The sequence below is a fragment of the Ziziphus jujuba genome, chromosome 7 (genome assembly GCF_031755915.1).
Source record: "Ziziphus jujuba cultivar Dongzao chromosome 7, ASM3175591v1".
NCBI lineage: Eukaryota > Viridiplantae > Streptophyta > Magnoliopsida > Rosales > Rhamnaceae > Ziziphus > Ziziphus jujuba.
In genome coordinates this window covers 18,113,002-18,185,090 of record NC_083385.1, presented here as the reverse complement: position 1 = coordinate 18,185,090, position 72,089 = coordinate 18,113,002, and the positions used below count along the sequence as shown (strand labels likewise).

The 72,089-nt window shown below is 30.7% G+C and overlaps 5 protein-coding genes and 1 non-coding gene across 10 annotated transcripts; 2 read left to right on the top strand and 4 right to left on the bottom strand.

Moving 5' to 3' along the window:
* Positions 1–20,155: 20,155 nt before the first annotated feature.
* LOC107425442 (inositol-3-phosphate synthase) lies at positions 20,156–23,648 on the top strand. Its single transcript, XM_016035444.4, has 10 exons — positions 20,156–20,542; positions 20,769–20,837; positions 21,010–21,145; positions 21,275–21,522; positions 21,654–21,880; positions 21,980–22,095; positions 22,299–22,475; positions 22,581–22,769; positions 22,877–22,939; positions 23,253–23,648. The coding sequence occupies exons 1-10, from the start codon at positions 20,355–20,357 to the stop codon at positions 23,370–23,372; spliced, it is 1,533 nt and encodes a 510-aa protein (XP_015890930.3). The 5' UTR covers positions 20,156–20,354; the 3' UTR covers positions 23,373–23,648.
* A 2,802-nt stretch (positions 23,649–26,450) lies between these two features.
* On the top strand, positions 26,451–26,523 carry TRNAA-AGC (transfer RNA alanine (anticodon AGC)). The gene has a single exon. It is a non-coding gene; the product is annotated as a tRNA-Ala (tRNA).
* A 5,242-nt stretch (positions 26,524–31,765) lies between these two features.
* On the bottom strand, positions 31,766–33,285 carry LOC125423813 (FCS-Like Zinc finger 6). The gene is made up of 2 exons (XM_048479244.2): positions 32,781–33,285; positions 31,766–32,436 (listed from the first exon to the last, which is right to left on the bottom strand). The coding sequence occupies exons 1-2, from the start codon at positions 33,167–33,169 to the stop codon at positions 32,262–32,264; spliced, it is 564 nt and encodes a 187-aa protein (XP_048335201.2). The 5' UTR covers positions 33,170–33,285; the 3' UTR covers positions 31,766–32,261.
* A 10,927-nt stretch (positions 33,286–44,212) lies between these two features.
* Positions 44,213–49,253, bottom strand: LOC107425433 (uncharacterized). Its single transcript, XM_048479245.2, has 4 exons — positions 48,880–49,253; positions 48,727–48,787; positions 48,467–48,611; positions 44,213–44,642 (listed from the first exon to the last, which is right to left on the bottom strand). Exons 1-4 carry the CDS (start codon positions 49,082–49,084, stop codon positions 44,391–44,393), a joined length of 663 nt encoding a protein of 220 aa, XP_048335202.2. The 5' UTR covers positions 49,085–49,253; the 3' UTR covers positions 44,213–44,390.
* A 3,356-nt stretch (positions 49,254–52,609) lies between these two features.
* On the bottom strand, positions 52,610–56,430 carry LOC107425431 (probable glucan 1,3-beta-glucosidase A). Of its 5 annotated transcripts, none has more exons than XM_048480007.2 (9): positions 56,171–56,430; positions 55,617–55,878; positions 54,773–54,955; positions 54,526–54,645; positions 54,188–54,385; positions 53,768–54,093; positions 53,501–53,650; positions 53,060–53,412; positions 52,610–52,928 (listed from the first exon to the last, which is right to left on the bottom strand). In XM_048480007.2, the coding sequence occupies exons 2-9, from the start codon at positions 55,626–55,628 to the stop codon at positions 52,747–52,749; spliced, it is 1,524 nt and encodes a 507-aa protein (XP_048335964.2). In that variant the 5' UTR covers positions 55,629–55,878; positions 56,171–56,430; the 3' UTR covers positions 52,610–52,746. The 5 variants fall into 5 exon arrangements, with proteins under 5 accessions (XP_048335964.2, XP_048335965.2, XP_048335967.2 ...); XM_048480008.2 differs by lacking the exon at positions 56,171–56,430 and adding an exon at positions 55,437–55,540 and having other exon boundaries at positions 55,617–56,023; XM_048480010.2 differs by lacking the exons at positions 54,773–54,955; positions 56,171–56,430 and adding an exon at positions 55,437–55,540 and having other exon boundaries at positions 55,617–56,022.
* Positions 56,431–60,824: 4,394 nt separating this feature from the next.
* LOC107425430 (probable glucan 1,3-beta-glucosidase A) lies at positions 60,825–63,281 on the bottom strand. Its single transcript, XM_060818680.1, has 7 exons — positions 63,056–63,281; positions 62,792–62,911; positions 62,492–62,689; positions 62,077–62,408; positions 61,801–61,950; positions 61,374–61,726; positions 60,825–61,214 (listed from the first exon to the last, which is right to left on the bottom strand). The coding sequence occupies exons 1-7, from the start codon at positions 63,221–63,223 to the stop codon at positions 61,033–61,035; spliced, it is 1,503 nt and encodes a 500-aa protein (XP_060674663.1). The 5' UTR covers positions 63,224–63,281; the 3' UTR covers positions 60,825–61,032.
* Between the last annotated feature and the right edge of the window lie 8,808 nt (positions 63,282–72,089).

Below are 72,089 nucleotides of genomic sequence, written 5' to 3'. Positions count from 1 at the left end.
TTGAATTCTGTGGCAATCAAAACCGCTCATATTTGTTTGTACACAGAAAACTCGTCCAATAGATCCACAAGATAGTCCAACCATCACGTGGAACCATGAACAAAAATAATTCAAGCAAACCTCGTTCTTTTTCTTTTGTTTCTATCTTTTTTTTTTTTTTTTTTTTTTTTTTGGTTAAATTGTTTCTATCTATATAACTAAAAAGTTTATGTTTATATTACGTATCGAGGGGCCGGCCAAATTATGCTCCGATGTATAAAATTAAGCAAATATGGGATAACATTATTACCTAAATATTTTTTTTTTTTGCTTGAATATTACCTATATATATATATATATATATATATAACCCTTTTATCTCATCAATAAAAGAAACACATATATATCATTTTTATAAAGACCATGTCAAATTCAAGCCCAAAAAGTGAAGCCCAGGACTCAGCCTCTATCTAACAGTGTATAGATGGGCTTAAAATATACCAAGCAGGCCTGGTGTGGAAGCCTACAAAAGCTCAAAGTAGACCCCAAAATTTAATATTAAAAGCAACAACAGGCTGGCGGGTTGTAGCTAGACAGAGACTCCAACTTGAGAGTAGGACTCTGGGGTCAACACTCTTTTTCAAGAAGAAAAGAAGTTGAAATAGAATTTGCTCCTATATATTCCATATCTTCTTTTGAATTCTACTTAAATGAACCTGAAAAAGATGCAAAATTAATATTTTAAACCTTTTTGTCGCTTGTTAGTTTCTTCGCCTTCCAAACATAAACCCAAAAATGATAAACATATTGCAAATATAAATGCTTTCTTTCATTTTCTTTTGGGATGTATGTACAAGAAGATTTGCTTGTCAAATATTGTACATCAATTATGCTATGGATCCAAGTTTTTTGTTTTTTGGTAAATAAACTATGGAGACAGCAAGTTGTTTATCAAATAATATGGAAAAATATTATATTGTTATTTTATTAATTTGTATGGAATTTTATTTATTATATATTCATTTGAAATATTGGATTAATTTAGATTGAACAAACTGGATTATTTTAAATTTAATACAAAAAGAATGAACTATTTAAATTTAACAAAAATTGATTTTGCATGATTTAAAACAATTTAATCCAATTTTATATGCCAAAAAGTTCACATATTTATACATTTTAACCTTTCAATCAACAAAATAATAATATAATATTTGTCACATCACTTAAAAAAAAAACTCGTCGTTATCGTTGTTGCTGATTATGTATAGTTGATAGATTGCTTGTTTGATCATAAAGCAATTTAATTGGTTAAAGTGCCATCTACTTTTATGGGGGTTTGAATTTCTTAGCATTGGGTTCAATTCTGGGGAAAATACGAGACAGCTTGCCCCAAGACTGTCACTGTATGAGAGGGAAAATGGGATTTAGTTAGAAATCTCTTCTAACTTCCAAATCAAATGTGGAGCCGCCTCTAATATTCCAAATAGACAGACTCTGGAAACATAAGGTGAAGACAGAACCTTCTCCAATCACGAAGGTTAAGGAAAAAAATTTAAAATAAAAATAAAAAAAAGCCACGCAATCTAATTGCTAAGAAAAAATCTATAGAGACAAAATAATTTGAGTCTTTATTTGAGAACAATAATTAGGGGTTTCGGAAATGTGCTTCACAACGATGTTTACAAACTTTTCTCTTCAACGAAAACACATGCTTCAAGGTTGTGAAAGCAGCTTTGATTAAATACTTTTTAAGTTCACCTAAACCCATAAATTCTTCTAAAGAAACCAGACCCTTCCTTGTCATATATCAGTTGGGTTTCTGTTTTTTTTCCACAGAATATTAATGGGTTCTTTGGCTCTTTCAATGTCACATATTGAGGTCTAAATATTGCTGTCAAATTTTATTAGTTTCTATGACCCTCCGCATAAAGTATCAAAAGACATTTGTAAAGGAATTTTATTGTCGGTAACATAATTTGTTGAACGGCAAATCTGTGCAAGACTTAAGAGGGACATTTTTCCGTTCATTGAGTTTATTTATTTACTTCGAATGTTGGATTGTGACATGTTTTTACCATTACGGGAATTATAGGTTGTGTGTAAGTTATAGTGTTTAATTAATTGAAATGTATAAAATGAAAGGTTAACTACACACTTATTAGTCTAGTCACAAACCGTTGCCTATTTTTAGTTTACCCTTTTTTTTTTTTAAAGAAACTATATTTAACTCTTCAAATTCTTATCCCCCACCACAAAAAAAAAAAAAAAAAAAAAAAAAAAAAAAAAAAACCTCTTCAAATTCGATGAAGTTAGCTATTTATATAGCATAAGAATAAAATGAACTAAAATTCTTTGAGCGGGGGAAATCCAATTTAAATATAAAAGATAATAGAAGTTAAAATTTTTGCTAGTGTTACAAAAGAAATTAAAAAGATAATACATGAGAAGATAAAAGAAGGAGATTTATTTTGCAAAGGTGGAAGATGATGCTATTTATAAACTCTTCCATAACATAAACAATTAATAGTATAAAAATATATAATTAAGATAATATTTATCCCTAACATAAACAATTAATAGTATAAAAATAAATAATTCAGATAATATTTATAAATTACATACTATAGTTATCTTTTTTTAAATGGATAACAAGCATCCGCATTTAATGTTATTATAGTATTAATAATATTATAACAACTAGTGTTTTTGTTTGGAAACATAGAAATTCTAGCTAGAACATAAATATTTTGTTAAGATATCACCTTGGATTTCCTTTTTCTTCCTCATTTTTCTTTTTAGTAACAGAAAGTAAAATGCTTTTCTATCATAGCTTTCATACATTGAATATTGATCTACCAAATGGAAATCCAAATGAAAAGACATCAACAATAATACATATCTTAATCAGAATGGAAAACCAGGTTCTTCTTAATCAGAATGGAAAACCAGGTTCTGGAAATCATAAAGCCTTGGAAGAAAACCAGGTTCTGGAAATCATTAAGCCTTGGAAGAAAACCAGGTTCTGGAACTCTAATTAATTTAATTATAGTTAATTAATCAAGAAGTAGTAGGTATCATAAAAGCTAATTAGTAATGTCAATTTAAGCTTAATTAATAGAGTTATAATTGAACCAAAAATGTGTTTCACGGTCAAGCAAAAGAGATGACATGATAGATCGGGACTATTTACCAAAAAATAAATAAATAAAAACATGATGGATCACGAGATTCTCTTCTTCACCAAAGGTTGTGGAAGGTTGTCAGAAAAAACATTAACCAAAAAAGCCCAAGCATCGCAACCACTTCTAGTTTCCCACTTCAACCAAATACATATAAACTTCCAAAGCACTTTTTTGAAAAAGGATTAACCAACTTATGGCATTTCCTTCTAAATTTCTCTCTTGGTCATTTTGTTCAGTATTTTGCTGAGGTTACAAAGCTGCAAATATTCGGAGGAAAATCTTTTATCTTGATCTTGTCACATGCAAGGTAAGAATTTTATTCTTTACCCAAAAAACAATAATAAGAATAAGAATTTAATTATATTATTATATAAGATAATTTTCATTTACGGTTCGAAATTTAATGAAAATTCACTAACATTCTTAAAGTTTGAAAAGCATCATTTTTTTTGGTGAATTAAAAATTATCACTTACATCCCCAAAAGCTCGTTTACCACCTTTGGAGTCAATTTTTGGGTAAACTAATTTATGAAAACTCTATTTTACCTTTTAATATCAAAATAAATATCAAAACTTTATTTTATGATCTTTATTTTATGATCTTTTTTATATGTTTTGATAGAATAATATAATGTAATATATGTTTTGAAACATAAGGAATAATAAAATAGACTTTCATCAAATCAATTTTAACAAAAATCAACTCTAAAGGTGTTAAATGGTAGTTATATCCAAATCACAAAAGAGTAAATGATGATTTTTCAAACTTCAAAAGTGTCAATTAAATTTCTATAAAACTTTGTTGAAGATATAGACAAAATTATCCCTATTATATCAAGACACCCTTAATCTTTGTTGAATCATTATATTATTTTAGTGGTTGAAATTTAAAAATAAATGTATTTGTAAACTATATATATAAGTTTTAATTAAATACAAAAATCCTAACCGAGTAAAATAAATTATATATAAATTCAATTTAACCATCAATCTATTTTTAAATTTAATTTTTTAAAACCTGAATGAAGGGAGATGTTTTTTTGAAAAAGAAAAATAGTTTTATATCAGAACGATGGTGAGATAAAATTTCCTATATGTATCATTTTTTTTTTTTTACTTCCTCTGCTTTCAAGAAATCTTTAAATAATTTTCTATACTTTTTTTCCCTCATCTTAATCGTTTTTGTTTCGAGCTGTATAGTGCTCCTGCACACATTTTGATACTACTATACCTTGAAATAACTAGTAAATTTGATTGATAATTAACATTGGCCTTATTACTTGAGCAAATTTGATTGGTCCAGCACAACAAAAGTATCTTATCAAAATTGAGAAGAATTAAGTGAGCACATGGCGGTCCACATCATGGAAGGCTCAAAATTATGTATACTTGAATATTATTTCTTATGGTACTATTTATGTTGTGTTTGAGAACTTGGCCTTTAGCTAGCTTTACCAAATTTCAATTCCAGCAATATAAAGAGGGAATATCTTGCAAATCCCACTGCGAGATGAATTTGTCACCTTTACTTCTCAGGAAATTATGAAGAAAAAAAAATGTCATTTATACAAAATCTCATATTACTGTACATCTCTTTGATAATTTGACACTTTTAATAGTTTTTTCTTTTTCATTAAAATTTATGAAATTTGTACTTCAAATATTATGATTGAATTTCAAAATAGCCCCCCTACATTTTGTACATTTTGCATATGCTTTTTTGTTTATGGAAATTACAAATTATTTCCTTTTAATTATATTTCAATTTGATCTCGCTTATCTATTATCAATAAAAAAAAATATTAGCTTTGATCGAACTATTATATATATATATATATATATTTTTAAAATAACATTTTTAACCCTTATTTAATAGTCCACTAGGAAGCCCAAATCAAGTTTAATCAAGCCTTCCAATCAAAAAAGAAAAAAGAGTTTCAATCAAAGCCTAGAGCTAAGAAGTCTCTCTTCCCTTAATTTATCATATGTTGAAAAGAAAAAAAAAAAAAAAAACCCTTATTTAATAAAACCCTTATTTAATAAAACATTCTTTTTGTACTAACATAAATTTGTCAAAATTTGTATATGGTAAACCACTACTTACATTGATGGAGTTAAATTGAAACGGAATGGAGTGTGAAGAGATAACCTGTAATTTTCAAAAGTATAGAGACATATTTACGAAAAGTTCAAAATGGAAAGGGTTATTTCAAAATTTCCTGCAATTGTCTTATATCAAACATTGACTACCAGTGGGCCACAATAAATTTAGTAATAGTGGGCCACACAATAAATTGATAGAGTATACGAATTGGATTTGATAAAGGTTGTACCATATATGGATATTGCAGGTCACGTGGATGCTACTGATTCGCTCAACCTCTTTTTGCCTCTTTGATACAGTTGCAATGATTGAATGTGACATTTGAAGTACCTTAATTACTAGGACCAATAATATAGCCAAGAACCTCAAGGTTAGCTCTGGGATAATGAACCTGGCCACCACCAAGATATGATTAATGGAGAATTCCTATAATTGCTTCTTCTTCTTTTTTCTGGAAAATAATTCCTATAATTGTTGCATATATCTTTTTATGAAGGCAATAATTGTTCTTTTCTTTTTCTCTTTTGTTTTTTTTTTTTTTTTTGGCTATGCCCCCTGGCATCCCCTTTTTGGTGAATGTTGAAGGCTGTAGATGTTACATTTATTTAACTGCTATGTATATGCCTAAGTATGTACTCATTATGTATTTATTATGTATTTGTCAAAAACAAATATTTTCCCACATGAGTCGTGGAATTATCTTCAACTCCCTTTCAGCCTTTTGATTTTGACATAGTGTTTTCACAACGGTCAATTACCAAGTTTGAGATGATGAAAGTGTTGGCCCTTTTTTTTATATTATATTATATTATATATATACAGAATTATACTTCAATAAAAATATTTTTAACTTTTTAAATTGAAAATATAAAAGTTTAATTATTTAAAATTTTTAAATTTGATATAATATATTATTATTTATTAAATTTAAAAATTTTAAATGATTAGATCCATTTATTCTTAGTTTAAAAATTAGGAATGTCCTTATTGGAATTTTATTATATATATTTGCATAAATATGTTTTTGAAGATTGTTTGTCCGAAAAATATGTTGATATGAAGATTAAAAATAAAATCTGCACGACCTGATTAAAAATTTAAATATTTATTTTTCCATTTTAAAATTTTGATATTTATGGGGTATTTGAATAATGAAAAAGTTAGTAGGAATTTAAAATTATCTATAAAAGTAAAATTTTATTTTGTTTAGATAATTTTTAAAAGGAGAAATTTGTAAGTCCTAATAAAAAATAAATCTTTTAATGTAGGAAACTGAAATGGAAAGTGAATCTTCCAAAAAATATGTTATTTTAAAATTTCCTAAAAAATTAATTTTATCTATTTTTTTAAATACACTTTTACCTTTTAATTTTAATACACAAACTTATTTAATTATTTGTAAGTCATATTTTCTTCTATAATCAACTAAACACTTTAAAAAAATTTTAAAAAAACTTATTATCGGGAAACTGAAATCCTAAAAAATTAATTTTTCTAAAAGATCAAACAAAATGAATTAATTAATGTAGATCTCATTTTTATTATCTACATTACCATGTTTTGAAGGATAAACTAAAAGACACCTCCCAAAAAAATAAGTTTTGTGTGTGTATATATATATATATATATATAGTACTTTTTACAAAATTAGTGGTGTTAGACACCCACCAAAAATGTGATGATCATGGTTGGTTTTCAAGTAAAGAAAATTAAAAGGGGCCATGAAAATTGCTATACATTGAGGTGTAGGGTAGTCTTCAAATATATTGTATCGAGAATTCTTAAATATTGAAATAATTCCGACTTTATTATGAAGAAATTTCCCATTATAATGTTGAGTACCATATAAATACGCAATTGTATTTATTCTTCATTTAAAACTAGTTATGAGTCCAGTATAAAAACGCAATTGTATTACTTAAAAATATGGTTGAAATTAATTTTTTTAAACATTTTAAAATTAAGAAATCAAATATAGAATAATAAACCTGTAAAAATAGCCAATTAATTGCAATATGTACATACATTGGTCCGCCGACACTTGACGATTAGCATTTTTTCAGTTTATTGGGTCGAATTTTAGGACTAAAAAAAGATTCAATATCATTGAGTATAATACATGCATAGTCTGAGATTTGGTAAAAGTATTTGAATTAAGAAAAAAAAAGTATATTTATAACTAACAAATTAATCTCAACATTGAGATTACCATATGTAGACGTAGTACATTGCATTGATATGATTAACAAGTCTTTTAGGTAACATGCAGCCTAGTGGAACTGATTCTTTATGTTTAAACTTTTTAAATTGTTGATTAATGGAAGGAGTTTAATGTAATAAATTTGAAATCTATACCATCAAGGAAAAAGTGGAGCATGAGCTGTTTTTTTCTTTATATTACCATATATAAATACAAAAATATAATTTATTACCACCTATGATAATTAGAGATGAGGACGTATACCAAAATGGTGTTGTAGCTTTTAGATTATTTTTAATTGCTCTGTTTATTGTTAATTTTTTTATCTAATAAAAAAATGTTAAAAAAATTTATCTTATGAATCTATTTAAATGTTCTGTCAAGTTTGTATGATAAATATATATATATATATATAGTTAAAGTAACCTTTTAAAAATGAAGTCTTTATAAGATATTGTGAAATATCTTAAAAAATTATTTTTTTATAAATAATTTTTTTAAAAAAGCTAATAAAATTAATAATCATAAATAGTTCTCATACATATTATCTTGAAATAATTTTATAATTTATTATACATTTACATCAGCTAAAATTAAATAATATCAATTTTTTTACAATGTATAACAAAATCCACATTCACTTTAAAAACTTTTTTATTATTACAGTTTTGTTCTTCGTTCCATTTAAATGTTATTTGAAAAAAGTAAAAATTAATTAATAATAACCATGCAACGTGTCTTCTCATCCATGATTATCACGTATATGATGACGAATAATAATACTATGCAATATTACCCAAAAAAAAAAAAACAATATTCTATGCAATTTTCTGATACAATATGTTTAAAAATATATATATACATATATATATATATATATATACAGTCCCCCTAATATGTAGTTTTTATGCTATAAATGAAAAGGGAAAACAGTTAAAAAATGTGGACCAATAGGCAAAATAGCTTCTTCTTTCTTTTTTTTTTTTTTTTTGGTAAATATAGCTTAGTTTCTAGAAAAACACTAAATACTTTTTTCTTGTTTTGGTAAAAAAATACATAAATGCTGATATGGAAAAAAGTGCAACAAATTCTTTTTCCATTTTCACTTCAATTATCCAATGCACGTCTTGTTTAGGTGCAGAATACCAAGTTACAAATTAAGGAAGCACATTATTTAATACGACTGCAAGCCTGAAGCAAAACTAACGAGTGCAATCAAAAACCAAAATAAGTAGGAAAATAGAAGGTATCAAATTAGTATCAAGCAAACCATATCATCCTTTTACCCAAAAAAAAACACCACTTCATTTGGTATATTAAAAAATCACATGTACTCAACATCATGTGATCCTCCTGTAGATTCCATTCACTTTTTCCTTTTTTCTCTTTCTCTTTTTTTTTTTTTTGGGGGTAAAAGTAGATTCCATTCACTTTTGTACGTGAAAATCATATAGTTCCAGCTCCAAAGTATTTTTTATTTTATTTTATATGCCTTTTAATCAAATATTATATTATCACGTATCTTTTTTAATTATCATATATAATATAAATTTAATAATTTATGATTATATATAATATCATATAATGTCAGAAAAAATATATTGATCTTACATAAATATATTTTTAAAAGGATCTCACATAAATATTTTTGCATATTCAATTATGAATAGTTTAAGATAGCATGCGATCCGCAAACTAAAATTGAATGTACTAACTTTAGAGGAATGGGAGAGGAAGAGAAAAAAATGAAAAATTCTTAGAGGTTATCCACATGTGACGATGGTCCTTCATTAAAAAAGAGGTGGCCCCCAATCACAATGAAAGCGATACATATACTATACAAAAGGACCACTCCAAACTTTACTTTGCATAAAAATTAAAAAACATATAATATAATAATTATAGTAATATTGATAATATAATATAGAAAAGTGAAATAGGTGAGAACTTAATAAAGATGAGTCCCTGACCTCAAGAAATCGATGCAGTGAACCGGAGGGAGTGGGACCGTGTGAGCGCATATATAGAATTCGCATTTACTGTTCGGCCGAGAATGGCCACTCGATCTCAACGGTGCTTACATTACCACAAAACCAATTCGCGGTCATCAATCTTCTCTGCATTTTGCATGTGAATTTCTGACATTTTTACTGTCTTTGCATTGCATGCCCTCTCTTACTAAAGTATTTCTTTTTGGTAATCCAAAGCCCTGTTTACATATTCACAAAAAAAAATATATATAATATATATATGTAATAATAATTTTAAAAGATAAAAAAGACTTGTTCGTATGAATTTGGCACAAAAAGTTCACACATTCACCCATAAAGGATTCAAAAAAGTTCGTACATAATTATCACGGACCTAAAGCTCTATAAAATATTTATATGAATTATTCTAAATAGGTTGCCTTTTACATTAATTTAGATTTTGTTTGAATTTTCTAGAATATTTTGGAATGTTTTTAACTTCTCACAGAGAATGTAGAACTTTTAAGGATTCTATTCTCTATGCGCGGAGTGTGACATAATGCTCTGATCGAAGCTGTCCAATTTTTGGCAATCCAATTTAATTTCCTTTTAAAAATTTGTTTGGGATAATTCTGACAAATGCGTTGTAATGGAGAAAAAGTCTACAATACAACTGAAGTAAATACTCCTCTCTATTTGAGTGATCCATAGATGCATTAGAGTGGAAAATATATATTCCATTTGTACTAGAAATATTTCCATATTTGAGAGAAGGAATTGTGTTTTATATATGTTCATTTAGGTTGCGTGAAAAATAAGGATATGATTGTGTAATATAATTTAACATATGTACTTAACAAGTCGTCTCTTTGGCAGTTTGGAGGTGATTATCTTGTTGAGGTCTTCTGCATGTGCCTGAATTTTTTTCTTTTCTTTTTTTTTTTTTTTTTTTTTTTTCATCAACACTACAAATAGAGAATCCTTTACACTTAGTGACTGTATTCATAATAGGTTTTGCCATTGAACCAATTCTATGAAAATTGTTTATACCTGATTTGAACACACGCTTTTAAAAATATATGTGTGAGCAATGTACTATAACATGGACTTTATTTGTCAAAATCTATTCTATCTAATCATCCTATTAAAAATTATATTTATAAGACGATTGATAATGTGTGTGTATATATATATATATATATATATATATATATATTAGATTGAAACCTAGGACATTAATAATTAAAATAATAATAACACGTGAGCGGTGGAGTAAATGGAAGGAACTTATTGTTCCATCATTTTGCGCTCAAAGCTTGTAGAGAGTGGATAAACTTCATTTGTGTCTTGTAATGCACTCCATACTATTTATAATGCTCTGGTAGAGAGAATTACAAGGACTGTATATCTCTATATATGGACTCCCATAGGATTGTAAAGATGGGTTAAAGGTATGTTAATAGTCCTTGAACCCATAAATCCCACCAAAAGACCAATTTTTCTTTTTTTCTTTCTTAAATAATATATATATATATACAGAGAGAGAGAGAGAGATTTTAGAAAATAGTGATCAACTTTATTAACAACCACATGGTTTTACCATTGTAAAAAATCTACTTGTGTTTACCATTGGAATTAGCTTTCTCAATGACGGATTAAGTGCCCAAAGTAGAAAATGCATTGTGTTTTTGTGTGATGTGTGAAAATTAAAAAAAGAAGAAAACAAAAATAGGGAATCGCCAATATAATATGGGAAGACGCTTTAGCCCTTTATTATGGGATTTGTTTACTTTTTATTTAATTTTTTATTTTCTCGGTCAAACCCTTATTATGAGTAGAGTTGAGCTCTAGTAACTATTCCTTTTCTTGTTTTTGGAAATTTTTAGTAACTATTACTTAATTAGTAGTGTGTTAGAACATATTCAATGGATTTAATCTTTAAATGTATTATACTTTTTATGTTAAAAGGCAAACTTTTAGAAAAGAGTTTTAAGAGATTTTTGTTTTAACTTTTTAAATATAAAAAGTTAGTTTAGCTATCAGAATATAGAAAATAAAATCTATTATTTATTTTAATATTATATTAATTTAATTTAACGGTGCCCATATTTCCAAGCTACTAATATATATTTAAATAATAATTTATATAAAAAAAATATAGGAGTTATTAGTAGAGCAATAAATGTTCATAGAGAAATTAAAAATAAAGAGCATAAATAAATAGTGTTGTTGGAGAGCCTTTTAAAATTTCTCTTTATATATGATGTCGGTAGAATTTTGACCCACGTTGTCTAAGCAGACTCAGACAGGCTCAACTCAAAAAAGAAGCAGGGCATTAGATTGTGTAACCAAGCATAAAGGCAATTCAAAATGGGTAACCTCTTAGGTCATAAAAACCATATCTTAACAGGCAAGAGCCTTTGGTGGTGACTTAACCTAAGGATAACACAACTTAATAAGGACTTGCCTAGGTAAAATGCGAGATCCCACATCGGTTGGAAAAGGAAACAAAGCATGCCTTAAAAGAGGATGTGGATACTTTTCCCTTGCGACACTTTTGACAAAACCATGCGGCCCAAAGCGGACAATATTGCATGCGGGTGGATTAGGCTATTACAGATGGTATCAGAGCCAGTACCCGGATCGGTGTGTCAGCGAGGGCGCTGGACCCCATGGGGGGAGAATTGTGAAATCCCACATCGGTTGGAAAGGGGAACAAAGCATGCCTTAAAAGAGGATGTGGATACCTTTCCCTTGCCACGCGTTTTGACAAAACCATGCGGGCTAGGCCCAAAGCGGACAATATCGCATGCGGGTGGACTAGGCTGTTATATAAAACAAATAAGGATGCTTTTTTAGCAAGGCAACATTATCAAGCAAGTTTGTTTTCCACAAGACTTCGAGTTAGGGGGCAAGGGACGTGACCATGCATCGAGACATAAGAAAATGCACATCAACCATCAATAACTCTAAGGAAAACCAGTCAAGAGAGGCTACTTGGTTTCAATCACTCAAAACCCTTAGAAGAGCCAAGGTGAACAATCTAATAGACAAAATCAGATCTTGACATGTTGGTAGACAATCCAATAGATAAAAACTAGATTTTGATATGTTGGCGCCAATTAGTTCAATCTTGCCACAACGTCCAACTGAGATTTCAAGAAAGGTTAAAGGCCAACTTGCTTGGCAAAAAACCCTCACAACTAGATGGAAAGTTTAGGTGGTCATCATCCAACAGTTAGGAAGCCATGTGGCATACATTTATAGACCCTTGATTTTAAAATAACTAACCATTGTTCCCAAACATGACCAGGGAGTTTCCACATCCATGACTCTATCTTTGTAAAGATTGGCTTGAGTTTACAGGGGGTTGTTTATGTTTAATTATTGTTATTTTTATTCCAACTAGCTTGTTCCACATCATGTAGAGGTAATTAATTCCATGTTCACATCATGGAAAAGTTAGTTACTATTTTCTTAGCTTTTTCAAATATTGTTAGTTGACTCTGTGCATCTTAATTTTCTCACTCTATTTGCCTCGTATTCCTTTTATGTTTTTAAAAACTTGGGAACATAACAATTGATATCAGAATCAATGAACCATGAATATCTGTGAGAAAACGGATGTTAAATTTTGCAATGAAGTTTCAGATATCCTCACCAAATATGAATAAAACTTTGAAAAACTTAATGCCACCCCTCAAATGGTCCCTACTGAGTTAAGGGTTTTGTGCCTCCATTAAATGCATAAGGCCGTGGAGTATGAAATTAGTCCTTTCTCGAAGAGAGAGACTTTACAAACCTGTCCTTATATACATATTGAGACAACTCCGGTTCCTCCAAGATGAAACTATTCTTTTAAGAATATGGAGTTATCCATTGATTTCCAAGACTTTAATAATCCCCAATGGAGACTCTGACTAAGAAAGATTCACTTAACCTAAAAGGCATGACATTTTTCCTCCAAATTTTCTTAGTCAGTCCAACTTCTTCAAACATTAACTTACTTGAGGACCTTACCAGAATCCTCTTTAAATTTCAAAGTTTTTTTTTTTTAATTCCATTATTCTTTACCGATTTCATAAGTATGGTATTTTACTAAAGCCTATGTAAGTTCCTATTAGTGCATGACCATATCCATTCCTTTGCTATGAATAATTTAAAATGAAGCGTATGGTAAAGGAATATTAAAAGTTAGGCTTAATCATTGTGAAATGGGATTGAACTTTAGTAAATGCTATTACCTGGGAGATTAAGTGACAACTCTCCGAGACATGCCCTGATATTATACTTGAGGACAAAGATGTTCTAATGGGAAAGGAATGATATGGACCCAACCAACCATTTTTCCATGCATGACCAAGGATTTTCCATGTTCAAAAGACTATCCTTGCATGGATTGGCTTGAGTGTACAGGGAGTTAGTCGTATTTAATTACTGTTATTATTAAATCAAGACGATCATAAAGCAAGGTTGAAGAAGATGATTTATTATCTATACTCGAATATGTAATAGCATCTGGATTTCAATGTGATAATGAATTTTTCAAACCTGGAACAATGGTCCGTATTGAGAAGGCTTTGGAAACACAATTTCCTAATTCGGGGATAAAAGCTAATCCTCATATCCATTCAAGATTTAGACAATGGAAAAAACAATATGGAATTGTTTTTGACATGTTTAATACAAATGGGTTTGCATGGAATGATGTGCTCAAATGCGTTGAGGTGGATAGCGATGAGGCATGGGATAATTATGTTAAGGTTTAACTTAAGGCTATAGATAAATTTATTTGATATAATATTTAAAGTGTAATAGTATAATTAATTTTAATTTGTTGTGTTGTAGCATAACAAGAATGCTGAAGGATGGAAAGGAAAACAATTTCCTATATTTGATAGATTGGCCAATATCTTTGGAAAAGATAGAGCAACTGGAAGGGCAACTGAAATTTCCATAGATATGGTTGAAGAAGTAAATAGAGAAGATGGTAACATAAATGCTATTGACATGGAAGAGAGCTCTCCAACTTCTGTGCAAAATAAGTCAACTACTACTTCAACCCATAAAAGGAAAAAGAGAGCAGATTGTAACAATGCAGAGGACGTTCTATTGACTTCATTTCAGTAAATGTTTGACAAATTCATTGATCAATTGAAGGTGATAGCCGATACCCTCATGAAAGGTCATATCGATCTGATATTTCTAATGAATTAAAAGATATGAGATTATCTGTTGAGGATCAACTGGATCTGTTTGGTGTTATAGTACAGAAATCTCATTATCTTACCATGTTTAGGTCCACTCATGGTCCAGTTAGGGAGATGTTTGAGAGGAGGTTACTTAGCCAATTGAGAGAAGGTTCATTAAGCTTGTATGACTAACTTTGTTGTATTGCTTTGTGGTTGCATTCTATGAACTTTAATTAGTTGTAACTTAGATTGTGTAAACCTTATTCGTTAGAGTGTTTGGATTTTGGTATTGACTATGTTAACTTTTATTTGATTATATGTGGTTTGGTGTTATGATTAAACTCATATGTTTAAAAAATTATATAGAATATTATTATGTTGTGTTGTTATAACTATATATATATATATATATATATATATATATATATATATATATATATATATATATATATATGTGTGTGTTAATTTGATTTATATTGTAACATATAATTTATTTTATCTATATTTATAGATTGCATATGATGTGTGGAACTATTTATTTTGTTTTTAAAAGTTGAAGGATAGGAATTTATCACTCAGGATCTGAATGTCAAGAACAAGTTAATGGATTCAAAGGAAACATATATAAATCATATTCTTCACTTGAAGAAGCTCAGGACGAGTATATATTGTACCTTCAACACAAAAAGAGACTCTTTCAAATATATACTTAAATGAGAATAATCAATCTCACCCAATTTATGAAAATACTTCGAGTGGATGGAAAATCCTTCTAATTGGGTGCATTGTAGGAGCAATAGTTATGAATATAGTTATAAAAATATTAAACTAATGATATGTTATTTGATATGTAATATGCATTGGAGATATTAGTTATAAAATATGAGGACAAACTTTTGTTTTTATTTAACTCCCAATTTAGTAACTTTTTTATTTTTTTCAAAGTTTTGTTTTATTTTTTCTAAAATAAAAATAATATGGAAAGAGAAATATAAGATATTTTTGTAATGTTTATTTTTTTAATAGCAATAATTTAAGAAATAAAAAATAATACAGTACAATACCAAGACATACCAATCGCTGTACAATTTTATACAATCCAGCACCAAACACAGTATAAATATAATATAATACATTCCAGTACAATCCAATACAATACAACTTATACTAATGCAATCCAATACTGCATACCAAACAAGCCCTAAGTGAAACAGATTTCAAATTTGAGTTTGGGGAGGTCAAAAGCCTGGGTAAAAGGTCGATGGACATGTTGGAAACTCACAAAAATAAAGGTTTCTGACAAGCTGCCATCGTCGCGGTAAACTTTGTAGATGCATCCAGTGGCCACCGATTGTGAAAATTTGTATAACATGATAGTAAGGGCAGTGTGATAAAAAGGTGGCCAGATTGGGAGAAAATGGTCGGAAAAGTAGGTGACACAGTCGCCAAAAAACTTACCTATCCCTCTGCATCCCTGGTCTATTGGCCATGAAACTTGGCTAGCCGGTCGATCTCGGGGTGACTGACACAATGGTCCAGTGCATGCACACCAACGGTGACCAGAGCATGGTCAATGGCATAAGGCCGGTTCTCTTTCCTCTCTCTCCTTTTCTCTCCTTCTTCTGTCTCCTCTCTCACACCCCTCTCCACCAATCAAAATCACCCATGGGTGCCGCTGTGCACTCACGGGATTGGTTAAATGGTTGACACGTGTTACAATGTCAGTGGCCACTATACACATGTTTTTCATACAGCACAGATTGATACCTAGTAAACACAGTCTTGAAAAAAATTTCGTAGTTTTTTAACTTTTTAATCAAATGTTCAAATTAAGCGTACTGCTAGTCTATGAACTCATATCGAAAAGTACTTTACAACTATATACAAGTCAAAACCAAATTTTATAAGAATAAAAAGTCAAATACGACATTCGAACCACATCTTCATTTTCGATGTACTACTATTCCATAAACTTAGGTCGATGCGTACTTTGCAACGGTGCTTTGGTTAATGCGAAACTCTATCTACAACAAAAAGTTAATGTGGATACCACTCAGTAAACTATGGAAAACTCGGTCAATACACAAAAAATTCTAGTGTATTTTGGGACAAGATGTTACAAAAAATGATAACTTTTTAGAACTTAAGGGAAGATAGATAATATTTTTGAAACTAGAAGAACTAAATGTATTTAAATCGAACCTCGTATGAGATAGATGAAATTATCCCTTACTTTAAAAACCAAGTGTTTCAAGAAAATAAATTGATTGTTTTTTATGAAATTTGGAGCTAAATTTGCTATGTTCAAATTCATTTTAATTAATTTGGGTAAAAATAGAGAATAAAAGAAAGTATTCACATAGGGAGTAATGAAGATTTTCATTTGACTACTTAAGGTACCCATATTTTGTATATGCATTAAATATGTGACAGTACAATAATTGACAAATTTATATAATACAAATTTGTAAATAAATGAATAATAAATAATTACCACAATGTCAAATTGATTCGTATGTAACAAAAAAATTGATAAACAGAATGGTATTCGTGGTATTGGTAATTCAATTTCATGTGAAAAGGAAATTCTCTAAGAAGATAATGAAGAAACTTTTAAAGTTTGTTCGTAGAAATTTATGTTTACCAATTTTAAATAGACTTTTGAATTTGGTTTTAAAACATTTCCGCTTTTAATTTGGTTGTAATTAGAACATTTAAGAAGTACACTAATTAACCATGACATGCTTCTTTCCAAAGCAAAATGAATTAATTAACTCTTTATATCTAGAACATGGTTCATAATATTAATTAATAATTACAGCATCTTCGGTTGGATCTGGTTAAATCAAATATATCTCTATATATATATAGCTACATACGAGAATTTTCCAATGTATGATGTCATTTTAAACGATGATATTTTAAAAAATTGTCATCTAAAATCATGACTATTTTATTAAAACAAAATGCAGGTCTGTATCGGAAATGGATTGTGTGTATATGTGTGTACATATATATATATATATTTATATATAATTTTTTTTTTTTTTTTTTTTTATCTAGGACAATTTTGCTCGGCAAGGTGTGGCAAAACATGTAATTTTTCCAACACATGTATTGTTGGACATTTTTTGAACAAATCCTTAATGGGATATCATCAACGAGAAAAAGTATATATAGGACTGGGATTTGACAAAGGTTTTTAACGAACCATTATAGTCGTTGGATAAGGTTGATCCAACAATTTAAAATTATTTTATTTCAAATGAATTATAACTTATATAAACTAACTATTTTTAATAATTGTTTTATTAAAAATGAGAATTTGGATATAAGAAAATTTAAATTTTAAATGAATTATAACTTACAAAAACTAACTTTTTTAATAATTGTTTTATTAAAAATGAGAATTTGGAAATAAGAAAATTTAAAAGTTAAAATGATTTGTCAAAAAACTTTGTCAAATTCCTTTGTATAATAAACCCCTATAGGACATTACATTTGGGATTTATCAAGGATTACCTCCTGCAAGACGCATAATTTTATTACCATATGGTGCGTTTTGCTAGACAAATCGTTAATAGGATATCCTAAATAAAAAATTACCAACAAATTAAACCACACAGGGATTAACAATTACTTTAATAACTTCGATTTTAAAAAAAAAAAAGGAAAACGAAAAAGTAAAATAAGGATAAATATTTAGAAATCCTGTTTTGGCGCTATAAATCGTTGGCATCATGTGTTGTATTAGTATGCAACACTCTTATGCACTTTACATGATCAATAACTAGCTAGGTTGTAAATTAATGATCCAAAATTAAGTTATACAGAGATAATGAAGACTTTTTTTTTTTTCTATCTACCAAAAATTTAGACTTTTTTCTTAATAATAATTATTAACGTTTAAAAATATAATTAAATATTATGAAAAAATTTGGATTTTTTATTAAAAAGAAGGATTTACTTTTACAATAATAAAGGTGTGGACAGTTAGAAATCACCATATGTATGATCATATTTATTGGAATAGTTATTATAAATGATAAGAAATCCTTAAAATGGAAAAATAAAACTGAAAAAGTAAAATATTATTTCATAATTTTAGTAGATATAAATGATAAACGAGTTGATGTCTCTAAGATTATGTGGGGAAAAAAAAAAAAAAAACAAATCAAACGAGATGAAACATGAATTCATATAAGTGCTACTTTTGTTACAACATAAAAAATAAGGAAAGAACAATATAGCTAAAAATCTTTTTAACATGATGAACAAAGATTTACTGTCAGTTGATATAACAATTGTTTGTTGTTTTTTCTTTTATTTATTTTTAAGACAAGTTAAAAATCATTATAGATAATTTAACTTCTAACATTTTGACACCAATAATTTGATATTATTTTTTCAGAATATATAATGAAAAAGTTATTATTTTCTTGAGCAATTGAGCAAGGATTATGACATCGAATAATCCATCTTAAAATTATAATAATGTTCAAACTATTCACTAGTGATGACAAAGTATTTTAATATTAATTACCCTATGCGCATTTGATTATGCAAATGGCTCTACTTATTAATTGTGATAGCCAAGTACCCCATGTGCATTTGATTATGCAAATGATTCTACTTATTAATTGTGGTGATCAAATGAATATTACATTAATTAATATAAAGTCTGATTTTGGAACCAAGCAACTTTAATTATATTGGAATCTAAATGTCTCACCTACCTTGGTGAGTATCATTTATGTTGTACCCATTTATGGATATCCTTTACACCATTTTTTTATTTTTATTTTAATTTCTTCGATATAAGGAAAATAAAAAATACGTTTTTGGAAAAATAAAAATTAAAAAAATATTTTTTTTTTAATTTTTAAAAATCCACTGGAAAACAGACTACAGTTAAAACGGTCACAGATGGACCTACTTGGCGGTTGACGAGAACTTATCCCAAACGTCGTTTTCCTCAATTAACAAACACGCTCCAATTAGACAAAAGCCACGTTGTCTCACAGTCTAGAATACCCGAAAAAGAGGGAACGGCTTCACTACGTGGACCCCACTCTCTCCAATAGCGCGTGACAGAATCATCCAATTTAACAGTTGTTCACTCTGAAGTCGCTCACGGGGGTCACAGTCAAGCATTTTTTTCCAGTACGTTCGAGCAGTCTGGGCCACACACATCCAAGAAAAGTCCACCAATCAGCTTACTATATTGCGCCACGCGTAAAAGTCCCACCATTCTCTCTCTCTCTCTCTCTCTCTCTCGCTCTTCCTTCGCACGAGCCAACCCCAACTGGCAGAGAGCCAACTATGAATTTATTAAATAATAAAATAAATTATTTCAAAAAAAACGATAATACTTTTCATGCATCTTTTTTTTTTTTTTTGCATGGCCAGGCTTCTCCAAATCAAGAGCCAATAATATTGTGGGACCCGCAGGCCACTCATATTGCTCCACGTGTAGCAACAAGCGTCCAATTTTTTTGCTCTATAAATACGATGCTTTGGGGCACATCGAAAGGGCACAAGGCTCGGATAGAAATTGAGGAGTGACATCTGCTTTTCATCTTCTTTCGTGGCCTGTTTGTTTCTAATTTGCTTTCTAAAACAGTTTTCGTATATAACTTTCTTTTCTAGTTTTTTTTCTCTCTCGCATTTTCTCCGAAAAAAAAAAGGGAAAAAAAAAAAGAGAAAAAACCAAAAAAACAAAAATGTTCATTGAGAGCTTCAAAGTTGAGAGCCCTAACGTTCACTACACAGAAAATGAGATTCATTCTGTGTACAACTATGAAACCACTGAGCTTGTTCATGAAAATAGAAAAGGAACCTATCAGTGGATTGTCAAACCCAAAACTATCAAATACGAATTCAAAACTGATACCCATGTTCCCAAACTAGGGTTCGCTCCCCCATTCTCTCTAATTTAATTGATTTATATATATATATATATTTTTTTTTTATTTCATTTCCATTTTCGTCATTTTTGTTTAAAAGAATAAACGATATTGATTGATTTCTTGCTGGGGTCAGTCTGAAATGCGTCATTTAATTCAATGATTTTGGAAAATGATGATTTTTCTTTTTCTTTTCTTTTTTTTTTTTTTTCGGGGGTTTGGTTTTCTTAGGGTTATGCTTGTTGGCTGGGGTGGAAACAATGGCTCAACCCTCACTGGTGGTGTTATAGCGAACAGAGAGTAAGTTTCTTTCCATATCAAAATTTTATATAAAACTCTGGGTCAATTTGTCGTCAAGATTTGTTCTTTGAAATGTTTTACTGTTTTCTAAAACGATATTTTGCTTACTTTTGTTTCCATTTGTATATTAAAAATGAATTTATAAGATTTGGGTATTGAATATATTTCTCAGAGGAATCTCTTGGGCAACCAAGGACAAGGTGCAACAAGCCAATTACTTTGGCTCACTGACCCAAGCTTCATCCATTCGCGTTGGGTCTTTCAATGGGGAAGAGATTTATGCCCCATTCAAAAGCCTTCTTCCTATGGTATCAAATTAATTTTTCCATTGATTTTTATACTGAAAGCTGTTTACTTTTTTAGCATATGTCACTTTCTTTTACAGTGTGGAATTTGTTTACGAACGATAATTTTGTGTTTCGTTTTCACTGTTACAGGTGAACCCAGATGACATTGTATTTGGGGGATGGGACATAAGTGACATGAACCTAGCAGATGCCATGGCAAGGGCCAGAGTCTTTGACATTGACCTGCAGAAGCAACTTAGGCCTTACATGGAGTCCATGGTCCCACTTCCTGGAATCTACGATCCTGATTTCATTGCTGCCAATCAAGGTTCACGTGCTAACAATGTTATCAAAGGGACCAAGAAGGAACAAGTCGAGCAAATCATAAAAGACATTAGGTACTTGCTTTTAGGTGCCAATTACTCACATGATGTTAATCCTTGCTGCGGCTTAATGTTTGTCTTTTGTGGAAAAGAAAAATGGTTTTATTTAATTTTAGTGCTAATACTCTATATATGGTGCTAATCAGAGAGTTCAAGGAGAAAAACAAGGTGGAAAGAGTGGTCGTCCTCTGGACTGCCAACACTGAAAGGTACAGTAATGTGGTTGTGGGGCTCAATGACACCATTGAAAACCTTTTGGCTTCGGTGGACAAGAATGAAGCTGAGATATCTCCTTCCACTCTGTATGCCATAGCTTGTGTTTATGAAAATGTTCCTTTCATCAATGGAAGCCCACAGAACACATTTGTCCCAGGTAATTTAGCTGTTGGTTTTCCTTTTATATATATTGATTATAAGAAAGGTTTGGTTTCTAATTAGTGGAGTTGGTAATTATTATCTTTAATGTTTACAGGGCTGATTGATTTTGCTATCATGAGGAATAGTTTAATTGGTGGGGATGACTTTAAGAGTGGTCAGACAAAGATGAAATCTGTACTGGTTGATTTCCTTGTTGGAGCTGGTATCAAGGTATACCATTTACAGTCTAATTTGGGACCGTAAAAAATATTATAGCTAACTGAACAACTTATACGAGAAAACTTCTGCAGATATTATAAAATTTTTGATATTACAATTTTTACAATAAAACTTTTACAGATATTATAAAGTTTTTGATATTACAATTTTCTAGTATTTAGTACAATAATTCGTTGTGGGATTGTTGATTACAGCCTACATCCATAGTGAGCTATAACCATCTAGGGAACAATGACGGCATGAATCTTTCAGCCCCACAAACCTTCCGCTCCAAAGAGATCTCAAAGAGCAATGTTGTGGATGACATGGTTGCTAGTAATGGCATCCTTTATGAGCCTGGCGAGCATCCTGACCACGTGGTGGTCATCAAGGTAATTACCTCCTCTCGGTACACTCTTTTTGGATAGCAATTTTGGCATTTGGTGGTTTTGGTTTCATTTGTGCTGTTTATATATGGTGTTAATTTGTTTTCTCAGTATGTGCCATACGTTGGGGATAGCAAGAGAGCTATGGATGAGTACACCTCTGAGATATTCATGGGTGGAAAAAGCACCATTGTTCTGCACAACACCTGCGAGGACTCTCTGCTTGCTGCTCCTATTATTCTTGATTTGGTCCTCCTTGCTGAGCTCAGCACCCGCATCCAGCTCAAAGCTGAAGGAGAGGTCTGCTTTCTTTACTCTATATTCAAAACTTTAGCATTTCCGTGGACATTCTTGGTTTCTTTAAATGGTGATACTTATAAGTTACTATTTCACTTGTATGTTTACAGGGCAAGTTTCACTCTTTCCACCCTGTGGCTACCATTCTCAGTTACCTCACCAAGGCTCCTCTTGTAAGTTGAACCAATATTTGACCATTAGTTCTATTCATAAAGGTTAACGGAAAGATCAAAGCAAAAAAATATAAAAAAATAAAAAAGAAGGGGGAGTTGGAAAGTTGAGGAACATAATTAAAAGTTGAGGCTCCCGTCTTCCCAAGAATTAAATGATGCCATCTAAATCATATGAATCAGTGACTATCTGTCTCCCTAATTTATGCAAAAGCAAAATCTTGTGAATTTGACAATGTTTGTTGTTCTTCTAGCAACAGAAGTATGAAAGAATTAGTAGTAACTGTAAATTAATTTCTGTGTTGGCTAAAAACAGGTTCCCCCTGGTACTCCAGTGGTGAATGCACTGTCAAAGCAAAGGGCAATGCTGGAGAACATACTGCGGGCTTGTGTTGGACTGGCTCCTGAGAACAACATGATTTTGGAATACAAGTGAGAAGTAGAGTGAGGAGATTGATTCACAAAGTTGAAGTATCCCTCTTTTTATGAAACCTGTGTCTAATGCTTTTACAGATTGTGCGAGAGAGAATTTCTCTGTAGCTCTCTGTGTTTGAACTTTTTTTTTTAAATATATTTTTTTCCTTTTTTCTTTTGTCTATTCTGGGTTGGTGCCCCAATTGTAGATCCGTTGCTTTTGCTCATTCAGAAGCAAGCAACTCTTTTCTGTTGGAAATAGATATATAATATTATAAAGTAAATTATATTGTCCTCTTGTGCAATCTCATTCTTAACTATGGACTTAATTCTTTCGTCTACTGTTGCAAGACTAGTCCAATATTGCTGAATTATGTGATGTTACATACATTTCTTGAGAACTTTCGGGAGAAACCCAGTAGGTTGTTATTAAATATGAGCTAAAGAAAGCAGTATGCACGTAATATTCCAAAAGCACTACTGGCAGAGCATGCAAATCCACATGATATCTCCATCATCATGGACAAAATCTCTCTAGCTCCCTCTCTCTCTCTCTCTCTCTCTCTTCATGCTCTGGATTTCAAAACTCAATCATGACCAATGTTTTTTTTAACAACTTGGTGAAAAGCGTGGATATGCTAATTGATTGAATTATTTCCGAGGATGAAAGGGAGGCCGGCATTAAAATCATATGGTCCCAGCTCTCCATTATTTGCACAAATTTGTGGGGGTTAGATGATTTTGTTATAAAAGAACATGACCATGGGCCAGACTCAGCTCCTTACTTTTTCAATTATTTTGTTTGTGTGGTACCATGTGCCTTCGGCTATGTTGGACCTAGTGATCTTACCCAATCCTAGTGCCCTTTTTCCATATTGGGCCTAGTAATCTTACCCACTCGTTGTCGTTTCTGGGTTGAGCTCTGTTTTTAGTTATCTTGTCATTACTTTATGTTTGCCCTCATTGTAATTCTGTCGTTTGCTATGTTAATATTTCAATTCAATTATTCTTAAATGTAATTTGCCTGTCATTTAAGCTATTTGGGACATCATTCACTAAAAAAAAAAAAAAAAAAAAAGGGCTATTTGTGACATCATAAAAATTACTTTTCTGGCTTGCTATAAAGTCTTTTTGTTTCTTTTTTTTTTCCCCTGTTCATCATTGAATTTGAGCCTATGCTTTCATTGATTAGAAATGTGAAACATCAATTTTTTTTTTTTCATTTTTGGGATGAACAATGTGAAACATCAATTGACTCATCGTTTCAAAGATATCCTTATTGATTTTGATTTGTATTTAGTATTGGGCTCCATATGCTCTTTTTTTATAGTGAGTCATCACTAATGCATAAGCTTTTAACTAAGTAAACACCATAATTGACTAAATGAGTCTAAAGCTCATATATGTAGTAACTCACCGTGTATAAGATCTAAGTCAGTTTCATTTTCATTTGTAAGAAAGTACTCAATGTTTTTTTTTTTCTTTGTTCCGAACTATCCAATGTTAAAAATCACTGTTTTTTTCTAATAAAGATTCAAAATTTGAATTTTTCACTTTAAAAATAATAAAAACACTAATAAAGATAATATAAGTGATTATTAAAGTGGAAAATTAAGTGAAAAAGAGATTTCTTTACTAACATAATGATATATATATATATATATATTGCTTGAAACGTAATGATAACTATGTACATAGAATTGATGGGTTCATATAAAGCCATATTAAATGTTTGTCATGGTCATAGACTCCGGGTGCCACCACCTATATGCAATTGCAATTCCCAGTTGACAGAAGTCTTTGTCCAATAATACACATAGAAATAAATTTTGATTCAATTACTAGCATCTTGTTTTTTTTTTTTTTTTTTTGGGATAAAATTCAATTATTAGCATCTTGCGTTAGCATAAGTCAGCAACATATATTCCTTTGCTTTGCCATGTAATACAAGGCAGCCTCTATCAGTATGTCATTGATGGTACAAGCTCATAAAATATAAACAATACAAGATTAATTACACAGGAATTCCAAAAAGTATATATAAATACAAATCCACATTAAAATATGACTTGGATTCTCACATTATTTTTGTTCACTTGTTATTTATTTATTTTGGATAAAATGTTCTCTTGCTGTTTATGTTTGTCCTAGTTCATGTTAAATATATGTCAACTCATATTAATTTTAGTTTGGTCAATATCCTAATATATATATTTTTTGTTTGTTTATAAAATGACTTAATATTATTCATTCCTTTTACAATTTAAGGTTAAAATTGAAAAATAGATATAAACAAGCACAGATAAAAATATAAAGATCTTAATTCTAGTAGAATAACCAAGGGTCAAGATGAAATAGCAAGGAGTTATTTATGTCATTTTTGAAATTTAATTATGATGATATAAGATAAACTGATCTGTTTTCTTTCTTTTGGCTCAAAATACTAAACATGTAAAAGGAATTAAATGGAAAAGGGGATGTGGATGAGATGGTAGAGTACCAGCAATTGCTACCCTTAGCATGCAAGAGGAATTTTAATTTAAATGAGGGGGAACATATGATCTCTCGAACTCATGAGGAGTATAATAACTGAGCCAACTTGTTTGACATCTCCCATCTGTACTTGAATCGGCAAAATTAGCTTTTTTGTTTTTGAGAAGTTGACATCCTTATATTTTAGAATCCAGAATGCTCCGTTATGGGCTATGGGCCTCCTGGTTATTTGTATTTGTTTGCTTGGGCCAATTTGAACATGTCACTATTTGCTACTTTTGGGTTTGTTAATTTGGTGAGGAAAAGAAGCATTTTAAAAGTGTTGTTTACACTTGAACCGTTTGGATTAGCCATATAATAGATAGAGATATGCTTTCATATGAGGCTATTTGATTATTTGCATCAGTTAATATAACCCCCAAAAAAAATGAAAAAAAAAAAAGAGAGAGAGAGAGAGAGAAGATTATAGATTAGTTGTTAACTTAGTATAAAATCACACTTCTTGATTATATACTCACTACGATTTTGTAAGGATTTCGTCGACTTTTGAGTAAATTGTAAATAAATACTTTAATATATATTATTTAAATTGCTAATGATTGCAAATGGGGATGTAGCTCAGATGGTAGAGCGCTCGCTTAGCATGCGAGAGGTGCGGGGATCGATACCCCGCATCTCCAATTTTATTGTTCGTAGAATGTGAAAAACGACGTCGTCCATGTTGAAGAATTTATCGGAGCTGTAGCAGAAAAATCAGCGTTAGGATGTGAAAAACGACGTCGTTGAAGCGAAGAATTTCTCAGGGCTGTTCCAGAAAATTAGCGAGGTTCGTTTACTCTTCTTCTTCTTTATGGTATGTCCACTGCAGAATAAACTTTCTATAAAAACCCCTTTTTTTTTCTTTTTTTTTTTAATATTGCAAAGGACTTTTCTAATTGTATTATTATTATTATTAAAAACACTACTGTTTTTCTGCATTATATTAATTAAACAGCACAGCAGAGAGCAAAACTTAAAAACTTGGATCAGCTCAGCCCCAGCTAGGCATGCTCCGTTATAGCCTTCTGGCTATTGAAATTGGAATTTATTTTATTCTATTTTGGGGCTTTGGAACAGAAGAAAATAGTGAAAATCTTGATTTATTGAATTGGCTTACTAATGCTAGACCCATTTAGAGGATTTATCCCAAAAAAAAAAAAATCAGTAAGGCTTTAGAGTATATATACATATATTATTATTATTGAGCAGATATGTTGCATTCAATCTCAAAGAACTTTGTCAATACATATTTACTGTGTATATGTTTTTTATATATAAAAGAATACCTAGAAAAAACAAAATTGCTATTTAAAAAGTTTTTAGAATTGTTATTGCTTTTAACCAACGAAGATATATACATATATATATATATATATGGTTTAGAGTTGACCATATTTTTTAACCTTAAATTTATTAAAAATATCCCACGTTAGCTTCTAACATGAAGAAAAGTTTCAACTATTGAAATCATACAAATACAAATCAAAATCAGTCATAGACAATTGATAGCAAAGTCTAATATATATATATATATATATATATATATATAGGTCAGAAAATTTAAATATTTTTTTGATAGATTAAATATAAAAGATTATAAGGAGAGTTTTAAAGTAAAAAATCCTTAAACTTTTCATATATATAGATGTCACGGACATTAATTTTTACTATCTAGCTACATCCACGCATTAGCGGATTAATGTACCTACAATATTTTAAACTGGTTATTTCAATACATATATGTATATATTAAACTAGCATAGGACTAAAGTATTAATTTTATATTTAAAATAAAAGTCTTAAACCCCGGCCGCTATAAAAGAATAAAAAAATTAATTTTGTCAGAATAAAATTAATTAATTAGAATAAAATTAATATTGTAGAACAATAATTGATTAAGCGTGGCATAAGAAACAAATTAAGTTTTCCTTCTTTTTTTTCTTTTTTTTTTTTGTGAGGCAGAAACAAATTAAGTTGACAAATAAATCCAAAGAGATTTGTGATGTAACTAATTTATTAGTAGAAAATTATAGGGAGTTAAAAAATAAAAATAAAGAACTCAATTAGTGGCCAAAAAATTTCCAAATCCTCGGCGGGAAGCATGGAAATAGGCTGATACCTAAACACCAGCAATGCCAGCTGCTTTTAATGCTTTCGAAAGCAACCCAAAACAAAATTAATTACCCCAATTTGCTTAATTAAGCTTTTGGTTACACTTCTTATTCTTTGGCTGCTTCCAAAAAAGCTCAAGAAATAACAAATATTTTTATCTTGAAACATTGTATCATTGGCTAACCAGCGGGCCAGTTGAAGAACGCAATTAATCCAATAGAAAAACCACAGCATATCTTTGCAGTTTGATATTCAAGAATTTTGTCTGTATTTTCTTACAAACAAAATAAAAAGCCGAAAGTGAGATGGTGCAATAATTTATAGCCTCTAACCTATTAGGAAGACTTCAGGTATTAAAATCATTGCCCTATTTGATTTTTTTAATAAGTTTGTGACAATTGGAAGTTCCATACACATTGAACAAGTCCATTGCGCTTAAATTATTAATTTAGTGAATATAAAATAAGGGGCATGATGTTGTCTCTTTCAGTTGTTTTGCATATAATTAAGAAACCTTCTTTTTTTATTATTAATTATTATTATAAATTTGAAAAAATATATTTTACCATTAAAGCTTAAATTCAAGATTTAAAAGTTATTACAAGTTGTGATTGTTAACTGGACTATATCTTAAAAAGGATTATATTATTATTATATATTAGTGCAGCGATGTTAGATGAGCACCACAAAAATAATGGAGTTTAAAGGCCCTAATTTAGCTTTGTGAGAAATGGTAGTTGGGGATCCAAAATTGCATGCAATTGATATTTAACTAAAAGGATTAGTATTAAATCTCTGAACTGCAAGGGGGGACATTATTTAATTAATAGCTATCATCTTTAATATTGATGGCTTCTTGTCATCATATACAGCTAGTTAGCTTGTTTCTTTGATTAAAAGAAAAAAAGAAAAACAAATTCTGGCATTATTTGGAATCCCTTTTCACAAATGTCGTGTTCATCCTATAATCATAAATTTCTTTAATTTAACAATAGTCTTTGGTTCTCTGAATACATAAATTGATCAAAAGTCATTCCTAGCCTGCATATATATGAAAATAGTGCTTTTAAATTAAAAAAATCTCAAAATTTTGGGGTCAACATGAACTAATTAGTTGTGAAGTTGGTTTTTTTTTTTTTTTTTTTTGGTTATAATTAAATTAAGCCATGAAAAAGAAGGTGAAATTAATTGCCTAATTGTGCGATCTGATTTGAGGATATCTAAAACTTCAGTATTTTCATTTGTTATCTTTTAATATTAGAATTAAAGGATTCTAATTCCAAATCTTTATCACTATGTTATTTTTATCGGGATGAAGTTTATGTTTTGATTTTTTATTTTTAATCATTAGAATGTGGAGTTTTGAACATTAAACCATTCAAAAAGAAAATAATAATTTTACCACTCGGTTGTACTAGAAATTTATAATCTTAATCTCCATAATTGAGGTGAAACATTTTACCTATTAAGAATTTTGGACAATTTTGTTTGGACTTGGACCATTAAGAGTAATCCTATATAATTTGTGCATATATATTTAAAATTTCAGTATTTTCATTTGTTATCTTTTAATATTAGAATTAAAGGATTCTAACTCTAAATCTTTATCACTATGTTATCTTTTTTATAGGGATGAATTTTTTGTTTAGATTTTTTTTTTTTAATCATTAGAATGTGGAGTTTTGAACATAAAACCATTCCAAAATAAAATAATAAATTTACCACTCGGTTGTACTAGAAATTTATAATCTTAATCTCCATAATTGAGGTGAAACATTTTACCTATTAAGAATTTTGGATAATTTTGTTTGGACTTGGACCATTAATACTAATCCTTTATAACTTGTGCGTACATATATGTATACGTGTTAGTAGTAAGAATGAAAATTTACTGAAAAATATTTAATTAATCAACAAAGAATCTCAAAAAATCAATCAAGATAGAACAAATTTCATATCCGAATCATAATTTTATATAAGACTAACACATAAAGGAAAAAATAAAAATAAAAAGAGGAAAGACGATTTCTAATTGAGGTAGATGAGCACCAAAGTAGGGTGTGGTCCCAACGGTGACAAAAAGGATGAGAACTTTATGTGAATGTCTTGGACCCACTCCAACATACTAACCCCATATCAATCAACATAACGATCCAAATGAATCTCTTTCAATTAAAATGAGTCTATTTCCAAGCTGACGATACCACAGATTCCTCCAATTCTTTCATATTTACCTAATTTTTTTCCAACCCTTTTATTTATTTATTTATTTATTCTTTCTTGTGAGAAAGGAAAAAACAAAATATATATATATATATATATATATATAATTAAGTTGAATTTTATTTACCCTTTTTTTTTTTTGTTTTTTTTTGGTACAGTTAGTGAAACACAAAGAAGACCGTCATTGATAGCGTGTTTAATATATTTTGTTTTCTGGGAAAAATCACAGCACCTGTCACTAGATTTTGCAAGTACGAATAATTTAATAAGGTTTGGGCACAATTGAAAGGAAAGTGCCAAACCAAGGGGACCATAATGCAAACTTTTATTTTTTAATTATTTTTATTTTGGGTTTATTATGATGATTTTTCTGACCACAATTTCTGATTTAATTTGGCCATATGTGTATGTATATATATATAGGTTTTGATTTTCTCTATCAAATTGTCACAACCAAACAGAATCTATAAAATTACGTTCGTGGGTTATTCAATTACTCTTTGGTGGAATTATATTGAAGAATAATAATGTACAAGTCTAGAAAATGATCACTAAGGACCACAAGACTTTGTTGTTTCATTAAAATGGCATTTTTAGGGCTGAAAGATACAAAAAAAGATTGGCTGCCTTGGAATCATTTAATAAAAGTTTTTACACGTTCTTTCGAGGTGAATTGATAGTACATTTGAGTCGATTTTTTCTTGGTGATTAATTATTGTGCTTTTTTTTTTTTTTTTTCTTTTTTCAGAAAGGGGAAGGAACAAACCTTTAATAATCAGAGTAATAAAATTTCACAAAAAATAAAACAACATATCAGTTAGGTCGTATTTGTGTATATGAGTAATGTAAATGTCTCAAAGGAATTGATTTTTTAGAGCTTCATTACTCATTAGTAATATGCTCTCACTTAAAATGGTAGTCTAAATCAATGACTAATTGATCGATGCTACTTCCAAATATTCGTTGATTTATCATCCAATATAAATCCTCGTGACATCAAAACGCAACAGTACACAGAAATTAATAGGTGAATTCGTCTTTGATATGGTTTTCCAAATTAACTACTTGAATTAGAACCTCAATCTTATTAATATATTAATGTAGAATAATCTGCTAAAATATTTGGTCAAAATCAATGATGAATTGTTTCCTATTCAAAATTTATTTAAATAACAAGTCTATACTTTATTTATTTATTTATTTATTTTGTTGTGGGCCTTTTTTGGGGGTTCTCTTTGAGGTTTCAATACCCGTTCAAAATAGTTGTCATTTTACTTAATTTTGCATATACACTCCTATGGTATTGGAAAGACGTTAATTTCCTTTTTTTTTTTTTTTTTTTTTTTGCTGGAAAGACGAGTTCATTAACCAAAATCCAGAAAAGATTACAAAAAGCTTACACAAAAAGACGTTAATTTCAAACTCAGATCTTCTCTCTCATTTCATATTCATATTTTCTATTTCATTCTCTACTTAAGTATTTATATATAAATAAATATAATAACATGTACATATATATATATATATATATATATGCAACGAGATTCATATTAGAAGGTAGATCAAGATCTGTGGGTGATTTCCATATTTAAAGTTATTTTACAAAAGAGAAAATGTTAGATATAGAAAAGGTGAAAAAGCAAGCTATAAGAAATAAAATTAAAAAACTAATACCAAACTCAGAATCAGAGCGTTGCCCATATACTTCCACAAAGTTAATTATCTGCACCCACAGGCCAATTTTTTTGTTTTCGGTTTTTCCTTGGTTAATTACAATGGTACACATAATTATATAATTTTTTTTTTTTCATTTTTTGCATTACTCATAAAGTGAGAGTAAAACAAATATAGAAGATCATGATCATAACGTTAATGGAGAGGCAATCAAAAGGACTGGAGCTACATACAAATATATATATATATATATATATATATATAAATATATAGCTTACTGCGCTGTGTGTCTTTTTTTTTTTTTTTTTTTCTTTTTTTTTCCGCCACTGTACGTCTCGAATCCATAGATTTTGATGGATATTCAAAAGCTTCAAGCAGCAGCCACTGTCTGGCTTTTACCCGAAGATGACTTAGAACTGGTTGTGGATGTGGATGCATGGCGGTCTTCATTCTTTGTAGCCAAGGATGCTTTGAACTTCTCTTTTCCTTCGTCTTGCTTCATTTGTTGCTCTCTGCACTCTAAACTACAAAAAGCTGTGTCCCCCCTGTAAATTTATAATATATATATATATATATCAAACCCATTAAATCAATGTTTTGATTATTCAACCTTAACATATATAAATAAATATTAAAACTTTGCAAGGTTTTTGGATCTAGGAAAAAACTAAAAAAAACCAATTCTAATTTGCATGAAAAAAAAAAAATTCAAGTACAAAACGAACAGGTGGAAGAGAAATTGAATCAAACCCAAAATTTTATCAAACACTAAGTAGAAACAAACAAAAAACATGGTTACAGAGACAGAGACAGAGAGACAGAGAGACAGAGAGAGAGAGAGAGAGAGAGAGAAAGAGAGAGAGAGAGAGAGAGAAGCAGACAGGCACACCTGTACATATAGATGTCACGGCCAGCGGTCAAACGGCGTTTGCAGAGGCCACACGTGCGGAGAAAGTGGGCAGTCTCAATGAAATCACCGTCTGAGCTGCTCCTCTGGTTTCTGGGCGATAACATGGAAAAGAAATGGTGTTGGTGGTGGTGGTGTTGTTGCAGAAGTTCCACCTGGTACGACGACGTTTTGGTCCCAGAATTCATGTTGTTGTTGTGAGCGCCAATAACAGCTCCTTCTGGGCCCGCCGTCACACCGTGGTTGATGATGGAGTTATCGGACTGGTGTTGTTGTGGAGCTTCTCCGTTAGTCAGAGTCAGATCAAAGTTTATACCAGTCATGCTGGTTGTTCTCCTTATCTCTGGTCTCGTCCTCTTTCCCAGCAACATCTTCTTCTTCTTTTTTCTTGTTGCAGAGCAAAACAAACAGAGAAAGAGAGAGAAACAGAGAGAAGCAAAGGGTGGACTAATACTAATGGAAGGAGACTGCGATTGGAAGGTGGGAAAGGAAGATAAATGATATGAGACAAGGGGTGAGAAGGAATCTGGGCCGTTGCTTGAGGCCACCAAAGTGTAACAACTCCACGTCATTTTTCCTTCCCACCTTTTTTTTTTTTTTTTAATATTTTAAAATTAATTTTTAATTTTTTCTCTTTTTGGATTTCTAGATTTGGGTTTATTTTTATTCACTTCCTCAGGTCTCTTAGTCTGTCTTAACCCAGGAATACACAGTCTTATCCACAGTTGTTTGTTTCTTTATTGCCTGCCAAATAAACTTTTGCCAAGTGAAAATCTTTCAATGGTTTTTGACACTTGTCCTTTTTTCCCCCTCGAGTCGGACTAATATTTGAGATATTGTTTACCTTTTTTCCAATTTTTGTTTTAAACTTTCTCCCTTGTTCATTTTAGAGCTTAATCATGAAGCTATATCTTTTTGATTTTGATTAAAAACTTTTCTTAGAATTAATAAACAGTGAAGACTCCCCAAAACTATTTCTGGATACCTAGGCCTAACAATCTTTTTAAAAAGGCATACCAAGTAAGACCTTACTTAGTCTTTTTTATTTATTTATTTATTTTATGGACTTCCAAATAGGATCTTTGTTGATAGCGTCAAATACATGCATACCTTAGCATATTTTACTATGACGAAGTTATAGATATAAAAGAAAAAAGAAAGGTTGTACTTTTTTATTTTTTTGGGGATAAAAAAAGGTTATACTTTATTTTTTGGTAATTAAAAAAAAAAAAGGTTGTACTTGAATTTACATACTGGTGAAAAGAGCTTCTATCATTTAAGTGGGCATATATAATTTAAGTGATATATTATTTAAATTAAATATAAATTGGGCATCAATTGAATATCATGGTTAAACATTTATTACATATAAAATCTTATTCGATTGAGCATTATTTTTCTTTTTATATTGGATGTTTAGCATCTAATTACATATGATGATGGGAAGTAATGTACAATTAGAAAGAATTGAATGTGAGATGCTCAACAATACCATAATTTGGAGAACAAAGTTCAGTAGGGAAAACTTTTACACACACACACACACACACACATATATATATATATATAGTTTCAATCATTATCAAAATATGTTTGACTTTTAGTATGATGTAGTACAGATGACCAATCTAATTAACTGATATATATATATATATATATATGTATATATATATACACTCATATATGCCTCTAGAACTATGGTTGTTTATTTATTTATTTATTTATTGGCTGAAATTTTATTTATTTATTTTAATTTCTTATATTTTGGCACACAATTATAACCAATTATCTTTTTTGGTGCCCCATTACCATTATGGGTCTTCCTACAGGCTGAACCGTCATGACGTGAAAGGATTGCTTTTCCTCTTTCTATACAAACTATAAAATTCTACGTAGTCTTTGGCAGTACTTGATCGAGTAATTTCGTCTTTGTGTGCCCTTTTACCTTAAGAGAGTGGAAACTGTGATATTTTTCAAAAAGGGTTTCTTCCTTTTTTTTAACATAATTTGAACATTTTTGCTGTGGGAATTGGAAGAAAATGCGTGAGAAATCTGAGAAAATCGAGCAGGACCGGTTGAACCTGGACACTTGGTGGGTGGTCAAGATACGGCCACTGCCCAACCTAGCTAGCTTGCTTTATAACTTACTTTTCCTTTCTCTTCTTTGCATGTTTGGCATTTATTCTGTGCAGTTTCTAAATTTAAATTTTTATTTTTTTTTGGTTTTTGGGACAGAATATTTCAAAAGTTCTTGGTTGAATACATTTATTCTTTTGTTTGAAAATTTTACCCCAAAATTTTATGTTAGTGATACAAAATGATATCTATTATCAAGTTGAAAAAAATATAAAATCGAAAGCCATTAACTAAAAAAATAGTATCAATACTATTTATTAGCGTATTATCTACTTATTTCTCATATCAAAAACATGTACAATATTCAATAATCATAATTAAAATTATTATTTATCACTGTTAATAATGATTGTTCGTTCATGCTTTCAATTTTCATAGAGTTATTTAATTTTATTATTTTTAAATTAAAATTTTAAAAACAAATCATTAAATTATATCTATTTAAATTGACATATAATATGTAAATTCAATCGGTGATTATTTACTTATATATATATAAATCAAGTGTGTATATGTATATACATAGATATATTAGTAATAATATATATATATACAGTTTTTATACATTTAGAATATCTTGATTTTATAAAATCAAAATACAATTCAAAATCAGTCAAGAAAAATCAATCATTTTTATATCAACCTAACTTTTTTATATTGTATTTTGACTTTATAAAATCAGAATATCCTAACTAAATAATTATGTTATATATATATATATATATATATATATATATATCCTCTATGTGGTTTTCAAATGATAATTACACGAAAACTTCATTAATAAGTGGGCCTAAAATCATAAGAAAAGTTTATCATTTTAGGTGATTATGAACAGGATGTTGTGAAATACATATATACATATATGCACACAAATTTTCAAATTGGATTATTTTAATGAAAAATCATTAGAATCTTCTATGTGTGCATACCATAATATACCAATTAAGTCAATATTTCTTTTTATTAGTTCTTGGAGTACATAAAAAATTGAAAATTAAAATTGGATTGTGGATTTTAATAGTCCATGCATGGTTCATTTTGTCTTCATAAAATTTTAATATTTGATTAAATATCGTCCATAAATAGAATTTAAATTTCGTCATTTAAAGCAGTTTGAGATTTAATAATAATAAATATCCTGATGGAAAAACCATCCGAAATTTTCAAATTGGATTATTTTAATGAAAACTCATTAGAATTTTCCATGTGTGCATACGATAGTATATTAATTAAGTCAATATTTCTTTTTTATTAGTTCTTGGAGTACCTAAAAAATTGAAAATTAAAATTGTATTTTAGATTTTAGTCGTCCATACATAGTTCATTTTGCTTTCATAAAATGTTAGTATTTGATTGAATATCGTCCATAAATAGAATTTAAATTTTTTTCTTTAAAGTAGTTTAAGAATTAATAATAATAAAGGTCCTTATGAAAAAATCATCCGATCGTCCTAATTGGAGATGACTGAAATATGTAAACACACACACACACACACCTTACATAGTTCATTTTGCCTTCATAAAATGTTAGTATTTGATTGAATATCGTCCATAAATAGAATTTAAATTTCATTCTTTAAAGTAGTTTAAGAATTAATAATAATAAAGGTCCTTATGGAAAAATCATCCGATCGTCCTAATTGGAGATGACTGAAATATGTAAACACACACACACACAGAGAGAGAAATATGTAAACAAACACACACACACACACCCCTATACAGAGTTTTGCTATAAAGAAGATCATGTTTATTTCTTAATGTACTAATTTAACACCGAAAATAATTTTGGGAGGGTTAATTTTGTTCTAAAGTAGACACTTTATCACATAATATGCCTACAAAGTGGACTTATCCACTCTGGAACAAAACCATCCTTCTGAAATGGTGTTTGGCATTCAGTTCTTACCTTATGGAGTGAACTATCTTCTTTATAATAAAATTGTATATATATATATATACACAAAATTATCTAATCAAGATTCTTTAACTTATAAATATGGAATGATTATGTGGCAAGTGCTAAGGGTTATCACATCCCATCTAAAATTTTGAACTTGAATTTATATATTAATTATCACAATACAACTTTGTTACCATATGCATTTACGCATATGGTTTTTTTTAGTGATTAGAATGGTTAAATTTGTATTTATGTACTTCATTTTGTAAGTTTTTACAATGTTTCTTTTTGGCTTTTGAGAAGCATTGTTCAAACAATAATGTTGTTGTTCGAACAACCAACCAAAATCACATGATTGTGTTGTTTGAACAATTATTTATAATACACTCTATTATTTAGTATGGAAATGTCACGCTAGCTCCACTAAGATTCAAAATATGAAATTTTTATGGAAATATCGGAAAATAACGAATATTAATAAAAATTCACAAAAAAATAATGGATATTTATTTTAAAAACTAGATATTTTTTGTTGAAATTTTAGCATTAGTTTATTTAAACAATCAATTATCCGATTGATTATAAAAATTGTAAAAATATTGAATAAATATTATATTTCTGTTAATCAATTTCATTTATAATAAATGGTAATGATCATAAATAAACTATTATTGATAAAAAATATGCCAAAAAAAGTATATATTTGATAAAATTGTTTATTAATTAAAATAAAACAATCATTACAATTACATTATATTTCATAAATATCATCTCAATACTTATACAACTCTTAGATAATTGAAAATTATTAGTATTTTTTTCGTTCTCATTTTGAGATGTGAAATGCGAAAAGTAATTATTAAAATATATATCTCCTTAATAATTTTTATGTAATTATTAATATGTTAACCATAAGGATTTTATATTAAATATAGTTGATATTTAGTATAATATATTATATCATCTTTTTATTTTTAGTTGCTTAATATTATTAATTTAAATGCTATCAATATTAATTTTACATAATATTTTATTTTCATGTTATTATTTTTCATTCTTATATAATCAATTATTTACTTGTAATTATGGGATTCTGATGAATCCATCTTATACAAAATGTATAACAAGTATATACATATTTATTAATGAATAGAATTTATTAAGGATATTGAATTTAATTCATTTTCTTTTATTTATATCATTAAATACTTAAAAATAGATTAAAAGGTTGAAAAAAAACTATTACTAAAGTTAATTTGATAAAATAATTTACTAAACATCAATAATATTTTTGAATTTTTTATATAGAATTAAAAAAATTTCATAAATATTTTCAAATTTTTATGAAAATTTGCATAGAAATTTTTGAAATTTTGAAAGATATTATGAATTTTTTAACTAAATTGTTAAAGATTTGATGTCGATATTTTGACGGAAATTTCCATAAAAATTTTGATAGATACTATAGATATTTTACCAATTTATATTTGAAACCTAAATTTTATTTCGACTATTTAAAAAAATAATTTTTTTAAGAAATTTCAAGAAAATTTTGAATATTTTAAACATTGAGCCCCACCTTGCCCCGTTGCGGGTTATGGATAAATGTGTTTAGAATTGTATGATTACATATTTTATTTTAGATTTTTGAGAGCAAGTTCACGAAGTTTAGCACACATACACACATGCAATTTATATTGTTTTGAAGACTAATTTCGTATCTTGATATTATTTTTGGCATCCAAAATGAGATTTGAGGCATTCTTATAGTAGATTGAATTTAAACCGTTATCTATTAGTGAATATTTATTTTCAAAGCATATGATTTTTTCCTCTTCAAAGAAAAGGCTTGAGGAGCCTATAGAAAAAAGCAGTACAAAGTTAATAAAATACAAAATGTAGTTGAATACGAAAGTAAAAGTACGAAGCAATATCCTTAGGAGCTGGATGTTAATTTGGAATGACTCAAATATCCTCGAGTAGGATTTTAACCTACAACTAGTTACTTAACAATCAATCGCTCACAATTGAGCTACCAAGAAACAACATATATTAAATCTTATAGAGTTCAATTCCCATTTTCAACCCATGACAAATATGAGCTTTAAGTTTTCTTTATAACTCTTGGAACTTCTTCATAATGGCTCCATTCCATGCCTTATTTCATAAGGAACTAAAAAATGGCTCTATTTGATTATAGGTAAATGCATAAGGTAACATAATTGGGAGCTGAATACCAAGTCCAGAATGCAAGAACAATAGTTTGTTGGATTTGTATGGGGTACTTTATGATTTTAATATTTTACTATATTTATAAGATCATAAATGTATTTTTAAATGAAAAATGTTATTTGTCACTATTGGTGAATGATTATTAATGAGATCTATATGTCAAATGACAATTTAAATGGTTATCATTAAATGATGCATTTTTAGAGTTTTTTTTTTATATATATAAAAAAAAAGAATTAAACATCCAAATAAAAATTTTCCACATAAAATAGTGATTATTATCATAATGACCAATAACAAGACTTTTTTTCTAAATCTCAATCTAAATAGATCCTAATAGTAAAAACATAATGGTGTCCTAAAAGGATAACTATTATATTTATAACTCCTTTTATAATCAATATTAACAGTTAGCTAACATATGAAGATTTTATGAAATTTAACTATCAAAATGTTTGGACTTCAAATAGGAATGTCGGCGGAACGAGATTGGTTTTTAAAATTTAATCCTCGTCCTCGTAGGAAATTTTCCATCCTATCCCCACGATTTTCTCCATTTCTTTAGAGGTAGACGGGGATGGAGATTTCCCAATTGAGGATGGGACGGGGCAATATTCCCCGTTTATATTTTTTTTTATAATTGATGTAATTTTTTTTTATGAATAAAATGTAAATAAAATAACTAAAATGTAATAAAAATACAATAAAATACATCAAGGTCTAAATTTATAATTATAATAAAATACGTCCTCAAAAAATATAATATTCCAAATACATAAAATATATTTAAAAAAAAGTAAATATATACGACCGGGTCTGACTGTATTCTTTATTCCTTGGTCTCGGCCTACCCTCAATTCCGGCCTTGAAGATTCATCTCAAGCCCGTCCCACGGTCTCGATTTTTCAAAAGAAAAAACCACCTCATTAGGGATGGTGCATCGTAATTTTCAAAATATGTGAGGTAAATTGTCATTCCTAACTTCAAATGACAAAACAAGAGCAGAAATAAAAAAGTTCATAGGACACACACATGTATAAAAGATAATTCTATAACCGGTAATAGGTTAGTGAAATGTGCTTTACCATAGGTAATAAGACTAGTCCTGGATAAAAAAATTTCAAGATTCATGGATGAGAAAATCGGTATGTACATGAATAAAGCTTTTTAATTTTATATTATTTTATGAATATATAAATAAATATTAGTATGTTGTATGAACCAGCTCCCCATAAGAACAATTTAGTGGCAAAAACTATTTACTGCATGCTAATTTAGGAAACCTTTGTAGTAAATAGAAATTGAAATGACCTAATTAATTTTCTCTAAATCGTTTTTAGGTGAATATTTTCACTTAATCGTTACTGGCCTTATATCATACAAGATTATACATTTTTTTTTTTAATTAGGAAAAAATGGTCTTCCACTAGAATATTTTCTAAAAAGATTTTTTTTTAAAATAAAAAATCTATTCGGGAAAATTATGGGAAAATATTTATAATTGATAAAAAAAAAAGTTGTTATTTTTTAAAATTTTCTTTTATATAGTTTTGTAGTAGGCAGTAGATCATAAAGTTCGAACGACATGAAGCGACAGGGTGTCGGACCCCAAATAAGCAAAGACCTATTGTTACCAAGCTAAGTGACACTCGATCAAAATTATAAGAACGGAAAGAAGTTTGAAAAATAAGAATTAAAGTGAAAAAAAAGTAGAATAGAAAAAGAAAAAAAGAAAGAAGAGAAAAACGAAAGATGCATGCACCTTTTTTTTACACAAAATTATATAAACATCACACCTCAATTTTACACATTTATTTTATTTTATTTTCACTGTCCCTTCTACTTTAAGCCTGCCTTTCAAAAGCTCTTGCTTTCATATTGATGTTTTTATTCTTTTGAAAATCATCCATAGCGCACCAAACTATTGGCAATCCTTTTTTGATGGCAAAAAACTATTGGCTATCTGGTTGTCAGCAAAGTGGACAAGAAGAAATTCTCTTTCAAATAAAGCCCCTTTTCATTTGAGTTAATAAGTTTGCATCCCCCGAGAGTCAGAATTAAAAGCTTTTGGCGTTTTCCCAAAAACAAAACCCAAAAAAAAAAAAAAAAAAAAAGAGTTGATACAATGTCAATATATATATATATATATAAATATATAAATATATACAATTCTCTATAGAGAACATCAAGTAGAAAATGTTTGTGCACCTAAAAAATTTATATAGGATTTGGTGATAAGAAAAAAAAAAAATCATATATATATATATATATAAGAGTTGATATGTTGACATACAAATTAGATTGACATTTAAGTTAATAACTTTAAAATTACAAATCTAATTTGAAATGTGGCAATCTAGCTAGTAATTATATCAATACATGTTTTCCATTATGAGTTGCAAGATAGTTTTTGTATTTGGAGATCAAATATGTATACAATTTTCCTATTTATTATTATTAACGGTGATTATCAATTTGTATGATAAATTTTAATTAAAATATTTAATTTTATTATTTTTTATTCTAAAATAAAAAAATAAAAATTTTAATTATAATCATTTAAACTACCATTTAATATATAAATCTTAGTAATAATCTTTCAATAATGATAATAAATATTATTTTTCATATATATATATATATATATATATATAACCTTTAGACATTATTCACCATTTGGGATAATATCTCCATGTCTTAATCATGCCTGAAACTAACAAATCCGTTTCTGTCAATTTAAGATTTTCCCGTCCAAAAAAATAAAAAAATTATATATATTATTTCGTATCACGTAATAAACATCTTGTTGAGGTCTATTATTAGTACCTAGAAAATCACAGGACAAGCAGGCCACCGTCTTGGTTCTGTCATCCCTCATTTTCGATATATTATTTTATTTATTTTGGTTATTATATTGATTTTGAGCAATTATTATGAATACTTTGTCTCAATTATTGTATCGTTGTCTATAATTTGTCTTTCATAAAATAGAAAAACAAAAGGAAAAAAGAAATCGGTTTTGATGACATAAATACCCAACCAAGCTGTACAATATTACTGTAAATGATTAAAAAAAAAAAAAATGAAGAAAAGCTGTGTCGTACGGTCATCGGGTGGACCCACAAGCGTGATGCCCAAAACCATATTTTACTAATGGTAAATCCTTTCCAAAATTAATTAATTAATTATTTTTTATAAAGAATTTTTTTTATATCGGCAAGTACTTTTGTAGTATCACTGTCATCTTTCATTATTAATTAGATTATTAAAACATTATTTAAGGCATTGGTGGTCCCCATGTTTCCCACGAGTGCTTCCTCCTAAAAGTTGGACTGAACTCACCCCGTTCGATCAATTGTTCTAGAAGTTTGATCCAACGGTCAGAATAAAAGGAATTAGAAAAATACCAATCAAATCAAACTTGTGGAAGTGATTTCAATTCAATGCTCTAAAATCACTTTCTAATGGGCCCCTTTTCTCTGTGCAGAACTTGGAAGAAGTTAATAAGTTGGTGTCCTTCTTTTTAAGGTGAAATAATAAGTTGGTGTCCTGGATTAATAAAAAGAAAAAAGAAAAAGAAAAAAAGATTCAAAGTGATGTACTTAGTGCCCCTTTTCTGGATTCAAGATTCCACTCATAATCCTCTCCAGATGGAAAACAGTATCATTCAAATTCACTGTTTGATGGGAGCATAATTTCTTGTTAATCCTGCTTAGTTCTTGATAAAGTTTGTAAGAGGCTGTTTCCATGACTTTGAGTTCAAATTCTCATACTTTTAATGGAAAAATATATAAAAAAAAATCCATTTCTTACTAATTAATATTTCAAAAGCATCATAAATTAAACTAAATGGTACTTTAAAGTATGAGGCCAAGGCCATATTTGGTATAACTTTTGTAACGTTGTTTTGTTGAAAAACTTTAGGCATCTAGAAGAGTTCAAAACCGAAACAAATGTAGAAGCAAAATTTGTAAATAGAAAGAATCAAAGGTTATCCCAAGCAATGCGTGAAAAATCATGTTCATTAATTTTGACCAAGGACTCCAAATTATGTGACATTTCCTTGTTACCCTTATCTTTTTGCATTTGTTTTACCAAAATAGCAACAGCCTTTACTTCAATCTAACCCCAAAACACAAGAAATTTCAGAGTTTCAGATGGGATAGCGACCACCATACCAAATAACAGTACCAAAACTGTCCAACTCGACCGTGAATTTTATACTTGCGGTAGGATAAGGATAACAAGATTTTTTTTTTTTTTGGAAGCATGCTTTCTCAACTTTTCACTGTATATATGAATGTTACTATCATCTTGGTAAGCATAGCATAGTGCGCAAAACAGCTTACGTCTTCAAGGAAAAAAAATAAAAGAATAAAAAAATAAAAAACAGTAGTGAATGAATACCTAAGCAGACAAACAAAATAGAAAGTGATGTATTTACCCAAACAAAATTAAAAAAAAAAATAAGAAAGAGATGCTCAAAGACTTGCAAAAAGCACAAAAAATGTGCGGTCTGTAGAAGATGTTATACATATTTTTTTTTCAATGTAGTTGAGAGAGTCATAATTGATGTTTCCTACCAACCCAAAAGTTGAGAGGGACAAGGGTTGTGGGGGACTAGAATGGCTGCATTAAAAAGGACACAGTCACTCTCTTATGTCATCCCCCATTCATTCACTCCCACCACTACCCATTATTATGTGCAAATCTAAAAGCTATGTTCCACTCATCAGCTACATCATTGGGGGCCAAATGCAATTACTCTCTCTTCCACCAATTGTACCTCTACAACACCTTCTTGCTTTTCACTCTTTTGAAAACAAAATCCTTAGACTAAACCAAAAAATCTCCATGAAACATGCTATGTTTGATTTTGAGGATCTCATTGCAACCAAGGAAATCATAATACTATGAGCTGGTTTGATGTTAAGTTAGTTGTGCATGATTTAAACAAATGGGATCAATCTTAAAACTCGGAATTCCATCCAAAACTTAGATCTCCTACCCCAGAAAAGTTCTTAATGAACTATATAGTTTAGATGGGTAAAAAGTGCTCTGAAACTTATAATATTGATGTGGCTTCAGGTCCAAGGATCAATCTTATTTTGAAAGGCAAAATACATCGAAAATGGTAGTATATACCAAATATTTCTTTTACGGATTTTCATTACTCCCTCCCTATTTTTCAACATTGGTGTATTTAAATTAGAGTTCAATTGCATAACTCATCGACAAATAACAAAAACTTCCTGAAAATATGATAAGATAAGCAAAGAAAAAGGAAGCAAACTTCTATAGAAAACACATCGAGGGTATCATTCACTCCCAGTAGCCATCAAGAACTCACCTTCACATACCACCTCACCTCCAACGTATGCTTTTCCTTCCATCTTTGCTACTCCAAACCGCTTTTGTAACTTGACAAGTGTCATTCTCATAACTAAAGTGTCTCCTGCAATCACAGGCTTTCGAAACCTCACTTTGTCAATTCCTGCGAAGAAGAAGTTTTCACGAGAACCTCCAACTTCAGGTTGCAGCATAACCAAGCCTCCAACCTGAGCCATTGCCTGGACCCGTAAAACTTTCATCAGTACTCACCACAATGGCCTGGGCCTTAAACATTGTAATACTGTGTTTGATAATGACTTGAATTATAGAACTGTGCACAATGACTCGAACTCTTTGGTAATACTGTGATTAACTCATCAGTACTTATCGCCGCATTCACAAGTCAACCAAGGCCAAATCCTAAAGCAAAAGCTACATATTTACAATGTAAATCTAGTAAAAATGTTGCTGGTGGCGTTGTTTTCAAATAATTAAATTAGATAAAGCAGCATCTCTTGGCTAGTGATGGACCAAATGTAAAAACAAAGACAAAAAAACTTTCGTCCTTCCATGTGCTGTTATCTGGAGACTAGTCTATTCACATTGCATATTCTCCTTTCTCTTTTTTGTTTTCTCTATTACAAAATTTCTTGCTTTTAGCATGATTGATGGCTCAATAAGCAGTTATGCTGATGAAATGTGAACTAATACCTAAAGGAGCTAATATAAATCACCAAACAATGAAACAGATTGAAATTAAATAGACCGAGAAACAAAAATGAGGGCAGTGGGAGACCAGCGAACTTTGGACAAGTTTACTGAGCATGCTCAAAGAGTAGAGAAAGATCCTCACAATCAAAACCCAAAATGAGATGGAAAAGGTACTATAAAATAATAGCAGCATAACTGAAAATTTCAATCAAAATAAGCAAAACAAAAAATTGTTTATTGTATTCAGAAGTCAGAACATCATATGTTATATTGAAAGGAAAGAAGAGTCATGTAAACTAAGTTAAATTTCCTTGACTGTATTTCCTCCACCACCATCTTTCATATAGACGTATAAGAGGTCAATTGTCCCCTTCTGATACAAATTGCATTGCTGCACACTAAAGTCTAGACATCCGGAAAGGAATAAAATATTATTGTTTGTTGACCTTAACTTAATAGTTAAGGAAAGCAAATTCTGTTTCACCCAGTCGAAGTGGTCCAAAGTCCATCCCACACCCACCATAGTGAGAAATAGAATACCCAATAAGTGATAAACCAATTAAATATAGCAGAAGTTGAAATCATGGTCTTGTACATGGGGCAGAATAGGACATAACTATACCATGACATTATAGAAGGTTCCACAACATACTTCTAAGTGAAATTGGAATTTAAAATAATAAAATAATGATGAAATCCCACCTCTTCCCTCCAAGTAGGTAATAACCTTTAATTTGGTTTGCATTTTTGTTCAATGCAAATGGTAAGAAGATATAAAGTAGTTGGATTGTTGAACTAAGCCTAAACTACCTAAAAAATCAAAATCAGAACCACGTACAAGAATTTTGGATTCAGAGCTTTTAAGTGCGTCCGGAGTAAACAGTAAGTGTCAAGAAAATTATGTTATTCAAAACATAAATCTAACTTCTCTGGTCTCTTGAGAAGTTAAGCCCAAGACAAAAACAAGGTATAGTCCTTCAAGGCTACAGTTCTAAACCCAAATTCTCATAATAAAGTAAGTGAAAACATTGTCCCTACAACAACAGCCTAGTTTCAAAGCAAAGCCAGTATTTTCTCTTGCAATTATCCCAAGTTTGAATCCCACCACTCTATATATCAAACATAATAATAAATATTACCCCTTGAACCCTATATTCAAAATCAAACCTTGAATCAGACCTTATGTCCAAAATAAGCAGCACCATGTCCACTGATATTGTCAAACTAGGTTCCCCTTCAGACATCTCAGCCACAAGATAAAAGCACCTTAGTAATGGTTCCATTGTATATCTGAGAATAACTAATTACATTTTTGTTCAAAAGCACCATATGGTAAAATCACTGATTTAATTGACCAAGAACAGTTGCAGAAAGGTGAACAGGAGAATATGAGTTCTATTCCCAGCTTGTTTATAAATAAATAACCCCTAAATTTCCATTTTAGTAAAAAGATTTCGCAAAATGTCCTGTTATATCAGTTGAATTAACTTGGGTTGCATTTGGATTTATAAACTTGAAATAAAAGATTTCAACTAAACTATGCAGTAATGTATTATTAACATAAAGTGTCAAAAGGCATTACAGTACAAACATTTTATGATAAACTGAGAAGAAAAACTGTATTCAAGTGATTTGGAAAATAAATATTGAAAAGACACTCTATGAAAGTATATGAAACCTAACCTATTATAACCAAGCAAATTTCACAAGTAAAATTTCATGAACATTAAAATTTAACAAATTTAAGAGATCCATTAAATGGTTGCAAAATTCAAATTTAAATCGCTCCCTCTAAAATTTCACAAATAAAAACACAACATTAGCATTTCTTTGGTTCAGAAATCTAAGGGTTAGGGCAGTGCTAGTAAAACTGCCTGAAAGCTCCACGGTTCCATCACTAACCACGGTATCGAAAGCAAAGAACTTGAAATTCAACATTCTTCACAAACCTACAAAGTATTCTAGTTTGAAAACAGAATCTCTTTTTGGACATGGAAGATTCACAAAATAATTCAAATTTTGAATTCTTGCTCTAATTACAAATCCTAACACCATATTAGAGTTTCGTTGGTTCAGAAATGCAAGAGATTGGACCAGTTAATCTAGTGATAGTGGAACTACCTAAAAGCACCATGCCTCCATTATCAAGCAAGGTATCATAAAGCATGTCTAAGAACTTAAAATCCAAAATTCTTCCCAAAAGCACAAAATTAGAGTTCCCTTAGTTCAGAAACCAAGGGGTGGTTAGTGTAGTGCTAGTGAAACTACATGAGAGCTCCATGGTTCCACTAGTAACCAAGGTATTGAAAGCACATCACTGAGAACTTGAAATGCAAAATTCTTCCCAAACCTACAAAATCCTAGTTTAAAAACAGAGTTTCTCTTTTCAGACATGGAGTGGAACGACCAGGAAGAAGAGAACCAAGTAATAAGAATGCTTGAATAGCTTGTATTATGATGATTACACTAGATAGAGGCCACTCTTTATGTAGGAATATGGTTATAGTTGCAGAGATTAAGATCTACTATAATCAAGCTAAGCAAGATACTTATGCCAGTAGCTAAAACTAAGGAATAACACATTTGACCCAAGAAAACTTCCCAATCTCCAATTCTTTCCTAATCCATTTGTTGACCCTTGATTTCTTCTGATTGCACATACATCAAGCGATTTCCGGCGGTAACATTAAGGATTCACAAAAAATAAATATTCAAGTCCTTGCCTCTAATTGACAGATCCAAGCACCACACTAGAACTTCCTTGGTTCAGAAATCCAAGGGATTGGGTCAGCTAATCTGGTGCTAGTGAAGCTACTTGAAAGCTCCCAAGTCTCCACTATTACATGATGCATCATAAGCATATCCAAGAACCTGAAATCCAAAATTCTTCCCAAACCTACAAACTATTCTGGCGTCAAACCTGATTTTCTCATTTTGGACATGGAAATGATGAAGTAAATCTCCAAATCATACTCCCACGATTTGAACCAAACAACTATGTCCCTACTCCGTCATGCCCTTTTAACTCCTTGACTTAAAAGTGTACTTCCCCAACTAGCAAAGAGTCAATTTACCTTCTACCAGTTGGTGCAAAGTCTTTGAATGAGCAAAGAAATTCGTTTTCAGTTATATTTTTCAAGCATTGCCAATGCCACTAATCCTTTTCAACAAACCAATCTGGCGACAATGACATACCGGCTTTGTTTTCTTCTTAATCAACCATTTTTGCGCTACAAATTATGGGAAGCTATACTAATTAGCTGTGAAAATTAGCTAAATCCTCTAATTACAAATTTAAATAAGCTGAATGCTATAGTTTGTAGATAGGAAATGAGTCAAAGAAATGCAGTACCTCGACCATAAGAACACCAGGCATAATAGGCCTCTCGGGGAAGTGGCCTGGAAAGAAGTTATCATTTATAGTCACATTCTTTATAGCAACAGCTGAAACCCCTGGATTATATTCAATCACTCTATCTACTAAAAGGAATGGAAACCTATCACAGCAAAAATCACACCCCACAATAAAAATTAAAAAGAAAATGATTTAAAAAAAAAAAAAAAAAAAAAAAACGAAAACAAGAAAGAAAAATCGTGGAAAAACACACTCACCGGTGAGGCAAGATTTCTCGTATCTGATTAATATCCATAACCGTAGGAAATGCTGGGTACTCTGCGAAGACCATGATATAGTTGCTTCGTCAAGACAGAGAAAACGAAAAAAAAAAAAAAGAATGCGTGAGAAAACAAGGTATAAAAGATTACTCTTTTCGATGGGTATGTCTTTGCCGGCGTCTTTTGATCCATTCAGACAACAGAGTGCTACGAGATTAGGTTGGCGGCTGGATTTAAGAGGGAAAGAAGAAGATCTTTGGAGAGAAAGAGACATTGGAGAATCAAAAAGCTTTCTGGGTCGGTCCAGAGACCGAGCAGGGGTGAGAGAGGAGAGGGAATTCGAGCTGGCTGCCATTGTTGAAACAGAGAGGGAGCAGAGAGAGAGAGAGAGACAGAGGAAGAGGGAAAAAGAGGGTGGTTTAAGTTGGTGAACTACTTCTCACTTGTATTTTCTGCTCTCGAAAGCTCTCAAAAGAAATAAAAGACTAGCCCATGTCCATCTGGCGTCAAGTGGGTCTGTCTAAATTGGATTTTCTTTAATTTTTTTGTTAGTTTATAGAGTTTGGAGAGGAAAATAATGACCAAGCCCATGACGTTTTCTTTTATTCTCTCAGCCACTGGTTAGAATTTTGCACTAAACTCTCACTGTTTCGAATGAATTGTTTTAGCTTTTGGTTGGTGTTTCTTATCTTTTGTGCTACTTCTGGGTACTTGTCAGTACTGTATAATTTTCATGTTTTTCAGCATAATATTAGCAGAAAACAGTGGGAGAATTCAGATTGATGTTGACTTGGAGTGAAAAGGTGTATTGAGTTTGGCACAATGGGCTGACATTGAAGTCCATGGAAGGTTGGAAAGCAGAGATTTCCTTGAAGGACATGGCGACCCTTTTCTGGTAAGTAATTGAGAGTTCAGTATGGTTGTTTAATTAGTATATAAAGTGCTATTACTTTTGAAACCGACCATAAGTTGCTTCAGTTTTGCTTGAAAATACAAATAAAGATGAGTACTTTGAAGGGTTCTAGTGGTATATATTGTGTAGACATCACAAGGTATTTGCAGCTAAGAATGGCAATCTTTCATCTCCATTATTATGATTATTTTGACCATTTCTTTGATATATGCTGAGTTAGGGCTGTCCAAGGTTTGTAGTCAGCATGTATGGTTTGCAGAAAATTATTTGGCGAAATTTTTTAGCAGAGTTTTTACATAACCTGATAAGCTTTAACAGAAGTACTACAACATAGTTAGCACTTAAAATTTAGAAACGTAATGTGCCAAGATCAGTAGCCTGCAGAAATTTAAGTATGAGAAATAAACTTCCAGGCATATGAAGAGAACGTTTTCATCTAAAATCAGAGGTTGTTTATGATTGAAGCAATAGGAAACTAGTAAACTCTGGAAATCAAAGCTTTATTCTCTATCATCCACCTGAGACTCCAATGGTGGGATGCACACTTATAAGGCCAATATGCAAGCCCATAGACATCTCGTTGAGCTTTTGCAAAATTCTGGTCGTCTTCAATTGCTCTTTTGACTCTTCATTGCTGCAGTCCATTCCCCTAAGCATTTTCCATCCCCATAAGCATCCAGATTAATAACAATCTTATCTTGTATGTGTATAAATCTTTTCTTAAATGAATTTGCTTATGCCATTGATCAATTGGATTCCTAGCTAAATCTGTTTAAATACTCAAGAGCTTAGTAGTGGGTATTAATTTCATGAAATGAAATAGCGTTAGACAAATCTTGAGTACGGAACTAAGACCAGAGAACCAAGGATATAGAATACTGGACCAACCTTTTAGGGAAGATAGGTAGATTGATGGATTTTGAACTTAGCAACAAAACAAAGGATGCCATTCGATGTAGTCACAGCACTGACACTACAATTTTGTTCATTGTTATGCAAGTCAATGTTCTGTTGCACATTCATGTTCTTGAACTTGTATGTGAAGGGGTAATATAAATGCATGTCAATGATTACATTTTTTAGGCTTCCAGCGAAGGACAGTTGCTTCTTTGGGTTGACACCTTCCACCCAGTCTATTTGATAAAGAAGACATAGCCACTGGAAGCTACTTTCTTGAAGCATCATACCCATCTTTATAATATTTTACGTAGTCCTCTAGAATCATGCCACTCATGCCTTGTGCAAGAGGTTCATTCATCAACTCAATTTCTATGAGACTTGGATGGTTAGCATATTTGCTGACAATCAGAAAAGATGTTCTCATTAGGAGCAATGATACATAATAATGAATTACACGACGACTGCATCTGTAGCAGGGAATTCATGAACTGTTTTTCCAAAAGTTAGAGAGACAAAAAAAAAAAAAAATAAAATAAATAAAAAAAAATAAAAAAAAATAAAAAATCTGAGCAAACAAACTGGAAATATTGTATACGTTAGTTTCCAAGAAGGTTAAGATTTCATCAAATGTACACAACTTTGCTGTTAGGAAGTCTATGACTGCCACTGTATCTTTTACGTTTTCTGCTGCCCATCCCAGATATCCATCTCTAGGTCTGCTGTATTCATTTCCATTTTGTGAGCCTTGTACTTTGTGAAGATCTACAATGACCTTCGTACCGAATGTTCTGCTCAGAAATATCATCACTTTCGTTTGTTTTGTGTAGAACATGTGATGCATAATATATTGTGGAGAATAAATTGGTATTGCCTCTTTGATAGCAAGCAGGGCTAGCTGGTACTTACTGTGCCCATATGATAGCATTTTCCAAGACTTGCAAGGCCCCCCACAAAGGGTCTTGATAGTCTTGGACCATGTGCTATCCACCATCCAACTGGAATACTGACGGCATCTAAACCATTTGTTGACATGAATCTGAAGTCATCTTCCATGATGTAGGTGTTTCCAATCATCCTATAATTCATATTTGTACTTCATATATGCTTGACTACTATAATACTGACTTTGAATTTGTGTATAAACTTTACTTGCTTAACTTTCTCAAACTGAAAATTGCTGCTCTTGTGAAGGAACTCTTCCCTGAATGACTTGAGAAGCTTGATCTGGGCCATGCCCATTTGTGATTTGGTATTTACCTTGCGATATCTTGTCCTTTATTATTGTCATCTGGGAAAGAGATGGATCATTGTTTTCTTAGCTTGAGCCTTCATAATCTGCTGTTACTAGTTTTTCTGGTTTTGCCTAATTATAACAAACAGAAAAAACAATGATGTATGCTAGCTAGCAGCTGTTCTGGTACGAGTGAGAAGTAGTTAACTTAATTGCCTAAATAATCAAATCTTGTTAATCAAATTTGTCATGGGCAATTAAACAGATCATAGGACCAGTACAATTAAACTATAATTTCCTGCATTGATGTGTCATCTGACTTTCTGCTAACTAGCAAGTAAGGCTTTGTATTCAATGAAACCAGTATGCCGATGATTGATATCAGATATAGAATATGCTTGTACCCAAACATCACGAAGAAGAAAAAATCTTCAGTCAGGAATAGGTACATGCACAAGCATCATGAGTTTTAGAAACATTTTTTAATTTCATTGCTACTTTGAGAGAAGAAAAATTGATTTTACTGGACTTCAGATTTTTCATTTATCTCCATATATTTTAATCCTCATTTCCAGAGTATAGCCCATGTACTAAAAGTGGCTTTTATTAAGTTATGATAAATTTATACAGAAGCCACTTTGTAATTTATCATAACTTAATAAAATACTAAAATCTTATATTGATGAATTTTTTTTTAATTTTTTTAATTTTTTTTTTTTTTTTGGTTCCAAGTAAATAAACCCAGAGGGAATCTAGCACTTTTTATTTAAAAAAAAAAAGAAAAAAAAAAGAAAAAAAGAAAAGAAAAGGTAGCCTGACAATATAATACTTATTCCTGAAAAAAAAAAAAACTCTACTTTAAAGCTTTACTAAAACAGAGACCAAGTATACAACTGTAGCATAAGGTCTACATTATTCATTGGGACGAGAAATACAAGGAAATTGATTAGTATAAATGTATAATGGGACTGATTCAGAGCGTTATATAGTTATTCTCAATCATCCACTTGAGGCTCCAGTGGTCATGGTCACAATTATATGCCCAGTATGCCCATCCAAAACTTGCGCCTCCGTAAACATCTAATTGAGCTTTTGCAAATCTTTGGTAATCTTCCTTTGATGCTCCATTTATTGCCCATTCCGCAGTCCATTCACCTTTATACGTACACACAGCTTTTTCCATATGAGCTTACCACATTTGAATAATGAAAAATATTTGACCATATACATAAAATAGCATGCTTATTGTAATAACATTGAAATTAGATTTTGACCATTAAACTTACCAACAAATACAAGGGGTCCATTGGATGTGGTGACAGCGCGGAGATCAGAAGATCGTTGATTATAAATGAAATCGATGTTCTGTTGAACATCCAAGGTCTTGAAGAAATCTGAATATAGGTTGTAGTAATGAACATCAATAGCTACTCTACTGAGGCCTCCTGCAAATGACAGAAGCTCTTTGGAATCTGCAGGTCCCAATCTGTTTGATAAAATGACATAAGCACTAGATGTGTATTTCCTCACTGCATCATAACCAGCTTGGTAATACTTTATGAGGGTCCCTAAACTCACTCCTGGTGCAAAAGGCTCATTCATTAGCTCTATTCCTGCAAGGCTTGGATTATTACCATATCTGCCATGTATAAGAGATTCGATATATTATTGCCAAAATTTACCAAATTTTCATACATGAATTCTGGAAATTCTTTAAGAGCTGAAACCTTTGGGCTAGAAAGTCTATGACATCCACAGTATCCTGAATGTAGGAATCTCCCCATTCCTGGTATCCATCTCTTGTACCACTATGATCATTGCCATTTTGTGAACCTTGAACCGCATGAAGATCTATGATTACCTTCATCCCATAATTTCTGCATATGTTTTTCAAACAAATAGTTAATAGGGTTTTCATTTCTGGGTTTGATCCTATTTAAATTTTTGTTGCTTATATCTATATATATAAATATATATACAGAGCAGTACTTAACTGTGCCCATGTAAAAGCATTGTCCAAGAAGTTCACGGATCCCCCAACAAATGGCAATGGTGGTGCTGGATCTTTGGCAATCCACCAACCAACGGGAATCCTGACGGCATTCAATCCGTTTTCCGATAAGAATCTGAAATCATCGGCGGTGATGTAAGTGTTCCGGTGCTCCTCCAAGACTTGAGATGCTCTGTCTGGACCATAACCATTTGTGATCTGGTATTCACCACCCAACATGTGTACAATTGTCATTATAAAGACTGAAGGATTATCATCTTCCCACCCACTATCTTGATAGTCTGCAGTGACTTGCGTCTCTGATATTGCCTAATTACAAGAAGACCGACAAGAAAAAAAGGCAAAAGTTTACCAATTACCATGACAATGATTCAAAAACAGGGGATGATAAAAGAATAATTACCTGGAGGTAAAAACCGTTGCTGGCTTTAATCCGAACTCGATATGGATCATCATATTTTCTTTCAATCTGGAATGTTTCGGTGCTTCCAGGTTCGTTTGTTTCAGCTACTATATCCACTCCTAGGCCTTGTTGTGACAATCCCACAAACTGTTTGTTAAACACCCGAAAGTTGAAAGTATTCTCATTGATCCTCCACAACTACATGATCATAAATCAATGTGTAGGACAATTAAGAAAAAAAGATCGAACAGGAAGAAGATAAATGAATCATCAAATGGGGTTTTCAGAAAGTAGAAAATTTTGTGTTGAATTAGTTAGATTGAGAATTAGTAACATGCCCTGAAAGTTTCCCAAGTAGAAGCTAAGGGTCGGTTGGCAACCACAGTGGCTTCTCCACCATTTTCTGCGCATATATACTTCTGCAACTTTGTTGATGTGAATTGAACTTGGGTCCCATCCTATTAAAACATCAACCCCCAAAGCTTTAGATTTTTTTTTTTTTTTTATCATCAATTAGATTGCAAGAGATCACTTCACAAACAACAGCAAGAACAATAATATATACAAAGTAGATTGGGGCATTACCAAAAGATCATTGTTTGGTATTCCATCAAAGAGAGAGGGTTTCATCCAACCCTCTGTTACAAGCCAATTCCCTAAACTCACTGCTTTAAATGGTTGAGCATAAACAACCCAACACAGATAGAAGACCAAGACAAATTTCAGGTGATGAACAAAGCGTGCCATTTTTGCACCATGCGTCTTCCTCTGATATATTATATATATATACATGCATCATTTGACAGATATATGTCATATATTCTCGGGAATCATCACGTAATCAACTAACCTCATCTAAGATTGGCTTTATTATTATTATTTTATGGTGATAAGAATATATTATATATATATATATGATTACCTAATTCATATCTTTTATTGAATACATAAGTTAATAAATTACCTAATGTATTTATAATTAGATACGCATTAGACACTTATCAAAAAATAAACACCTTCTTTCACCATAATAGTTTTGTGTGTGTATATATATATATATATAGATCATCACGGACATAAGAATAATACTTTAAGAACAAATAATTCATTTCAACAAGAATCCAATTCCAATTCAGAAAGAGGCAGAGTGGTACCCTACACTTCAAAGTTTAGGATGGCTCTGCGGACTAAAGCATCAACTTTCGCATCCACCAATTAAACGAAGAAGAAAAAAAGAAAAAAAACTTACTTTCATTAATTATTTCCACACTTTGAGGTGATAAGTAGGGATTTAGAATCTTCTTTGCCATCTTGGTGTCCACGTACGTCATTTGAAAAATTGTAGCAAATAGTCTAAAAAAACTAAGTGGAAAAAAGAGTAATAGTTTTTTAAAATTTAGCATTTTGTACTTATATAAAAGGGTCATACCATGTCGGCCATGTCAGCTGGTGCTACTTTCAATAACAAAACGCCATGCGTTAGAGCGAATTGCAGGAGTAGCCTCTACTCGACGGAAAAATTTCTAGTACTCCCGGAGTACTCAGGACTCACAACTCCTTCATATCATTGGATGCCATGTGGGAAATCTTTTCATGTCAGATAACTCTCGCCTTTCTCTTACAACCGGCTACCGGCTCTTTCTCTTTCTCTTTCTTTTTCTTCTCCTTCTCTCTCATACCTAAACCCTTCCCTGTTGCTCAAAAAAACCAAAGTCAAACCAGATCCTCAATCTTTCAACAATGGCAAAATGGAACCACTCAAATCACTCGTTCATAAAATAGCAAAATAGAATAATAGATAGATGAACCCAAAATAGAAAAAAAAAAAAAAAAAAAAAAAAAAGAAGACAAAATTGAATTTGAAAAATGTCCAATGATGAACTTGTCCTCTAGGCTTAAATGACTATTCAATTTGCTTTTTATTTTTTATTTTTTTATTTTTTGGGTTAAAGTCATGGTCAATCCTAGCAATAAGAGACCAACTTTAATAATGATGAACAGATATATGCCAAAAGTTGTTGATGAGAGATGGGTCTAGATTTCAAGCAAGCTGCCGAAGAGAAAGAATAAAAAAGAGCACTATTTGCAATTTTTGTTGATGAAGGGAGTTGATCCTTTCACATTCTTGGTTTTTGATTAAAGGAAGTTGGTGGTGGTTTCAACTTTTGGTGATGAAGAGTTGTTGGTTCCATATTTTGGTCTGCTACAGATTCTTCTGTATCGAAAGAGAAGAAGGGGAGGAGAAGAAGAGAAAAGAGGAGAGAGAAAGTGCCAGTTTTGAAAGAGAGAAGAGAGGGCTGATGTGTTATATGACGTGGAAAATAAACCACATGGCATGAATTGATATGAAGGAGTTGTGAGTCTGAGAACTCCGGGAGTACTTGAAATTTTTCCCTACTCGACAGAGTAACCTTGCAAATACTTATAAATGATTTGACTCTTTTAATTAATTATGGTCCCAATTAAAACCATTTTTACAAATTTATTAAGTAAGATAATAAGTTACAAAATAAGTATAAATAAACTTTACACTTGTCTTTTTATAAAAAAAACTAAGAAAACTTTGTACTGTCTTCTTTATTGGATGTCTAATCAATTTAACAGGCGAATATCTAGAAATTATGGGTGGAAAGAAAATATACATAATGGTGTAAGTGGGCATATATCCTGAAACTTTGATGGAAATTAAGAAAATATGGGACATGGTTCATTAATCGGTCCCAAAATAATTTTGTGGAAGAAATTAAGAAAAATAAATGAAAGTTTTCCTTAGTTGACAGTTGAAAGTTGATTCAAAATTTTGCAAGTTACTATATTGATGTTATCATCTTCTTACAAAGCCAACAAAAACTTTGTACTATATTCTTTATTATTATTTTTTTTGAAATGTACTATATTCTTTTTTTTTATTCTTTATTAAACGTGGATGTCTAGTCGATTAACAAGTAAATTCATATAAAATTAAGGATGATGATACCGGCGGTGATATTGAATTTACCAATTGATACGACTTCTACCTATTGGAAAAGGTCACATTTTTACTTTTGGGACAAGAAAGCTTTTTTTTGGTAATTTTTGGGACAAGAAGGTTGCATGGATTAATGAAGGTATAGTAAATTTTAACTTTTTCTTCTTTTTTAAGTAATTGTTAATTATGGTAATTTTGAAATTTGCAAAGAATTTCTTTGGTATCCACCTTTTTTTATTTTATTGTGTTCCATCTCTTTTTTCTTATAGGAACCCAATTAACGAATAAATAAATAGATTATATATCAGATTTAATCTCCTTGCATTATTCCCATCTTTAAAAAAATAAATAAATAAATAAATAAATAAATTGAGAGACAATTATTTTGGAGTTTATGTTTCTTTGGTGAATATTTGAGAATTTATGTTAAAGACATTGTGATATAGAAAATGCTATAACATAAACCATCTTTAGGCGTCTCTTTGCTTGGTACACCCAATTAAGAGCTGTGGAGGCCTTTTACCAGAGGAAATGGTTACTTTTGTTTGGGCTAAGTCAAGAGGAATCCCCTCCACAAAAATAAAAATAAAAATTACAGCTTACAGATTCATGGTCCTGCTGTCCATATAAACAAAATTGCATCACGACTAATAATCTTCCAGATGACCATGTTTTAATGAGAATTTTGAACCCGTTGCCCACCCTGTATATTTTGGTAATTATTTTGCATCCATTTTCATAATCTACCTAGAATTAAGTCTTCGACCTTTTGTAGCAACATCCAATTTTCCACATAAATTCAATTTCCATGTTCACCGATGTATAGAAAAGTACATTATGCTTGGTCTTGCCTTTTTAATTGATCACTCACAAGTGGTATTTTTATATACTAAACTGTATGAGTGTGAATATATATATTTTTTGATAATTACGAGTGTGAATATATATATATATATATATATTTATTATATATATATGAAACAGAAGGTAAATATTATTCATAAAAAAATAAATAAAAATTTATGGTGGGCTCGCGTTTCCACATTATTGTACGTATAAGTCCATAATTATACGTAATCTATTAAAAAAAAAAATTTTGAGTTTTTTTTTCCCCAAGAGAAGTTGTCTATGCCCACCTTACAGAACATGTGCGAATCTACTGTAGTAAAGTTATATATCATGCGGTAGTGGCAAATGTTCAGTAGTCTTGGTCCGGCTTTTGATTCATAGTATTTATATTAATTTTTTTTTTTTTGGGGTAAATAAATTGCATGTTATAATATGCTTTGGCCACTTTATCGGAACAATCTATCAATTTTCATTCTCTTGTTCATTGAAAGATATATTTATTAAAGTTAATTAAGAAGAGGAAATTGGTACGAGTGAAAACTAGTAGTGCTCAATTCATACAACTATAAAAAGAATACATATTTTAAGGAGTTTTTCTAAAGTTTGGATATTCATAGTTTTTTAACGTGTAAATGTTTAAAAAATTAATTTTTTTAAAACATAATCTTCAATATTATTATATAAAAATAATAATTTTTTAAAAAACCATAAGAAAACGTAAATAACTATAGTAAGTAGGGTTCGAATCTCTTTTGCTTTTACTTTAATAAAAAGTATGTACCATCATAAATTAGAATAATACATGTGCAAAGTTACCAATCTATATGGAAGAAAAGCTCTAGCCCTAGCGGAGGACCAACATCGGCCATTAATGGCCTAAAGAGAAGCATAATAAATTAGTATATATTTATATATATATATATATATATATATATGTATATGAAAAATGCTATTACGAAGAAAAGTTGTTCACCATTTGGTCATCCATAGTAACAGCCACGTGTGTGTGTGTGTGTGTGTGTGTGTGTGTGTGTGTGTGTGTGTGTGTAGGAAAGGAATATTGATTTAAAGCCCTATAAATTGATGCTCAATCATGTACCTGAAATTCCAAAGGTCTTCAGCGCACTTCTAAGCCTAGAATGCCCATCGAAAAGAGGCAAGTCCATAAAAAAAAAATTTGGTAATCTTCATCTGTACCTTTTATTGCCCATTGTCCAGTCCATTCACCAACACTTCTCTATGAGCTGCTAATTGCCACATTCTAGTAATTAATCAATAATATTGTGACTTATATATATATATATATATATTAAAAAATATATATGACATATTATATTAAATGTTTAAGATTACATAAAATATTTATATAAAATTGTTTATAAATTATTTTCTAAGAATTGTTAAAACATTTATGAATTGATGGATATATAATAACTAGCCGATATGAAAACTTTCCTATTAAAATCAAAATATTTAAATACCAAATTAAATTATTCGTAGATTTTTTTAATAAAAAAAGTTAACACTAAATTGATTGAGGATTGCATGTGTTATGCAAGATAATAAAATTTTTAACTACAGCTCTACTAAATTATAACATCTTGGTAGTTATAAAATTAATTTGATTCCATTTCTTTAACTATGGAAAAGTCTCACTGTTGTAACTTTAAAATATGCAATGAATTTTTTTTTTAATTTTTTAATTTTTGGATTTTGAAGAAGAAGAACAATGAATTTCTTTGGTATACACTTTTTTTTTTATTTTTTTTTATTTTTTACCTTAGTTTGTTTAATCTCTAAGTTTATCTTATCGGAACCTAATAACATGTAAATAAATATATTAAATCTGCTTGAATTATTTTCAGTTTTTATTTTTGAGAGGTCATTATTTGTTTATGAATCTTTGTTGAATATTACTGGCTTTATGTTAAAAGACATTGTGACATAATAAATGATATACATGAACCATCTTTGGGAGTCTCTTTACTTAGTACACCCGATCGAGGGTTCTGGAGGCCTTTTGCCGGTGGAAATGGATTACTACTCTTCTTTGGGCTTAGTCAAGAGGTAATCTCCCACAAAACAAAATTACACGTTTCAGCATCATGGTCCCGCAGTCCATAAAAAGAAAATTGCATCAGGACAAATAATATTCTAGATGACCATGTGTTAATGAGAATTTACCAAACCCGTTACCAAGTCTGTATATTTTTGGATATTATGTTAAATCAATTTTCATAATACCTAGGATTAAGTCTTTGACCTTTTGTAGCAATATCCAATTTTCCACATAAATTTAATTTCCATGTTCACATTATAGAAACATAATAATGTGAATATAAATGTATATGTATCAGAGTTGATCTCTTGAGAACTATTTTCCAATTTATCCTTGGGAAACATAATAATGTAGCAATAAAAATAGGATCCATAATGGTAATCCATTTGGTTTTACATGTTAATATATATATTTTTTTAAAAAATATCTTTTAGTATTAAAAACTGAAAATGGAAAGGTGATTCTCTATACATGTGCAAGTTCATTATAACAAATTTGTATATAGGTCACGTGTTCATGAGATAAGTTCATTAGTCTTGCTATGGCTTTTGATTTAGTATTTATATTAATTAAGTTTTTTGGTAAATAAATTGTATGTTATATATTTTGGCTAATTTATAGGAAAAATATATCGATTTTCATTTTTGTTCATTGAAAGATATATTTATTAAAGTTAATTAGGAAGAAGAAATGAATATGAGTGAAAACCAGTAGTGCTCTGTGCTAAATGCGTACAACTAGAAGAATACACGTAGTAAGTATATTGTATAATATTTATGAATCTATTTTGTTTTATTTAATAAGTACGTAGTCATCATATATCAGAACAATACATGTTTTGGTTACCATTCTATATAGAAGAAAAAGCTCTATGCTCTAATAGAGGACCAACATCGATCATTAATGGCGTAGACAGAAACAAAAGAGATTAGTATATATTTATGTATATAGTAGGAAAGAAATATTGATTCAAAGCGTTATGTATTGCTTCTCAATCATCCACTTGAGACTCCAATGGTCAAACTGACACTTGTAAGCCCAGTATGCCCATCCAAAAGTGGCACGTCCATAAGTTTCTAATTGAGCCTTTGTAAATCTTTGGTAATCTTCCTTTGATGCACCATTTATTTTCCATTCTCCAGTCCATTCACCTGTATATATAACATTTCTCCATGAGCTTAATAATTACCACACTCTAGTAATTAATCTATAACATTGACCATATACATAAATAAACATGCTTAATTAATCTATATGACCTTTGAACTAGATATTTGATTGAAATATTAAACTTGGTGTTAATTAATTACCAACAAAAACAAGGGGGCCGTTGGATGTTGTGAGCGCGCCGAGTTGAGAAGAACGATCATTGTTAATGTAATCGATGTTCTGTTGAGCATTCATGTTGTTGAACTTACCTTCATAGAGGTTATAGTAATGAACATCAATGACTACTCGAGTTTGGAGGCCTCCTGCAAATGAGAGAAGCTCCTTTGAATCTGCACTCAATCTGTTTGATAAAATGACATAAGCACTTGATGTGTATTTTCTCACTGCATCATAACCAGCTTGGTAATACTTTTTCAGGGTTTCCAAACTCACTCCTGGTGCTACAGGCTCATTCATTAGCTCAATTGCTGCAAGACTTGGATTATTACCATATCTGCGATATATAAGAGATTAGTGAAAATACCAAAAATTACCAATTCAGTAATATTATCTGAAACAACTGAAAACCTTTTTGCCAGGAAGTCTATGACATCCACAGTGTCCTGAATGTAGGAATCTCCCCATTCCAGATATCCATCTCTTGAGGAACTATGAGCATTCCCATTTTGCGAACCTTGAACTGCATGAAGATCTACAATTACTTTGATCCCATATTTTCTGCACATAATATATCCATACAAACACACAAATAATCAATGGGTCGGGTTTTGTTTTAGTTAAAATTAACTAATCTTTCTCAATTTATTAAAAAATTAAATTGAATTGCTATGTATAGATACTAACTCTGCCCATGTAAAAGCATTGTCTAATGCTTTCAAGGAGCCCCCAACATAAGGCTTTGGTGGTGATGGATCTTTGGCAATCCACCAACCAACTGGAATCCGAACGGCGTTGATTCCGTTCGATGAGAGGAATCTGAAATCGTCGTCGGTGATGTAAGTGTTCCAGTGGTCCTGCATCACTTGAGGTGCTCTGTCTGGGCCATAACCATTTGTGATCTGGTACTCACCACGCAATGTTTTGTCACTTAGAACTGTCATACTGAAAACTGAAGGATTACTGTCTTCCCATCCACTACCTTGGAAATCTGCAGTCACTTTATCTTCTGATATTGCCTATTTTAGTTTACAACCAAAAAAATACACACAAAGTTTAACACAATTTTAACAAAGTCAAGACAAATTAATTAGTTAATTACCTGGAGATAACAACCGTTGTTGGCTTTAATTCGAACTCGATTAGAATTGTCATTTTCTTTTTCGATCTGGAATGTTTCGGAGTTGCTGGGATCGTTTGATTCGGCTACTAACCCAGTTCCGCTGCCTTGTTGTGATAATCCCACAAACTGTTTGTTGAATACCCGGAAGTTGAAAGTGTTCTCATTGATCCTCCACAACTGCATGATAAAGGAAGATAAATGAATCATCAAAAAAAAATGTTTGATTCAGGAAATAGAAGAAATTTGTTGAAGTAGTTGATTGAGAGAAATCGAACATGCCCTGAAAGTTTCCCAACCAGAAGCAGAGGTTCTGTTGGCAACCACAATGGTTCCTCCCCCATTCTCAGGGCAGATATATTTCTGCAACTTTGTTGATTTGAATTGAACTTGAGTCCCATCCTGCCAAACATTATCCTAAAAAGCTTTAGATATTTATCTATATTATAATAATAATAATGGTAAACTGGTGATATTGTCAATAAATATTGGATATAAGGTTCACATAACGCATAGTTGATGGGCAGTTCTAGCGGTAAGCAATACCAAAAGATCCTTGTTATGTATTCCGTCAAAGCGAGAAGGTTGCATCCAGCCCTCTGTAACAAGCCAATTTCCTAAATTCACAGCTTTGAATGGTTGGGCAACGGCAAAAGACACTGACCATGACACACACACAACCAACACAAATTTAATGTATACATTACACGCCATTTTTAAGTCTCTTTAGTTTTTCCTCCTCATCTCCAATGTGTAATGCATTATATATATTATATAGGATGAATACAAGTTTGAGAAATTTTTACTTTTATGTGAACCATCAGCTAGTCCACTATTCAGAGAGACCTTCAACACTTCCATCAAGGGCCCCGCTATTCAACACCATGTGGAAATTCACGCGGACATTGTCGGCAACGCTGACAAGATGCTTGTTTACCATGCCGTGTGGCTCGTGAATTTAACAGTATGAACTCCTTTTTTCTATCTTACATAGCAAGTTGAAAGGGCAAAACAAAATGAGAAAAGATGAACATTATTAACTTGTAATTTTGTTATAAAAAAAAAAAATTCATATGTTTTGAAAGAGAAAATTGTATTTTATTAGAGTAAGTTATACAAAAATTCTTCTCAACTGTTTAATACTTACAAATAACTTCTTTAAACTATTACAAAAAAGTAATTTAAATAGCTATCATTAAAATAATCACTAATTTTAATAAAAATAATAATAAAATCAAATATTTTAATTAAAATTTTACATATAAACTAGTTACCGTCACCAATAGTAATAAATAGTAAAACTAAAAAATTATCTTACAACATAAACTTTTAAATATGAACTTTTTCACAAAATATTACAAGAAATATCATGGTTATTTATAAGTGTCAAATAACCCAAAACCTTTCATGTAATATCTAAGGGTTATTTATAAGTATCAAATATTTAGCGGGAATTTTGTATAATCTACCCATTTCACTATTACAAATAGAATATTGATCTTCTATCTCCAATTCTATCCCATCAATAAAAAATAAACACCTCATTTAAAATGTCAACTAATATATTCTCACACACTTTTTCTTTCACGCTTTCACTTTCACGTCTGTAGCTTTCACTCTTTGTTAGGTATACCAAAAGGACAAGCTTTCCATAGGAATGCAAAATAGTAACCGGCCTCATCTCATTAAAATTTTAAAAGAAACCCTATGCTGTTCTTTTTTGTCCTTTATTTTTTGGGTAATTCGCTTGCCATTCTTCTCTCCTACAACTCATAGCTTTTATATTTTTTTTTCTTTAGTGATTATTAATTTTCGTTCTACTGTGTGGCACAACAGCAACCATCAAAGCTTCTTAAAGTAGCAGGTAGCCATCAAAACTTCTTTCTTCTTTTGTGACTACCTATTACCTTTAAAAAAAAAGAAAAAAAAAGAAAAAAACAGACAATGTTGTCTTTGTTTGTTTGTTAGAACCTGGATACTTCATCAGTGACTTTTGATTTCAAGTGATTATTACTTTCTTCGTCAGTATTTTTGGCCACCTGTGGTAAGTGTATTTAAGTAATTAGTATTTATTTTACTTTTACCCATTATAATATTCAATCACGATTTAATTTGGTTTGTTGCCCTCTTTTATCTTTTTTATTTTTTCATTTTTCCTATCTACAAGAGAGAAAAATAATGCTCTAATCGGTACCCATCATCACATCTCATCTCAAGATTTCACAATAACTATTGAATTGGTTTATTGCAGAAATCGCCGATGGAGATGGAAGTAGTGGAGGTTTGGGTATCTGGAAGGGTTTTGGATGAGAAGGCTTTGATAGGTGGGAGGAGAAGAAAAAGGAAGAGGAACTTACTATTATATGGGTTTTTGATGATTCTGTTTGTGTTTCTTGTTTGGGAGAAAGATGTAGAGCAATGTGATTTGGTGGGGTTTGGGTTTTTGTCCATTTCAGGTTGCTCTGGCTCATAGTCATGTTGCTTCAACAAATTTGATTCAGAATACGAATATGTTGAATTTATTAGAACAGGTGTTGCAAAAGATTGTTAAATATATTTGTTTCATTTTTTTTTTCAATCTTAAAGTTTGCATTATTTTTTATAGGAAATGACATGTATTTGTGTGTCTTTCATAAGTGCATGCAATCCCCCAAGAATATCAAGGATTTGGAGTCAATGGCAATCATATTATTGATGAAAAACAAGAATATATAGAAGTTTGACACAGGAATATAGAAACATTGAGAAGAAGTTTTATTTATTTATTTTCACTATTTCATGTACTTTTAGAACATCTATTATGTTCCTTTAGAGATAAAAAAAAAAATATTCTTTTATATTTGGTGATAGATGTGTTTTGTTAAAATTATAAATTAATGTTTCATTATATATAATATACTACACCATTTTTAAGAAAATAATCACTTGAAATCAAAAGTCTCTGATGACGTAGCCAAGTTCTAATAAACAAACGAAGACAACATTGTGTTCTTTTTCGAAGGTAACAGGTAGCCACAAAAGAAGAAAGAAGCTTTGACGGCTGCCTGCTACTGTAAGCTTTGATGGTTGCTATTGTGCAGCACAGTAGAATGAAAAATAATAATAATTAAAGAAAAAAATATAAAAGCTATGAGTTGTAGGAGAGAAGAATTGCAAGCAAATTACCCGAAAAATAAAGAACGAAGAAGAACGGCATAGGTTTTTTTTTTTAAATTTTAATGAGATGGAGCTCGGTTAGTATATTTAGAGTCCATTTGGTATAACTGATGAAAGTAAAATTTTAATCTGTAGAGTTTTATATAATAGATTTTTTTTGAAAAATAATTTTTATTAAAAAATTAATAAATATTTTGTTATAAATAAAAAGGCTGAATTAAATGCTCATTGAGTTTCCATATAAGTTAAAAAAAATTTTTTTCTAAAAGATTTTTCGAAAACAGTTTTAAAAAATTGATTTTTTTTTTTGTCAAAAAGTATTTGTTGATTTTTACCAAATATCTTTATTTTTTAATAAAAAAATTTTAACCTTCAAATTGAGCTTTTGATCCAAAAATAACTCTGCTAAATAAACACTTAATAGAGATTAAATGTTATAGAAGTGAAAACGTGAAAAATAAAGTGTGTGAGAATATATTATATGACATTTTAAATAAAGTTTCTATTTTTTGTCGGTGGAATAGGATTAGGGACAGAACATCCATATCCTCTTTCCTGACCCCACAAATATATATATATATATATATGTAAATTATATACATATATATATTTCTATATATATATATATATATACATACATATATATCATTCTCAATCCTTTTTTCTTTCCTTAAAATTATAATATTCACCATTATCGAGTCAATCCAATATGGATGATCTAAAAATTGAAATTTTTATGCTGGTTAGTTCTATATTATCGGATTGTGTACGCTTTTGTCACATCTACTCAAAATAGCTGTTTTTAGACTTAAAAACCAAAAAATATTTCAAAAGCGATATAAACAGGTTTAAAAGCAAGTTAAAATTCAAGTCAAGCTGACAATACTCGAAGTCCAATGTGAAAGAGGAAACTAGAAAGAACTTTCTTAATAATCCAATTGGTTACGACTTTATTGGCATTTCAATTGTAATATTTAGATGAACCTTGAATCTGAAAACTCTCTTAGCTCACAAAGACTTTATACTATGGACCAGAACATGCACCAAATGAATACCCAATTTTCTAAATTAGAAAGAGATTGATCATCGTAAAATTCCTAATAAAGCTTGGAAAATATTTCGGTTACTAAATTCATGTGGATGGGTTCTGCATGCAAGTTACGCAAATAGATGTGAGTAAGAGGCACGGTGTGCCCACCCCACGGAATATTTTCTCGTAAAGCTAAAGAATGTACCAACCAAGGAAAGACTTAAGCAAGTCACAAAAAGTCAAGGAAAGACCAATTATGGTCCAATTCTTAACAAATATTAAAAATAAAATCATGGTCCAATAAGCTCATTAGTCATTTTGAACAACTTTTTATCTAATTGATGAAAGAGTTTTGCTATTTACACAGAAGGAATTTCACTCCCTATGCATTTTCGTGAAATACAAAAATGTCCTTTCACTTTTTGTTTTTATTTTATTTTAATTTTTTAAATTCCTAACTTCTCCAAGCTTTCTTTGCTGGATACTGTTGCAGCAAGAGGGGTGAGTCAGCAACCATAAAAACAATGACAATGGACTTGGAGCAGAGCAGTGGATCTCTAAGGTCAAGGAAGGCCAAAATCTTCTCGACAACTTTCCAATCAAGGGTTTTTTCGATAAACAGCTACCTTACAACTCCATTTTAGAAAAATAACAAAATTTTTTTTTTTTAAAAATTAGCCAGCTTGGGACAAAAATACCCTTGATAAAATTGAAAATTACAAAAAAGGTTTTTTTTAGGGTTTTTTCGAAAAATAGCCATTTTACAACTTCATTTTAGAAAAATAGCAAAATTTTTTTTAAAAAAAAAATAACCACGTTTTAGTACATCAGGACCAAAATACCCTTTGTACTTTTTTTTTTTGGGTCTATTTTCTCTACCGAAATGCAACTCTGTTTTATTTTGTTGTTTTTGGTTTTTTTTTTTTCCTCCATTCCCTTTTCCTTTCGAAATAGAACTAGGGCATAAAAACAAAGCTTTCCCTTTCCCTTTAGAAACACACCAGCGGCGCCATTTTCACTTCAAGCAAAATTGTCCTTCCATTCGCCGGTGTCATAGAAAAACCAGTTTGTTGAGACGGTGAGCTCACTCTTTGATTTTTTTAATTTTTTTTTTAATTTGTTCCGACGGTTCTCCTCTGTTTGGTGGCTCAGAAAGCTCAGGAAACTTATGCAAGTGAGAAAATAAACCGAAACATTATGATATCTTTTTTCTTTTGCTTAGTAAAATTATAATCTCAGTTCTACCAAAGCCAATTTGAGACTAGTCTGGGTGGCTTTTGTTGATATATATATATATATATTTTTGGGGGCGATTCTATGTGTTGGAATTCTGGTTCCTATTGCTGAATACGAAAGTTGGTTCTTTGTGGGCGTTTCTAGTGGTTGTAAATGTGTATCACTAGGATTTATAGTTGGAATTGTTTTTTTTTGATCGAATGGGTTTTTTATTTTATTTTATTTTATTTTTGGGTCTGCTGGTTTTAGCATGTTGAAGTTCTACATTCATGTGAATAGTCTATTAGATTAAACATATATTTCGATTTGTACTATTTTGGTTCAAGTGCTGAGTGGTTGTGGGAGTATTCGTGGTTTTCTGGGAGTATTCGTGGTTTTCTGGCCAAATTGTGAGTTTATTCGGAAGTTTTATGTGCATATACGGCGAACAGTAGGGGTTCTATTGACTCTGTTTTTCATTTTTTTATAAAATTGAGAGTTCTTTTTTCTGATGTGTTATGTTGGGTGAATATATATATATATTATATATATATATATATATATAATATAACGAAAAAGCAGTATCTTTGCTTTGTGTACTTGAGATTGACATATGCAATAGTATATTGATATTTCTAAGTTTGTCAGATAAAAGAGTTAATTTAGAAAGTTTATACATCTAGTTTCAATATTTATTTGCTTAAACAATTGCTAAAATAACCTGAACTTCTAATAAAACAGGGGCTGTGAAAAGAATCCAGAAGCCAAAACCTTGGAAGCATCCTCAGCCAATAACAAAAAGTCAGCTATTGCAAATGCGTGATGAGTTCTGGGACACTGCTCCTCACTATGGTGGCAGTAAAGGTAGTACTTCCTCAGATTCTAAGATCCGTAATGTGTGGAAAGTCTTTGCAGTTCATTGAAGATTAGCTTACATGTTAAATGTTATTGACCTAGTTTGCTACTTATAATACAAGAGTGTTTTCATGTTTGTGAAGATCATATAACTAAACAAATCGAGTTGAAGAAATAGTCTTGAGTGTTGGTCAATTAGATAGCATGCCTAACCATCCAAATGGATGAGTAGACATAGAAGGATGTTTCCCAAGACGAATAGCTGTCCACTATACTTTTAGTCTGCATATGCTGATCTGAAATGGTAATAGCCACAGGATATAATATCTTATTTTCCAACCATAAAGAGTAGATTTTATATGGACAGTGGCTTTGAGCTTGGATATCCTCATGCAAGGTTTCACTTTCCTGGTCAGGAAGGGAACTAGAGGGAAAGGTGGAGTAATTTTGGTTCAAGTTGAATAGGTGCATTGGAGAATGATAAAAAACATGGGGTTGAGGTGTGGAGAAATTGGAGAATGGCCTATGGCTTTTGTAGTTTGCTACAGGAAGTTGACATTTTGAGGTCATGACACAGTAATAATCTGCCATCTGTTTTAAGTCTTAATTTGTTACTACCATGAAAAGAGGTAATCAGATTGCTTGGCATCTTGCAGGGTATAAAAGCTGATAGAAATTCTTAGGCTATGTGCTCAGTTCTTTATTGTGAAGCCCTAATTATTACAATATTTATTTTCATGGACAATGTGATGCCATGAGAGGGAGCCTTCAGTCTCAACCACCCTAAATCAGTTTATCAAGTAATTTTTTATTCCAATGGTTAACTATGGAAGTCTGCGTTTCTATTTGGTTACAGGACATTGCCCGCTAAAATTATAGTGAATGCATTATGAATTAACTGCTCTAGCAGTAACCATACTTTTACAGCCAAACTTATTGAGCATTTCAGAAGTTTTAGCTGACATGAGAATGTGGTTCTAAAGGATAGAACCAAGTGTCACTAAATGGTTAATTTGAATCATAGGATTTATCACAAATTGAAATCGCATACCACATCTCATGCAATGATGGGCTAATATCTTTGCTGATATGGAGTGTTTTGACTTGAGTGAATTGATTAGGCAACCAGAACAGAGATTTTAAATGGAGTGTTAGTTGTTTTTCTTGGTTTTCATGTTGAGATCTGGCTTATGACTGGTTAGACATACCTAATTGTATGGATTATATTTGTTTAAAAGGGTTTATGCTTCTTGTGGTTTTTTTCTGTTGGTGGAAAATTTCCAAATTTCTCATATGCTCTTGTTCATATGCACATCTCACACATATAATATGCTAAATTTGATTGCTGCATGGTTACTAATATTGATTTTCTATTTCTTTCAACATTGGAGGAGCAACTAATGGACTGAGCAGTAAATTGAAGCATAAAATTTGCGATCGTGGAGTTACAAGTGCAAGCTGATAAAATTACACATACACTCACAAAGATAGATAAAGAGAGAGAGAGATATATAAATAGATAGAGAAGCATTGGTGGTGGTTTGTCCCCCATTAATGTAAGTTGCTTCTCTGTACAACATAGAAAATATTTTGCAAACTAATTTCGCGTTAATGTAACGAACTTATCTGAAAACCTTTAGTTGTGCTGTATTGAATGAGTTTTACAATTTTGAACCTTGTCATTATGCGCTATGCTTATAATATTGTGTTATTTGGTGTGACAGAAATGTTTGTGTTGCATGGTTAGAATGTGAAATGTTAAATTAAAACTATTGTGAAGTTGTGTTTTTGTTTGAATTTAATGGGAGGTTTGAATGTGAAACCATAATATATCTATAGGTTATCCTTAGGAAGCAATGTATAATGTACACTACTAATGTATAATGTATTATGCGCTGGTTTGAAAATATTCTTTAGCCATTTTCATTATATTGTTGCACAAATCCCGTTAGGTGTATGTTATTTAGGTTCTGGAAAATTTTCCACCCCGAGGAAAATATTTCCTCTTTTTTTCCTCCTGGCGGAAATTTTTTTACTCATGGAGGAAAAATTTTCCTCCAGGCGGAAAATTTTTTCCTCCTGGAGGAAATTTTTTCCTCCAGGTGGAAAACCTTTTCCTCCAGGCGGAAAAATTGTCCTTCAGGCTTTTCTCGTGTCGGAAAAAACGTTTCCTCCATCTGTTATGTTTTGTTGTATTTGATTTGCAGATAAATGGATTCAGATTACCAACGAAGGTTTTGGGACTCGGGGATATCGAGGGCAAAGGTTAATTGTAGATCGAACTTCTGGAAAGCCGTGTCGGATATTAAGTTCAAGCTGACTCCAGCCCAAATAAAGAAGTTTGAGAATAGCTGTTTTGGCCACTTTTTGAAGGCCAACGAGATACAATTTAGTGGCCACATCGTCAACAGCATGCTGTATAGGCAGTGTGTTTGCGACGACAAGGACTCTATGGTATTCAATTTTGGAGGGCGTGGTGCTAGATTTACACAAAGAGACTTCACCATAATTACAGGTCTACGGTTTGGTTACGAACCCAATAGGCAAGTTAACATCTCTACTCGTATTAGTGACACGTATTTTGGGGGAAAGCGAAAGGTCACTAACTCGAAGATAACCGAAGCTTTCATGACTGCACAGTGTCAAGGCAATGATGAAGCCGATGATGATAGATTGAAGTTGGCTTTATTATATTTTCTAGAGATGGTTCTTCTAGGCAAAGAAAGCATGGCCACCGCACCTCATAATCACTTGGAGATGGTGGACGATTTAGAGTACTTCAATAACTATCCATTGGGTACTTTATCGTATACTACCACCATTAGATCGTTGAAGAGTGCTTTTGAGCATAGAGAGTCCATGGCTTTAAACAAGTCAAAGAGTTATAGTCTTTGTGGGTTTCCTTTGGCTTTCATGGTAAGTTTGTTACACTATTATTTAAAGTTTGTTACACTTGTATTTATGGTGTGTATTTCTTTACTAATTAATTGTTTGACAGATTTCGGGTTTTGAGACAATTCCTTCGTTGGGTCAAGCATTCCGAAAGAAGTTGCCGGACATAGCCTTCCCTCGAATTCTTAATTGGCATTTTTCACAAGTGCCAAGATTTGAGAAGGCCACTGAACTCTTCGATCATCGTGATGTAAGTATATGAGTTCTTCCACTTATATGTACAAATATATATATATATATATATATATATAAATATACATTCCAACATAGTAATATTATTTATACACTTTTGCAGTATTTGTATGAATATTAGTATTACTTACTAATCACTTGATCATAATCCCTTTTGTCTTTTGATGTAAGGATAAGTAA

Excerpts from the sequence above, each read along its gene's own strand:
- LOC125423813 (XM_048479244.2), bottom strand. The coding sequence starts at position 33,169 with ATGTTGCTGGGAAAGAGGACGAGACCAGAGATAAGGAGAACAACCAGC. Across the intron at positions 32,437-32,780 it reads CGTGACATCTATATGTACAG|GGGGGACACAGCTTTTTGTA; the intron begins GTGTGCCTGTCT and ends ATAAATTTACAG.
- LOC107425430 (XM_060818680.1), bottom strand. The coding sequence starts at position 63,223 with ATGGCGTGTAATGTATACATTAAATTTGTGTTGGTTGTGTGTGTGTCA. Across the intron at positions 62,912-63,055 it reads TACATAACAAGGATCTTTTG|GATGGGACTCAAGTTCAATT; the intron begins GTATTGCTTACC and ends AATGTTTGGCAG. Across the intron at positions 62,690-62,791 it reads CTGGTTGGGAAACTTTCAGG|TTGTGGAGGATCAATGAGAA; the intron begins GCATGTTCGATT and ends TTTATCATGCAG.
- LOC107425442 (XM_016035444.4), top strand. The coding sequence starts at position 20,355 with ATGTTCATTGAGAGCTTCAAAGTTGAGAGCCCTAACGTTCACTACACA. Across the intron at positions 22,770-22,876 it reads AGCTCAAAGCTGAAGGAGAG|GGCAAGTTTCACTCTTTCCA; the intron begins GTCTGCTTTCTT and ends GTATGTTTACAG. Across the intron at positions 22,940-23,252 it reads ACCTCACCAAGGCTCCTCTT|GTTCCCCCTGGTACTCCAGT; the intron begins GTAAGTTGAACC and ends GGCTAAAAACAG.
- LOC107425431 (XM_048480007.2), bottom strand. Across the intron at positions 54,094-54,187 it reads GCAACGGTTTTTACCTCCAG|GCAATATCAGAGACGCAAGT; the intron begins GTAATTATTCTT and ends TCTTGTAATTAG. Across the intron at positions 52,929-53,059 it reads TGGACCCCTTGTATTTGTTG|GTGAATGGACTGCGGAATGG; the intron begins GTAAGTTTAATG and ends GTACGTATAAAG.
- LOC107425433 (XM_048479245.2), bottom strand. The coding sequence starts at position 49,084 with ATGGCAGCCAGCTCGAATTCCCTCTCCTCTCTCACCCCTGCTCGGTCT. Across the intron at positions 48,612-48,726 it reads CGAGAAATCTTGCCTCACCG|GTTTCCATTCCTTTTAGTAG; the intron begins GTGAGTGTGTTT and ends TTGCTGTGATAG. Across the intron at positions 44,643-48,466 it reads CTGGTGTTCTTATGGTCGAG|GCAATGGCTCAGGTTGGAGG; the intron begins GTACTGCATTTC and ends TTACGGGTCCAG.